Source organism: Centroberyx affinis, unplaced genomic scaffold, assembly GCF_046629955.1.
Source record: "Centroberyx affinis isolate AG114_WGS23_722 - 3 ecotype Tasmania unplaced genomic scaffold, CSIRO-AGI_Caff_v1 ptg001114l_1, whole genome shotgun sequence".
Taxonomy (NCBI): Eukaryota; Metazoa; Chordata; class Actinopteri; order Beryciformes; family Berycidae; genus Centroberyx; species Centroberyx affinis.
This window is the reverse complement of record NW_027279656.1, coordinates 3,203-75,291: the sequence shown is the minus strand read 5'-3', so window position 1 is coordinate 75,291 and position 72,089 is coordinate 3,203. Positions and strand designations below refer to the sequence as shown.

The following is a 72,089-nucleotide window of genomic DNA, read 5'->3' as shown; positions in this document are numbered from 1 at the left end:
TAAGGTAACATTATGGTAATATTTTGACTAAAATATCCTGAAGTGAGGCTGATAAGGCTGTAAACAAGATGAAATGACATGCCAAGCTCCCATTTTTTACCAATACCAGACGTGTTAAGATGAATATTTTTTGCAGTATAGGCTCCTAGTCTGATGCAAAATTATACACACACCTCCATTCATTATACAGTCAGCTCTGGTCAATCACCATTAGTGACTGGAGAGATTTCAGTAAAGCTCTGAAAGATACAGTAAAATATTTGAGTTTCAAGAAGCTTACGCTATACAGGTGATGTTGGAGTGATTCAGGGACTCAACTGAGGTTCCACTGGTTACTCAACTAATGCAAAGCTGTCCTCATCTGACCTGAAGTCAGGCTGGTCCACTGAAAAATTAGGGCACAGGCAAGGGTACTTCACTTGTTTCAGGAGTTTTCAACATCCTGAAACAAGGCAAAGTAAGACATATCTTTCCATTAGTATCAAGGAAATGTCATTTACTCTCATGTTCGGTTAAAGTCTTAATTTTTGTCTTACTTTTTCTCAAAACAAGTGGAAAAATCAGCCAATGGGATGAGACAAATCATCAAATCATCTCACTCCATTGGTCGATTTTTCACTTGTTTTACCCAGCATTTTGCCAAATCCAGTCAAGATGAATGGAGGAGAGATAATATGAATCTCTGAATAAATTAGTGGATTGACAGATCCGTTCTGATAACAACGGTGATCATTTTGACTCTGATAGCGATTTTGTCACCAGTCAGTAACTTTTGCACTCAAGTGATTGGTTTAGACTAGTCAGCCTTCCTAATATGGTTATTGCAAGGATAATGAGAGAGAGGAGGAGGAGATTTTACTTTTGGCACTGTCAACCTTCCATACTTCCAGATCAATCTCATACGTATTGTTTACGCTCCAATAACAAAGCTTCTTTCTTTCTTTCCTCCTTCCATTCTCCCTTTCTCTTTCTTTCTCGCACTTTGGCCAGTACATTAGACTGACATTACATCTCAGGGAGTGTGTGTGTGTGTGTGTGTGTGTGTGTGTGTGTGTGTGTGTGTTTCCCCTTGACTCCTGGTATTGTAATACAACACTCCGTTTTCCCGTTACCTTCCTCGCGCTGAGCTCAGCAGGTCAATGTGACTGAATGGAGCTTGGTGAAATAATAGGAATAAGAAAAAAAAAAACAACATAATAATCACAAGGTTATTGGTGAAAGGACAAAAGAAGTTTCGGGTGCTTCTCTCCCATATCGTTTTTGAGCTGCTTTGCAATGGCTGGTTCAGCTTCTCCTTTTATTTTGAACTTAAGAGAAAAAAGACTTGAGAAAATAAGTAATCTACAAACTTTATTGACCTGTAGGAATTGCAGCAACACTGACAGAACTTCTCTCCTCCTACACAAGTCAATAGCACAGCCCCCCCACCCCCTCCTGTCCCCTCGACCTACGGTGGCCTGTAAATGACAGAAATAATAAAGTCACATTTTCTAGCTAATTAGAGCAGAGATCCAACAGAAACGTCCAGTGAAGAGATAATATGTCACCATGCTAAATACTGGAATAATAATACAGCTTTGTCAAAATCTTACTTCATGCCCCTTTAATGTCTGAATTAATACATATAGCAGTTAGTGGAGTTGTGTCCACATTAGTTCAAGTAATGCTGCTTCACTAAATACATATTAAGCTACTCATGTGTGCCAATATGAAGTAAGGCTTGACCAATATGGGTTTTTGAAGGCCGATACCGATCCTGATATTTTTGGATTGAAGCTGCTGATAGACGATATTTTGTGTTGTTATTCAATGTATTTCAATTTGACCATTTTCGTGCCAGAACGTTCCAAAAATGTACAAGTGTTCAGTGTTTACCCCAGAATTGTATCATTGTCAGGGTGGAAAAAAGCCTCTGAAAAAGCATTTAGACCATCATGGGACACTAAAACTCTCCATTGAAACCCAGCATGATGATAATAATAATATAATAATAAATCATAATTATGCACACTTATGTGTAATCTGATCAAAATGTCTCATTAGACTCAATCCAGGTTAAGGTCTTCCCATGGACAACCAGTGTATTGCTCAATTCTACAATACAGATGTAATCAATCAAACTGCATCAAATCCATCAACAATGACTGGCCAATATCTCAGTTTTAATAAAAAAACAATATCAGCTTGATATATTGGTCTAACTCTAATATGGAGTAGGGCTTTTTTAGACATCCTTATACCTCTTGATGCTTTGAAATTGACACTTAACCCCCCAAATTAGCACAAATACCAATAGGTATCGATTAGTGAGAGCCGGGTTGTTTACATGTGCAGACAGACAGACAGACAGGCCTATAGCAGCAGACTGTTGTTGTTGATCTGCCCTCTGAAAGCTGCTTTTCAGGTTGGGGGGGCTGCTTGCTGTCTCAGGGCATCGGGACACTTCCATTTAATCCTGTTGAGTAATTGGATAGATAGGTCCCATTCACTGATGTATAGACCGGGGGGTCTGGGGCGTTTGATATGCTGTGATCCACTTTCGGTTTGCCGTGTTTGATGTAATATCCCACACCTGATGTAACCCCTACATATTACTGCCCCATCTGCACAGTGGTTCTTAACCTTTTTGGCTCGTAACCCCTTAAACAAAGCGATACTCTTCAGTATTTCACAAGAACAAAAGCAAAAATTTGAGAAAAATCAGAAAAAAGGTATAATAATATTTTTTTTATCGTAGAAATATGCTTTTTTCCTATCCCATAAATCAGTAGTTCTCAACCTTTTTGGCTTGTGACCCCTTAAAACCACTTGATGCCTACTGGCGACCCCTGTTACAGGAGCGCATAGAGATAGAATGATATAAAGGATGTTTTATCTTTTTTCAGCTTGTTTCAATGAAAGCTGTTTAGAATTTCTGCTTAGTGTAGTATTGCTAAAAAAGCGAAAAAGTTGAGAAAAAAATGAAAAAATAGAGATGATAATAATATAGTATATATGTAGTATGTATAGTAGAAATAGATTTTTTTCCCCCCTATCCCATAAATCATCTTGCGACCCCTGAAAATTATCTCACAACCCCCTGGGGGGTCCCGACCTCCGGGTTGAGAACCACTGCCATAAATAATCTCGCAACACCCCAGGGTGTTGCGAGAAACAAACAAGCAAATGTTTCTTGTGATACTATCATCACACACACACACACACACACACACACACACACAAATACACTCAATTAAATGTCATATTATTTGCCTCAAGACTCTTTTTTTTTTTGCAATTTTTTTTATTGTATCATGCTCTGATTTTAATAATTATCATCATAGGTAACACTTTAGTTGAAACATATTGTGAAGCATTACAAAGCAGATTAGAAGCCCATTCTTTTCTTCCAATATAATCATGAGAAAATCACATTCAGCTGAATATCATGTCATTAACTGTACAGTTGCCTCATAAAGTATTCAACATTATTTGCACATCATGCTCTGATAATAATAATTATCATGCACTTATGATGTGTTATGAGCACCGCTTCAAGCAAAGTCCTTCTGGTGTTTTTTTTTGTTTTCATGTTTTTCGGACTCATTGACTCTTTTGGATGCTTGCCCTACGAGTCGATATGCATGTGTGTGTGTGTGTGTGTGTGTGTGTGTGTGTGTGTGTGTGTGTGTGTCTCTGTGTTTATCTGTGTGAGTGTGTGATGATGCCACACATCCGCTGACACAGAAACGGCACAGAAATAGCGGGCGGGGAGCGGTGGGGGTAAGAGGATTGGGAAGAGATTAGACCCGGTGATTGCTTGTGGGCCTCTCACTTCCCAGCAGTGAGTTCACGGGACGTCCCGCTGGATGTTTCAAACCCCCAGTTTCCCTCACTGGGGGGGGGGGGGGTTTGTGTCGGAAAAGTGACGGGATTTTTGTAAAACTTCCAAAAATGCTCAATCCGTTTCATTCATACCTCTAGAAACCATCATCTCTCTTTTATTCCCTCTCTCTCTTATGAATTCGACCCACATTCTCCACCTCTACAACTTCACATATTTGTTGTCTTCATATCCCCATATTGTATCTCATTTGCATACACTGCATATATCCTGATATGTGCATAATCTTTCACTCATTTCATACCGCATATACTTCATTTTTTGGTCTGCTGTTATTTTACACATTTTCATAATGCTGTGACTCATATTTAGATAGGGCTGGGCGATATGGTTGAAATCAATATCACGATAATCATAAGGATTTTTCTCGATATCAATATATATCACGATATGGTTCATGTATGCAAAATCACGTTAAATAATCAAATGAATGTTCATCTCATTGAACCGAATGGTAATGTTAGGTGTGATGTCAAACAAAACAGAAATATTCAAATAATATTTCTACCATTCCTCATTTTATCAGAGTTTTTAAGTAAAATTTGCTTGTCATCATCAAGTTAGACAGCAGAAATGTGTGTCACGATATTAAAATATCTTCATATGATTACAATATGATTCCACTGAAAGACCATAAATGATAATATTGAATTATCGCCCAGCCCTATAGATACTTTCATGCCTACATTTCTACTAGACTCCATTCTTATTTATATTCTGTATCCTATGATTATTTTGCTGCTGCCATGGCCCAGTTTCCCCACAAGAAATCATTCAAGTTGCATCTTATTTGTTATTTCTCTTTCCCTCTGTCTCTGTCACTCTCTCTCCTTCTTCTTCTCCACCTCTCTCTCTCTCTCTCTCTCTCTCTTGCTGTCCCACTACAGTATACAGCTGTGTAGGCGTAGCCATGCTCTCTCTCTCTCTAGTGGAAAAGGATTTGCGTAGTCAGGGTGTCATGAGATTGCGTCACAGGCTTAAATCCAAGTATTTTTGAATGGAGCTGTAAAATACTGTAAAATTGTCATTATCACTCATACTGGTGCCAATGCTTCTGTTTTATTACCTCTTCCACCATGACACTTTTTCGATACCTTTTTTTGTCATTCAGTCTATTTGAGTCTGAACATCTATTTCTTAAAACAAATGGAAAAATCAGCCAATGACATGAGATGATGTCACTTGCTCACAGTGGTGGAAGAAGTATTCAGATCTTTGACTTAAGTAAAAGTAGCAATACCACAGTGTAAAAATACTTTGTTACAAGTAAAAGTCCTGCATTCAAAATCTTACTTAAGTTAAAGTACAAAAGTATTAGCATCAAAATATACTTGAAGCAGCAAAAGTAAAAGTAGTCATTATGCAGAATGGCCCATTTCAGAATCATATATATCATGTTATTGGACTATAATTATTGATGCATTAATGTGTTCATCACTTTAATGTTGCAGCTGGTAAAGGTGGAGCTAATTTTAATTACTTTATATACTGCTGGGTAGCTTAACCTATAAAAAATATATCATAATTTAGCCTATTAGTTGATTTATAATTTGTATTAATAATCTAAATCTGCAAAGTAACTAGTAACTAAAGCTGTCAAATAAATGTAGTGGAGTAAAAAGTACAATATTTCCCTCTGAAATGTAGTGGAGTGGAAGTATAAAGTAGCATAAAATGGAAATACTCAAGTAAAGTACAAGTACCTCTAAATTACATTCCACTAGTTACATTCCACCACTGCTTGCTTACAATGCACATTCAATTTACGGAATATGATTTCAGGAAAGTGTCATTTTCTAAGTCTTACTCTGCCTTGTTTCAAGGTATTGACAGTTGTCTCTAGAAAAGTCCTGAAACAAGTGAAACTGTACTAGGAACAAGTAGAAATGAAATCTCACCACAATTTTCACTTTTTTAAGGAAAAAATATTCAAAGACTAAATATGAGACCAAATACCTTGTTAAGATGGACATGTCTGCAGTGCAGACAACACTCAATTGACTTTTTAACAGAAATGCCCTTAGGCTTGTGGAAAACTGAAGATCCCATTTGAAGAATCCAACATGTTTAATCCTTGAGTTCCTTTTGCTTTCATTTTGTCTCCATCTTTGTCACTAAGCGCTCATTGCTGTGGTGTTTCTGCACTGCTCTTCCCACAGATCACCTGTCAATCAAACAGTGTGTCTGGTACTGTGACGTCTTCTTCCTTGGGTTTTCTGTTGATGCAGTTTGAATTTCTCTTTTCTTTGTCTGTTCAGCCATGGTGGCTATCACTGCTCATGCTAACTACCCAGTTCTTCTTCTACTGATTCCAAACAAACCGGAAATGTAAAACGCATCACTTCCTGTGCGCCAGAGGATTTCTTTTCCCAGGAAAGAGCTGCCAGACACCGTCTGTTTAGAACAGCAAATGTAAAAGCTTTCATAAACTCAGTGCCAGTCGTGTCTCCTACTCTTAGACTGTTGAACAAATCAGTTGTGATCATCAGTCTAACACCAAAATGTTGGAAATGAATCATATGCCAGAAGTTTTTCTGTTGATGTTTTGACTGAACTGTGATTGTGTTTTTCCCTATCTGCAGAGATAATGAATAATGTCATAAAGAAGGCAAGAGAAAAGGGAAAATGGAAGGTACGGCCCTGTTATTTTGCTGTTCTGAATGATGGTTGTGTGTGTGTGTGTGTGTGTGTGTGTGTGTGTGCTACTGATGTACAGGATGTCCTGCCATATCTTTAGCCTGCCCGAGCCAATGTAGTTTAGCATCATTATGATCTAAGTATTGTTTCTTGATTCGATTTGAATTATGACTAAAGACCCTGTTGTGTCTGATGGACTGTGTTCCTAGGTGCTGGTGGTGGACAAACTGAGTATGAGGATGATTTCCTCCTGCTGCAAGATGACAGACATCATGTCAGAGGGAATCACCAGTAAGTATACCCCACCCAGTTCAGTTCAATTCAGTTCAGTTCAGTTCAGTTCAGTTCAGTTCAGTTCAGTTCAGTTCAGTTCAATGAAATTCATTTCAGTGTCTCATCTGAGATCATTTGAGTTCAGTTCACTTCAGTTTTTGTTCCGTTTGGTTCATTTCAGTTTGATTCATTTGAGTTCAGTTCAACTCAATTCAAATATTAATTGTCCCTTAGAGATCCCAGGGGAAATTTTAGTTTGCAGACAGGGATTAAAATATAACACATATCTAATCACATCATACAAACAGATGTGACACCACAGAGGGAGGTCCATATAGTGCAAAAATAAACATCTTATACAGGCACAAGACCCTACATCATTTCATATGCAAATTATGCATTCCAAAGTCAGCAGGCCTAACTATATACTCTTATATATAATATGAAGTAGCAATATTACATAATACTGCCCTGCTGGGACAATAAGGATTTAAGGATTAATTGATTGGTTGATTGGTTGATTGGTTGACTGATTGTTTGATTGGTTGATTGATTCATTGATTGATTGATTGATTGATTGATTGATTGATTGATTGATTGATTGATTGGTCTCATCAACTGACATTGGCCTATATGGGTATATGCGTTATGTGTTTTATTGTGTTTTTCTATTATATGGTTTTATTGTTTTACTGTGGTTTTGTTGTTTTAATTTTTAATGTTTTACTGTTTACTGTTTTGATTTTACTGCAAACATTGTCGACAAACCAAATTCAAGTTGTCTTGAACTTTGACCTTGAAGGGCAGTTCTTTGACTCTGACCAGATCAGTGCAGAATGGTAGATTTCTCATCCACATGCATTAGTCATCTTTTATCTTTAAAGTATTGTTACAGAAAGGGTGTTTATAAACATTTATTTTAAGAAGTAAATGAAAAGACTGAACTGATTTAGCTGTTATTGGGACCAGCGCAGTATGGAGGAAGATTAGCTCTAAAAATGGTTTCATGGCTGATGTTTCAAAGGACTTGACAAAGAAATGACATTTAAATATCTCCTGTGCTCCCCAGTTGTAGAAGACATCAACAAGCGGCGCGAGCCTCTGCCCAGCATGGAGGCCATCTACCTGTTAACGCCCTCGGACGAGGTAAGTGACACAAGTCTTGAATATTCGTAGTTGCTCATTTTTCAAATTAAGTTCTGCATTCACTTCTAGAGGCAGCAAATCATTGTTCCACTGTTCTCTCTGGGCTGAAACTTTCAACCGTGTTGCACTTCTGACCACAACACAATCAGTGATGCCAAGGCTGGAATTTCACCTGTGGCAGCATCAAATGCCTTGCGATCAGAAAATTGTTACCGCTCCCAAGTAGAGATGCGTGATCCGTTACCACATAAACCCCCTTCCACCCCTCTACCCCACTTTTTTGCATCTTTCAAAATTGCGAACTAGGTGGATACTGTCTGAAAACAGTGTGTTTATGCACTCTTGAGTGTTTTTAGACAGATTATGTTAGGAGCGTATCTATGTTCCCATGGTCCTATGTTCCCCAGTTCAATATTGTGTTAACACACATTAACCCTCCTACTGTGTTCGGGTCAAATTTGACCCGTTTCAAGTTAAAATATTTCATAAATATTATCCAGTTTTTTTTTTATTGGAACAAGGCTTCAAAACAGCTATATAAATACAACAAAACCAATAGTTATCATTTTATTTGATTTTGAGGGTCTCTAAAAAAAAATTGTTACATCTGTGGTGTTCCGGGTCAAATCTGACCCGGCAGAGAATATTAAAGAGTCTGGGTGGTTCTGTGGGTAAAATTGTACTCAAACTTGACTCAAACTCTTGGGGGAACATCTTTTTCAGGTTCCCATTATGTGCTATATAGAGCTGGGGAACATAGGACCCTGGGAACATAGGACCCTTTGTACTGTTCCCATTATGTGCCATATAAATCTGGGGAACATAGGACCCTGGGAACATAGGACCCTGGGAGAGCACATATGTAGAAAAGGAAAAGGAAAGAATCTGATTTTACCATCGGCATCTTAATCAAATTTATAGGCCTAAAGCATATTATGATCAAGCTATAGATTCTGCACCACAGCGCCATCTGGTGGTGCTGTGCTCCACCGCTTAATGTTTAGACGCCACTACTGCTTTGTCATTTGCTCTTTTGGCTTGAGAAAACACTGGCTGCTCAGTCCTACCACCATCCTCCATTGCTGAGCAGCTGAAAATACAAGTAGAGTTGAGAAGTTGAAAATGCAACTTCCAATGGGCGGGTAGTTTTTTTTGTTCCAAAGCAGAGTACAAGCTGGAACTTTGAAAGCAAAGTAATCACTGAGTCATCGGTATTGATCAACAACCCTATCAACCCCCACAGATGCATTACGGTCGAAAAACCTTACCTACTGCCCCTTCACTTGTTACAATGGAGTATATAATCACACCGAGTTTTCTATTCAACGTTTCCTCGCACCGGCACCCTTTTGAACACCGTGATGAATTGGCCCGTTACTCTGCCCGAGTTCCCATTCCCTTTCACATCGGCCCGTGAGATAACACATTGTGCTGTGTGCTCTGTCCCAGTCTGTCGAGGGCCTGATCGACGACTTCAGAGACCCGCAGAACCCGAGGTACCGAGGAGCTCACGTCTTCTTCACCGACAGTGAGTAACTCCGTTCCGCGCCGACACAATGGAGGCGGGACGTTTGCAGGCCCAAAGGCAATCTGTACGCGCCTAGGACATTTTCTTTTTCCGCTTTGATATACACAAACCCAGTGTTAGTCGTGAGGTGCTGGCGCTTCAATCATACAGTTAAAAAGTGGTTTCTAAAGGGCCGCTGAAGGAGTGCTGAGTCCAGGGGAAAAAAGATAATAGCAAAGGGGAAAAAGGTTCAGGATAGCAACCTGATCCCCCCTTTTTTCCCCATTGCCACCAGGTATATGTTAGTAAATGGTGGTATTACACTTAGTCAGAATGGGTATACTCTTAGTTCCTTCAATAATAGTATTCATGCTGATTTCTTAAATTGTCACCCTAAGACACTTTAACTCTGCTAAACACACACTAAGAACGTTCGCATACTTTTTAAGGACGCTTTGATCTGTTGAGGTCGGATCGTGGTCCAGTCAAAATGGATCTATCAACTATTGGTCAAACTAACTCTGTAGGTCACCATCTTTTTTGTCTCGACTCCCCACAGCGATCCCAGACTTGTTGTTCGGCCTGTTGACCAAATCCCGCGCCTCCAAAGCCATGAAGGCCTTGACTGAGATCCACGTCGCCTTTCTGCCCTACGAATCTCAGGTAAGCCTCTGAAAGAGTGGTATCAGCCAATCAGTCATCCACCTCTGATATGATGGAGGTTCCTACCTGACCAGACAAATCACTCCAGTGTGTTGTGGGAGGGATTTTACCCAACAGTCTGTAGAACCTGCAATGAAACCTGCCTCACCCTGCCTTAAAGGATAATCCCAGTTTTTTTCAACCTGGGACTTATTTTCCTAGTTTTTGCCATCATGCTGATCGATTCTGATCAAAATTTCGTCAATTACTTCACTGTGGAGCTACTATATACCTGTCCAATACAATCTAAAGAGGTAAAGGGAAACACCAAATGTCTCCCAAAACATGTCCTCTTCAACAAAATAACACTCACTGCAATGAGACATTCAGATTTTCTGGTTCTCCTGGCCTGAAACTTGGAGGGGGGGTCTGGCTGCAGAGCTCCACTGTCAGGCCAACCTCCGCTGTCAGGCCCGCTCCACGCTCAGGTCTCTTCTTCGTCAGTTATTTTGAACTCCCAGTTCCTTCTCAAGGAAATGTGCCGTGAAACTCGCCACATTTCCATGCTTGCCGCTGAAGCGCATTTTCTTTTCAAAATAAAAGCCCTGCGAGGCTGCTACAAAAAACACGGTTGTGAGTGGTGAAATCTCCCTAATTAATGATTTAGCAAAATGTTTAAGGGGACAACGTAGGCTGTTTCATGACTGTCTTATGATTTGGGGATAGTGCTAACCGGGAGAGATGAAATATCAGAACAATAGAAGTTGCAGGAGATATCTCATCCTTCCCCTCCGTTTCTAGCTGATGTTTTCATTCATTTTTTTTTACTGCTTGTTCATTCATCCATGCATACGCTTAATTATTCACACATAAAAATGCAAAAACAGCCCATTAGAGACATAATTTCAAACAAAAACACTGATTAACTGACCTACAACAACGTTGGATTGAGCCATTAAAAATAGCAAACAATAGTAAACAATGAAGTGAATGAGCAATGCCAAAAAGTATCAAATGCACTGCTAGAAATGACATGTCGTGCTAATTGTTCAATCACAGCTATTTAAGGTCATGTGTAGCTGCAGTGTGAGTGTTACTGTGTCGAAAGGACGTGTTTTAATCGCTTTCTGGGTTAGACCGCTTGACAGTTTTGAGGAAGAGTGAGGAAGAGGAGTAGGCCGACTGTGTTTTTTGTTCCCGATGGAATGTTCCAGATCAGCTTTAGTCTCCAATCCTCTGCTGTTGTCCTCTAGTTTTAATCCTGAAGGGGAGGGAGGCGCCACGCCCGCCTTCCTCTAATCCCTCACCTCATTGGCTGACCGGAGGGATGCTCCCGTCCCACAGCCAATGGGGGGTCGAGATGGGGATGTGTGACAAGAGAAAGCAGAGGGATTGTTGTCATGTGATGGAGCCAACAACAGATGGGTGCATGAATATGTGTGTGTGTGTGTGTATGTGTGTATGCGTGTGTGTGTATTAGGGTTCAACTAGTAACCAGTACAGACATTTTTGGATTGAAGCTGCTGATAGCTGATACTTTGTATTCATTATCTTTAAATGTGACCATTCGCATGCCCAAAGAGTTAAAAAATATTACAAGTATTCAATGTTTCCCCAGAATGTTATCGTTGACAGTGGGGAAAAACAAAAACAAAAAAAACTTGCCATTGAAACCCAGGATAATGATAATAATAATCAAACATATTTATTCATACTTTTGTGGAATCTGCTCAAAATGTCTCATTAGAATCAATTTAGGTTAAGGGCTTCCCTTTGACAACCGGTGTAATATTAATCGGTTCTACAATAAATATGTAATCAGGGAGGTGGTGTGTGTGTGTGTGTGTGTGTGGGTTGTGTGTGGGGAGGTGTAAGGACTGACCTGAGGAATGAAATGAAACGATCGGGAGAGGAATACAGTTGAGACTGAACCTCACACTGTCTGTCCTGTCCCCTTCTCTGTGTGCAGGTCTTCTCCCTGGATAAAGTGGATGCCTTTCAGGACTTCTACAGCCCCTTCAAGGCTGATGTGAAGAACAACATGCTGGAGCGCTGCGCCGAGCAGATCGCCACCCTCTGCGCCACGCTGAAAGAGTATCCTGGAGTCCGATACAGAGGGTGAGAGGAGCAATCGTTGGACATTTTGTGCTAAACTGTAACTAAACGTCTTCTCAAGTTCATGTTTGAACTTGTCGTGATGCTGCTGTGTGTCTGTGTGTTGGCCCAGGGAGTACAAAGACTGTGCCACTCTGGCCCAGATGCTTCAGGAGAAGCTGGACGGCTACAAGGCTGACGACCCCACCATGGGAGAGGTAGGGAGGTGGTGGAAGAAGTACTCTGATCCTTTACTTAAGTAAAAGCACCAATACAGCAATGTAAAAATACTCCATTACAAGTAAAAGTCCTGCATAAAAAAATCTACTTAAGTAAAAGTACATAAGTATTAGCAGCAAAATGTAGTTAAAGTATTAAAGTAAAACTAGTGGTTTGGTCCCTCTGACTGATATTTTATTATATATGACATCATTAGATTATTAATACTGAAGCATCAGTGTGTAAGCAGCATGTTACTGTTGTAGCTGCTAGAGGTGGAGCTAGTTTGAACTACTTTATATACAGTTAGCTAGTTTAGTCCAGTGGTTCCCAACCTAGGGGTCGGGTCCCTCCAAAGGGTCACCAGATAAATCTGAGGGGTCGTGAGATGATTAATGGGAGAGGAAAGAAGAAAAAACAAAGTTCTGATACACAAATCTTTTTTCAGTTTTTGGACTTTTTCTCTAATCTTTGATTTTTGCTGAAATATTGGATCATTTGAACATTTATTGAAATGAAACCATGTGAGGTTTAGAGGGAAAAATCACTATTTGGTGGAGCTGTTAACAACTCATAGACATCTGAAATGTGACCCGACTACACACTGCTTTTTGTAAGACGTCAAAAGCCAAAAAGGTTGGAAACCACTGGTTTCATCTTTAACAATGTGTTGTATTTTAAAAGCTTGTTATATTATCTATTGTGTCAAATCTCCATCTGAAAAGTAACTAAAGCTGTCAAATAAATGTAGTGGAGTAGAAAGTAGAATATTTCCCTCTGAAATGTAGCGGAGTGGAAGTATAAAGTAGCATCAAATGGAAATACTCAAGTAAAGTACAAGTATTTCAAAATTGTACTAAAGTACAGTGCTTGAGTAAATGTACTTAGTTACTTTCCACCACTGGAGGTAGGGAGGTGGGGCTACGTTACTTTCTCCAGACCTGGGTTGAACAATATTTGTTTTAATTCATGTGGAGTACCAGATGGATCATCAACAGTTTAGCACATCAGGGCACTTCAGATAGTGTCAAGGAAGTTCTCAATCACAGAAAAGTATGGGAAAGATATACTTTCAAATACTTTTTAGTGATTGTGTAAACTTCCTGGCACTCATATTGTCCTATATGACCAACCTCACCCATCTGGTACAACAAACAAGACCCAACAAATCTTTTTTTTGGAAATGAATTACATATAAACTACAATGTACAGCATATGAAGTCCTCAGCAGCATCAACAGTGTCTGTTCTGTATGCATCCAGGGTCCAGACAAGTCTCGCACTCAGTTGCTGATCCTGGATCGTGGGTTCGATCCCGTGTCGCCTCTCCTGCATGAGCTCACCCTGCAGGCCATGGGCTACGACCTGCTGGGCATCGAGAACGACGTCTACAAGTAAACAACCACAAAATGACTCCAGTCCCTTCTGACAGCTTTCACGAGTCACTGAGCTTAGGGCGCACTTGTCATCTCAATGATATTGTTATTTTGTTGTTGTTTGATTTTATATCGGTGGAGGCAGGGCGGCCCTAGTGGTTTAAGACCATCCTAGAAGTCTTTTAATCTCATATTCGTTCTTAAAATCTTGTTTTTCTTATAACAAGTGAAAATTTCTGCCAATATAGAGTAGGATAATTCCTCTTGTTTCCGATGGAGTTTCACTTTTCTCAGGATTTATTTCCTGGGAACAATTATCAATATCTTTGAAACAAGGCAGAAAAACACAGATCAATGCCTAAAATGCTATTGTAGATTTCTCTTGCATTTAGCTGAAGTTCATATCCAGAACAACTTGTAAAGAGTGATCAGTCACAGTAGTGATCAGTGTCTTGGGGATTGGACCTGTGACTTTTCAGAGACGGGACGTCCTCTCTAACCACCAGGTCCCGCTTCCCAGGTGTTGCTCGTGCCTCAGTCTCATTCGGTGTTGGTATTGATTTCTGTGTTTCTGCCTCGAGGAGAGCTGCTCTGTAGTGTATCGATTGAATAATTACATGATTTTGTTTTTGTGGAACTGAGGCTCGCAAGTTATTACAGAAACAGCCAAGGTTTATGGTCATTGATTTTGCCTAACAGTCTAAAGCTGGCTGCATGCATTGCCTTCATGGGTCGATCTAGTGTAACCTCTTGTGCAAATTAACGAAACTAAACAGAAACTGAATTTAGTTTTGGGTGTGGTGTGTGTTCCTGGAGGCACAGGTCATACATAGTGCTGTGAAATACTAATAAGAAATAGTAGCGGTTCAATATTTGAATTTTTAGTTGCTGTTTTTTTAAATAAAGGTGATTACATCCTCTAAAATATTGCTACTTTGTAAATTAAGGGGCCAAGATAGTGAATAACTTCAATAATATTCAATAGTGATTTTTTACTTTCATGCCACCAATCAATTTTGTAAGAGAAGGTGTCACATTTTAACATGGTCTCTCTCTCTCTCTCTCTCTCTCTCTCTCTCTCTCTCTCTCTCTCTCTCTCTCTCTCTCTCTCTCTCTCTCTCTCTCTCTCTCTCTCTCTCTCTCTCTCTCTCTCTCTCTCTCTCTCTCTCTCTCTCTCTCTCTCTCTCTCTCTCTCTCTCTCTCTCTCTCTCTCTCTCTCTCTCTCTCTCTCTCTCTCTCTCTCTCTCTCTCTCTCTCTCTCTCTCACCCTCACGGTCAGGTTTGAGACGAGCGGGATGGGGGAGGTGAGGATGAAGGAGGTGTTGTTGGACGAAGACGACGACCTGTGGCTGACTCTGAGACACAAACACATCGCTGAGGTGTCGACGTGAGTCTGATACACACACACACACACACACACACACACACACACACACACACACACACACAGCAGAGCGACATCAATATTCAAGACCTCTACCACAAACCTCTGCTCTCTCACAAAGCTCTGACAGCTCGTTGTTTCTCCCAGGACTCGCCATACAAAACCTGCTCATTTTTCATTCATCAAGCCAATTTTTCCATTTCCTTTCTTTCTTTTTATACTTTTTTGCGTCTCTGTTTATCTCTCTGTCTCTCGTTCGTTTGTGCAGGGCCGTGACTCGCTCTCTGAAAGAATTCTCCGCCAGCAAAAAGATGAACACCGGAGAAAAGGTAGAGGACACGGAGCTCTGGTTTCAGACTCCATTACTGTGTTGCTTTACTCAACTGTCCTTCATACAGTCACACAAGGATGGAAAGAGGACCAAAATATCATGTAGAAGTGCTGTTACTTTGCTGACATTTTGCGTAAACATCTACTTAAATCAAAGTAAAAAGTAGCTCATTTAAAATGTACTCAGATTAAATTTAAAGAAAGAGGGAGTACCAAGTTAATCCCATGTCATTTTCTACCTGCTGGTTGTATTTACATCATATTTGCACTGATGGTCTACAGGTAGTGTCCCTACACTCCAAAGCAACCAGAATGTCAAAATATGGTTCTATTGTGAATCAGCAGCCTTTTATATAAGGCCTTATTATAGGCGGAAATATCAAACAGTTAATTTTTCTGAGAAATACTCACTTCTAAACCTAATCCTAATCTAATAATACTGTAATCAGCACCTAATTATGATAATAATTCATTTCAGGTAGTCACTGACATTGTCTCATCAAAAACAAGAAGTAATAGTTTGTCACTGGGCACTATTATTGTGACTATCCAGTGAGTATAACCCAAAAAAGTACACAAAAATGCCTGCCTCAAAAGGGCGTAACTGCACTTACGCCCTTTTGACACCAAGCGAAACCCTACTTTTGACACTGAACAAGCATTGTGGGTAGAGGATTCTAACAGCATTAGATTCATGTCAAATATGTTAATATTCCCATGAAATACTTAGGCCTATAGATTCAAAATGTTATTTTATAATATTAGGAGTGTGAACTGGTCAAGATGAGCTCTGATAGTCAGACTGCTGGTAGCTGAAGTTCTCCCTCAGTGTTATGAGGAGTTTTACAGGTCTTTGAATGTGTCCCAGGACACATCAATAAGTGATGTGTCCTGGGACACATACAAAAATGTATTATACTAGCAAAAGAAAAAAAAGTAGTAGTTTAGAATCAAAAGTAGTTTCTTATGTCTATAGAGGTTTATTAAAAAGGTTTATTAAAAGTTTTTAACAGAAAAAATGTATCAATCAATTTGATATGTTCCATGTAGCCAACAATTTTAAAGGCCTTGGTGAAAGTTGCCGAGCATTACTTCATGATAAAGATATTCATTCTGATTTTGTTTTATATTTCAGTATACATATTTGATTGAAGTGTAATTGCTAGATTTGTATTAAAATGAATGTGTTTTACAATTGTTTACTTACATACGCCCATATTCTGCATGGCTGCATTGGGACAATGTTTGTGCCAAAAAGGCGTATTTCACTCTTTTGCCATTTTAAAAAAAGTTAACAAATATAATTCAACTTAAACTGTAGCAGTATTGTTTTTATAGTAATGCTCAATCTGATAACACAAAAAGTTAAAATATTGTGCTTAGTATGTGGTAACGGCAGCTGATCCAAGTTTGATCAAAATTAAAACAAGATCAAGATGCTAAGCTTTCACCAAAAAAGCTACACAGAAGAGTATTTGTAATTTGTTACTTCTCTCTCTTTCAGACCACCATGAAAGAACTGTCTCAGATGCTAAAGAAGATGCCTCAGTATCAGAAAGAGCTCAGCAAGGTAGGAAGCAATGTGTTATTGTCGATCTTTAAACCTTTAAACCTCAAGGTGAGAAATGCGTATTGATTTTTGCCATTTCATGCTGTTTGGTGGATCCTTTCATCCAAAGCGCCTCCAGCATCATGAGGGTGTGCACTTCTAGCATGTGTGGTTCCAGTGGAAATCAAACACCCGACCCTGGCAGTAGTGCACCACTCAGGACCTGTTACACCGCAAAAATATCCACCTTAACAACAAGTTATTTCATCTACTATTGAGTCTTAAAGTCTTATTTTTTAAAACAAGTGGAAAAACCTGTCAATGAGGAGAGGAAATTTAATTTGTTTCTGCTTAATCATTGGCCATACCATTCTAGAATTGAGGAATGCTCCCAACAACTATCACTAAATATGTACTGCCAGTATTTTTCCAACCATATAAATTGTGTTTTGGGATTGAACAACAATTGTTTCCATACTTCTCCAGACTTGTGCAATTTCCAAACTATGCACGATTTTCCACACCTACATGCTTTTGTTTTGTTTTTTCTTTCAAGGTAGTATGTAACTGATTGTGTTCTTCGTATACTGTACAGTACTGGTTGCTGTCTAATGATGCTACCACTAAAACAGTGTCTATCTTCTCTGACTTCAGTATTCTACTCACCTCCACCTGGCTGAGGACTGTATGAACCGCTACCAAGGCACTGTGGACAAACTCTGTCGTGTAGAACAGGTAAAGCAGCCCGGGGGAAGAGATCTCCACTATTTGAAAAAAGCGACACTTGCATTGGGGTCCAGGAAAAAGCTTGCTTTGTCTCTTACTGCATACAAGATAGCACTGGTGCTGGGTGTTTGTTGGTGGAATCACATGGAAAAATTAGATATTCTTTCAGGAACGTATCATTAAGTTAACAGGTGTATCGCTCAAACACAAGTAGTAGAAAAAGTAGCACCTTTACAGACTGGAATGTCTATATTTTAAAGAAACTGATTGATGAACTTGACTAATTTTCCCCAAAATATATAGAAATGAACTCCTCATATGTTATTTGACTTTAAGACCCCATGAAATGGCATCTTTACTTCCTGTATTTGATGCCTTTCCTGTTGAAACAGGATGTTGGGGCGGGACATAATGCAGTGAAGGATCAATCAAAAGTCTAAACCAATGGAATATGAGTCAGGGAGAGAAAGGCAGTTTTATTTGATGGGAGGGGTGTGGAGGGGCGGGATTGTTCAAAAATCTGATTGTTTCATTGGTTAGAAATTTATATTTACGCCTACTAGTGCAGCATGAGGTCACCATGAAAGGTACTGTGTTTTTCAGGAAGTCAAAGTAATGGGAGCTCATTTCATGGGGACTACTTAATTGTACTATCATTTCAAAGAATATGAGAAAAAACTAAAGTCTAATTACGTTGATGACATTCATACATTAGATAATGAGAACAATGGGTTAACTTTTCACAGATCTGCTGTATTAGTAAATGTCTTAGCTAGATCCGTCTAGTGACTGATGTCAGCAGAGCACCTCACAACTAACTAGGGAAAGACCATGTGATATGGAGATATGGAAATGGAGCGGACAGGAGGAATCGACTCCAACAGGGCCAGACATGAACTTTCAACCCATGGTAGCAGCATCCAAGGCTTTGTTGGTTCCACCCACTAAAGCTACGAGAAGACGTAGAGGAAGACTCCCCCTCGAGTCTGCTAGAGCAGCGGTGGAAGATGACTCAAAGAAGATATCGATGTACTATTTGGCAAACTAGAAGAATTGTTTGGCAGCACTCAGAAGGGCAGAGAATCTTGGGAGGGAATGAAAAACCTTCCTCTGATCTGGTATTGTGGTGCAATACTCAACGTATTTGTACTTTAGAACTCACTGTGCCATGGGAAGATTCAGTAAATAAGGCCTATGAAAGGAAGAAGCCTAGATACCCTGAGTGAGCAGCTGGTACTCCCTGTGGAAGTTGGGTGCCTTGGATGAGTAGCCACATCTACTACTAGTTAACTCAGGGATTTGTGGTCAGGAATTACAGATCCACAAAGGACATGATAAGATGAAAACAAAGGACACCAGCAGTGGTCCAAAATATGGAAATCTAATAACTAAGACAGGAGTTATCAAATGATGGCATGGCTAAGGTAGCAGAAGTGAATACGCACACACAGTTCTCAATTCTTGGTATAGTTAAGCTTACTATTTGCTGATACAATTTATCCATTTCAAGCTGCCTGAAAATGCGAGTCTTGGTCCTCTTCCAAGAGAATTGAAGAGAACTTTTGTTAGGAGTGAGAGCGTAATCTGAACCAACTAACAGGAAACCACCCCAAAACGCAAGGGTTTATAGGTATAAGGAGACGGACGCTGACATCTGATAGCTCCTCATGCCTGAAAAGCCTAGCATAACAAAATGAAGCAAGGTTAAACCGCAGTCTGGACTGATGCTCATATCCAGCTATTTCTTCATCGGTTCTTACCTTGTCTTAACACCAGAGATCGGAAATTACAGTAGAAAGGTTATCAACAGTAGAAAGCGCAGACAAGTCCATCGTACTTAGCTAAAGTTACATGAACTGAAATCGGTTTTGGTTGGACCTCACCCCTAACGTTGTTGGATGTCAGGATACCAAAACTCTGAGCTACTTGTGAGTCCATGTGACTTTAGAAGCCCTGGTTCACTTGTGAATCTAAACAAACAAAATACAAAAATGCAATAAAGTCAACTTTTCCAAAGACCAAAGGTGAAGCAGATGAGTCTAGTTCTAATATGTGTTGAGAATACTTGTGGAGGGTGTTGCTCCTGGGACGCCAGAACTTCCTGTAGAGCCTTCTGGAGGTGTGCTAGGTCTAATTCAACAAGATGGGATGAGTCCACTTGATAACCTAAATCCCATACCCACTATCACCCATTTCTTTCCTCTAACATCCAAGTAGGTTTCTAGATAGGTGCTCCCCCAAAATAGCGGCAGGATTAGTCACATAAACTTCTGTATATTGGTAAAAATTGAATTTTCAGAAATTCACTGTAGCTTGGATTTGGATTTGGCCAAAGCAACAAATGTGTGCCTCTTGTGTTCCTCTACCTACGTTGTCCTTAGGATCTGGCGATGGGCACAGATGCAGAGGGAGAAAAGATCAAGGATCCCATGAGGGCCATCGTACCCGTTCTACTGGACGCCAACGTCAGCATTTTTGACAAGATCCGCATCATCCTGCTCTACATCTTCCTCAAGAACGGTGAGACTCGCTGTCTTTCTTGGTGGTCGTATTATACCGGCAATTCAGAAGAACAAAAGAACCTGCACACTGCCGAAAAAGGAGAATGTCCACACAGAGGCTCATGATGGTGTAAACAGAAACTTCTTCATTCAGGCATTTTGATGTAACTCATTATTAGCATCTATTTTTTTCTCCTTTTCTTAATTTTTTTTTACCTCACCGCTCTTTGTGGATTTTTCCCCTTTTTTGACAGTGTACAGGTTTCTTTCCTCTTTCCTTTAGAACTCATTCACCTGATAATTGAGTGCAGCCTATTTCACATTCTAGTATGTTTCATGTTGTCAATGTCCACTTTGTGGTGCATTGCAAAAAATCTTAACTAATCTTAAATTAACTTAATCTTAATCTTAACTAGTCACTTAATGATGCAGTTAGTATTACAGTAGCATATTTTCTTAAAATAAGTGAAAAAATGCCTATGTAGTGAGATCATTTCACCTGTTTCCAGTGCAGTTTCACCTGTTTCAAGACTGTATTGAATCAAGCGATGATCTCTTGAAATAAGTCAGGTCACCCCACTTATTTCAAGTTTATGTCACTTGTTTCAGGAAGGCAAGTTGAGTTGAAATAGAAATAAGTGAAATTATCTCACACCAGCGGCAATGACTGTATCCATCTCACTTAGAACATCGAAAAAACAATGACAATCCATTCTCAATTTTCTTTGTGGCTGCATGCATGGGACTGTATGTGTGAATGTGCATGCTTTCACGCATGTGTGTATGCATGTATCCACTGGTGTGTGTTGCATGTATGGGTTGAATATATGTGCTGCATGTGTGTGTGTGTGTGTGTCAGGTGTGACCGAGGAGAACCTGTGTAAGCTCCTTCAGCATGCCAACATCCCACCAGAGGACAGTGACATCATTTCCAACATGGCCCACATGGGCATGCCCATTGTCTCTGAGGTGAGCCGCCCTGACCCAGGACCAGCTTACCGAGTCTGAACATCTTATCACACACCGTCACCATTGGCAGGGTATCTGCAGGTCCTTAAAATGTCTGAAAATGTCATAAAATAAACATAAAACAACAAATTTAAGGCCCTAAAATGGCTTTAAATAGAGTTATTAGAGATGCTGTTTTTTCACAATAACAGGTTTCTTTGCGCTGCATGATAATACAGAACAGGGTTAGTAGTACAATATGCATCCTATTGGCTTTCCTAAACACAATTTGACTTCATACTATTAATTTCCGATCCTGCCAACAGCTTCAGAACTTCCATGAGCTATGTTCAGTCAGAAATTACCTGGTTTTGTCAGCTTTGTTTCTTTATTCTGGTCCTTAAATTAAATTCAAGGTAGCTTTAAAAAGCAGATACCCTGTCATGAATGGGACAGGGATGTGGGGATCACAGATCACCGTCTAAAAGCAACATGCACTGCATACTTGTCTCTTCGAGAGCAAGCATATTCAAAAGACTGTCACTTTCAACTCATCTGTGTGCTTGGTTTGGGACAACACCCATTTGTGTTACTTTTCTACTCGACATGTCTTAGTAACAATACATATTGTGGGATGACATAATTTCATTGGTTTCCTACACAAATCAGCTTACTTGTTTTGTTTCATTAATGTGTCGGTACCCATGCAGTGATCCGCCTTGTTCTGCCTTGTTTCAATATTGACACTTGTTTCTAGAAAACTCCTGAAACAAGTGAAAATGCATTGGAACTAAGCAGAATTATCTCAACCCTTCTTAAGAAAAATATTTTAAGACGAGGAGACTAAATGACTTAAGATCAACATTTTGGGCAGACACACAGACGTGTTGAAAATGACACGCTCTTAAAAATGTTGAATCTCCCAAATCTGGCAGTGAGTTGCTCTATTGCCGTGTGAATAGAGAAACCAAAGAGTGTTTGATCAGTCCAGTCTCTCTGCAGGGCACCGCCAAGAAGACCAAGAAGGCCGACCGCAAGGAGCGAATCAGTGAGCAGACCTACCAGCTCTCCCGGTGGACTCCGCTCCTCAAGGACATCATGGAGGTACATCTCATCAACTGTGTTATTATTTTGTCACTTGTTTGAGTGCAACTTGATAGTGGTTGTAGAACTAATTCTCTCAACCTAGATTTTCCCAGGTAGTCCGAGTATTCACATTCTCAATCTTACACTGCAAAAAAAAATATCCACCTTAACAAGATTTTGATAATGTGTAATCTAGTGTTGAGTCTAAAAACGTTTTTTTTTTTTGTTTCCTAGTGCAAATCAACTTGTTTCAAGAATTCTCTTGATATTAATAGAGTGATTTGCCTTATAGTGCCTTGTTTCAAGATACTGACACTTGATTCTCGAAAATTCCTGAAACTGCACTGGAAACAAGTGGAATTATCTCATCCCATTGTCAGAATATTACACTTGTTTTAAGAAAAATAACATTTTGAGACTAAAATGAGATTAAATGCCTTGCTAAGATGGACATCTTTTGCAGTGTATGGTCGCAAGCCCACTTCTCTGACAACATTCAAGGCCTAGATAGTATTTTGAACTGGAAATTGAACTTGAGGAAATTTGTTCCTGGTGGAAACTGTCATGAACATCCATCTTGTCTTCCCACAGGATGCCATCGAGGACAAACTTGACCCAAAGCAGTACCCGTACATCTCCCAGCGACAGGCGTCCTCCAAGTCCAGCGCTCCATCCAGGTATGAAGTTGATCTGATCTTGTCTAAAGAAATCTCCGCTAAAGAAAAATAAGATTTCAGTACTGCATCACAGTGAATGCTCATTTGTTTCCATCTCTCTCGTCTCGCAGCGCTCGCTACGGTAACTGGCACAAGAACAAGGGTCCCACGGAGATGAAGACGGGGCCCAGGATCATCGTCTTCATCATCGGAGGCATGACGTACAGTGAGATGCGTTGCGTCTACGAGGTCACCCAAGCCAACGGCAAGTGGGAGGCCATTGTCGGTGAGTTTGCTTAATATACAGTAGCTTTACTTTTTTGTATTTGTGCCAATATTCAGTATCTTTAAATTTGATTGTTTTCCTGTCAAAAAATAACAAGTATTCAGTGTTTCCCCCAGAATTGTACTCTTGTCAGGGTGGAAAAGCCTCTGAAACAGCATTTAGACCATCACAGGACGCTAAAACTCTCCATTGGAACCAGGATGATAGTACTACTACTAACAATAATGATAATAATCAACTTATTCTGATACCAATATTTTTTTGGATTGAAGCTGCAGATATCCATAATTTGTGTCCATATTTATCTTTAAATTGGACCATTTTCATGCCAAAAAAAATCAAGTATTCAGTGTTTTCCCCCTGAATTTTATTCTTGTCAAGGTGGAAAAGCCTCTGAAACAGCATTAGACTCTCCATTGAAACCCAGGATACTACTAATACTACTACTAAAAACATATTGATTGATACTTGTGTGGAATCCAATCAAAATGTTAGTTTCAGCTTATTAGAATCAATTCGGGTTCATGGCTTCCCATAGACAACCAGTGTAAAACTGCTGAATTGAATTCTACAATAAATATGTAATCAATCAAACTGCATCATATCCATCATATCAGAGGTTGACGACACTTACTAATCAATATCTAATTTTTAATAAAAGCTGATATCGGCACACCGATATATCTGTCTAACCCCAGATTTAGGTGGTACCTGTCTAATTTAACATAACAGATTTTTCTATACTAGTATTTCTCATCAGATCTAGAATTCATGACATCTTACGTAAGGACTTTTGACAATACATTTTTATAGCATTTTTGTCCACCAGCATGAATTGGCAATATCATGGTATGAAGCAATAAAAGCTGGATAAATCCTCCCCAGTGTTTGGATCTTGCTGATGTGTCTATATGGCGCTGAGTGGAGATGGGTGGAAATCTTATAGTTATGTTTCCTCCGCAGCTGATTCAGCAGCTTGGGAGAGTGCCTCTGTAATAGCATTAATCACTTTCTGTCAGAGAGCTGATATGCTGTTGTGACTCGGAGGGAGTGGAGGCAGTATCAGATACGGGGACAGTGGCCGGAAGAGAAAAAACAGAACAACTGAATCCGCACAATCCAAAGCCAGTTCAGATTTCATTTAAGACAACACTCATATTGGCTTCTCAGGACGGCCGTAGTTGGTAGAAGTTTTTGGATTATTTCTGATGTGTATAGTCTTTTTTTTTTTTTTGCATTTGAAAAGTCCTTTCCAAAACGTTGTCCGTGCATGTTGCGGAAAACAAACAAATCCTCCACCATCCTCCATCTTGTCGTCATGTTTTTTTCATTTATTGCTCACATTTTTGTTTAACTTGTAAATCACTTTGTTACTCTGCTTTGATAAGAACTTGATGAATAGGAAGTAGTAGTCGTAGTAATAACAATAATTATCATTAACTTTGTGTAACAGCTTTTCAAAAATGTGGGTTTTTTTGTTCAGAAAATAAATAAATAAATGAAGACTATTACTACTACTACTACTACTACTAATAATAACAATAACACTAATCAAAGGGGCAGTTTTCATTTTGTGCTATCAATTATTTTGTAATGTATTTTCTATTACTTATTTTGAAATGTATATGTTTGTGTAGATGCAATTGCTTTTTTTTGGGTGTGATGCCACCAACCAGTTCTTTCAGAATAAAACTGCCTAAGGAGCAACCTTTGAACCAGAACCCTCTAGAGTTGTCAGGCTTTGTCCCCCTGTAGGTTCCACCCACATACACACTCCCACCAAGTACCTCAAGGAACTGCAGCACCCAGACTTCCTGGACCCCAACGCCCCACCAGAGGGCACCGAGGAGCCACCCGCAGAATGAAAACACACTCTGAAGTAAACACACAAGTCATGCTGTGATTTGTGATTCCCTGTGTTCTCCCACATCAACCCACCTGCCCACTGTCCTGACTTTGGATTGATCCCCTTTGCATTTAGAATGTATTACAACACGCTTTGACAGGATATACTGTAGCTGTTGATGGACACATTTGATGTTGTGGGGATCAAATCTGTGACCTTTTCCCTTATGTGACAGTCTCTCTAACCATTAGGTCACTTTGCTGCCTTTCCTTGTGTTGTGAACTTTCTGACCCTATTCCTTGTGATTCTTTGTATCTTAAAGGAATTCATATAATAGGTTTTTGGTAGATTGTCCTGTTGGTCAGCTTACCTGTTAAGTGATGAGGACATTGACGTCAAAATCATCCATGGGTCCCCAGTAGATCGTTGGATCCGGTGCTCCATGCTAACACTTACAGAGATAGTAGCTACTAGCATTATCTCAAAAGTGAGAAAGTGAGAACTTGTAGCAGCTCTAAAGATAAATGGTAATTCATCATAAATGATATACAGCTAAGTTAGCCAGTTTTGTGTAGGAGACTGGTCAAATTTACACAAAACATGATTCAAAAATAGTATACTGTTTTGAACTTCTCAATTGAAATACTTCCTAAAATAAACCTGGTTAAATCAGCTATATTGAGCTAATACTTCAATCTAGGCCATATAATAAAACCACTGACATTTTTATTTGTAAAAGGCCAGTCTTCTTACTTTGGATAATGCTGGTGGCATACTGTCACTCAACATAGTGTATGCTAAAGTGTTAGCATGGAGCCTGCTATCACTCAACATGTATGCTAAAGTGTTAGCATGGAGCCTGCTATCACTCAACATGTATGCTAAAGTGTTAGCATGGAGCACTGGAGTGAACAATCTATCCGGAACACAGTCTGTTCTCAGCACCACTCAGCACAAGGCAAACTCCCATAAACTCTGTGTATTCATCACCTTAAATGCAGATATTGTGTATATTACTAACCTAACATAGAAAATGATTGTCTCTGTCAGATGAAAACCCCATATCTCCAAAATGTCAACAATCCAGGAAGAAAAACAACCTTGTTTGAAGCCTTGGGCCCATCTTGGCGCATGCTCTGCTGTGACAGCACAAACTGCAGTTTATCCAATGGGGTTTTGAAGAAGTTTTCTCAAACCCTAGAAGACACCATATAATCCATCAATGGAAGTTAAAACACAAAAATCGGAGATATGCAGTTTTCTCATGACAACAGCGATCTATGATCTTTGATTTTGATTATGATCTGTGAGGATGTGATTCTCAACTTTGTGTCTCGGCCAGTGAAAAATACCCTCCATAGTCATCTTTTTCTCTTCATGTATCTTCCTGTCTGACCTCTGTGACTGTGTTGTATCTCATCCTCCCTCTGTATTCCCTCTAGGACCTTCCTTATGATTTGTTTCTTCACACTATTGCTGTTTTGCTGTTTTTCTGTTTTCTTGTCTATAGTCGTTCAGTTCTCCTCTCCGTCCCAAATTGTGTGTCTGGCCTTTTTCTGCTGCGTTCAGCCACATCCTTACACTGAGAAATGTCACTGTTATACCCCACTGTACCTCTGAATGTCACACTAGTACCTGGAATCAAGTCTTTGTGGAAGATGTTTTGCTGTCTTTGTATTTTTATCCATGTGCTGATCTGTCGGTTAAGCAATGCATTCTGAACCGAAGGTGTTTGAGCTTACGTTTTCAAACAACAATATTGTATTTGTTACAAAAAAATGTTGGCAACACTGGAATTTTCCGGGTCCGCAATTTCCTAATAATTCCCTAGAAAGGAACTGTTCATTTCTTAGGGAGTTTCCTGGAAAGAGCCATGGAATTATGTACTAACTATAGGGGAAATAGAGAAAGAGTTCAATAGTAGTTGGTAGTTGGTAAGTACCTGGTAATTTCTTCTGGAGTTTCTAAGACCATGAAATTATGTAGTAGATATAGAAAAATAGAAATTAGAGGAAGAAATTCAGCAAATGACTATATTATATAATTACATGAATAATGACTTGGGTTACCAGATTGACCTCTGCCTGTTATTTTTCCACGAAATAGTTTATGGTTTTGCAGTTCTTTCCAGGAAACTCTTTTAGAAATGTACAGTATCTTATCGACCCCACCAAACAGACTGCTTACATTTTCTATAGAACTAATGCATCATGTCATAGTTCTTTCCAGGAAAGTTCCCAAGAAATTAACAGTTCCTTTCCAGGAAATGATTAGGAAATTGTCACCAAAATGTTCTTATATTGTGTTCCACATTACATATGAGGGCTGTTTTCTTTCAAGAAATACACCAAGTACTTACACATTATTATCCTGTACTTACAAAAATGTCCCATAGGTCGATGCACGGATGAACTGATTGGACTAATGATAGTGAACATGTTTTTCTGTCTTTCTGTGTTTCAGGATCAACCGACATCTTCACCCCTACACGCCTTCTAACAGCCCTCAAAGACTTGGAGAAACCAGACCAGACAAGCTAAGAACCTCCTGTAGTGCTCTGCTCATCGCCCCTATAGCGGACACACAGCACAGCATACACAGCCTTCCCTTCCCCTTCCCTCTGCATGAACATGTCAAAAAAAAAACACATATTTCAATCATATCCCACTTATAGTCTTAGTGTTATTTCAGTCAGCAAGTTAACTCATAAACCAAATAGTGTTTCGAGCCACCGTGTGTTGAATCTTATGAGTGTGTAGACGTCCCTCTCGCTAAGTTCATTAAATTTTATTGGAAGAGCGGGGGATTGGGTTTGTGTTGATATTGCGTCGGGGCGGATGGGGACTTTCTCAGGATATTTTTGTTTTCTTTTACAAAAAAAAAAGTAATGCGTGCAAATTAGATTAGACGATCGGATGAGATTCTGAGGGGGGAACGGAAACTGAAGAATGAATTTGCTTCGGGCGTCATATTCTAGAAACTGTCGCTCCGATGGTTCAGAGGTATAGAGGAGCAAAAACGGGGCTTTTTTTTGTCATCTTTTTGACTTCCCATTGCAAAGACTCATAGATTTCATAGGTTCACAGTTCCCATCACTTTTAATATAATCTCTCCCGTACCAATAAACAAAAACGGCCTATCATCTTCCTGTATTCTACTGGAGCATACCATTTTATAATTGGTAAAAAAAAAATAGATATCTGCGTATATGTATGTAGCAGTTTACATAGCAACTATGCCATACTGTATAAATGTTTGATTTGCAGTGATGTGTCTTGGGAAATGCCAATGTGAAGCCACTGTTAACGGATGGTAAACTCAGCTGTAGTGTAGCAATAATGCCAAGGGGATCGACGATTTGAAAGACGCTTAATTAGATTGTTTTTTCCCTGTCCAGTGATTGTTTTATGGCACTGCAATGTTTTTTTCCAGTAGAGATTCAGTTTCCTCACAGCTCCCTATGTGTTTGACCATCATGTTGTCACTGATTATTGTTGTAGTGATTTCTTTGTAACTAGTAATCCACTGTGTGTGCAGAGAGATATCAGTCTTTATCAGAAGCCTGTGCTTTTTATGTGAACATCCATGAACAATACTTGCTGCAATATGTACGTTAAGCTAATAAAGTGGCTTCCATTAAACTTGAACTTGGTCGTGCAGTTTTGTATCACACTGCTGTCTTTTGATTGTATTTTTTGCTCATCAATATTGTCGTCGGCTATATTTTTCTCTGCAACTTTTTTTGGTTTGTCTTGGTTTTGACTTGGCCTCGCTCTTAATCTCTATCAGACAAACCTGCTCAGTGGCAATATTTGCAATGTTAATATCACCGGACATGGAAAAGGAAATGCTGTAATACCACATGAAGCCACCCGAGAGAGTCTTTGCCACACAGTTTGATGAAAGTGATTCAAAAATAGGGGGGGGGGGGGGGCAATGAAGCACTTCTATTACGAGAGCTTTGAAGCATGTGAACTCAGCAGTCATTGAAAGACTATTTTTAGAGTAATTTTATCCACACGCGGCTGCATTGATGTTTCGATCGACGTGAGTTTCGAGGGACAGAGCGAGAGAGAGAGCGAAAAAGGAATTGTGAGTCGTTTGGGTTTGCCGGATCAGCGGACCAAGACTCGGTATTTAAAAAAAAACAGAAATCCTCTCCCCTGTTTTACGCAAAAAAATCATGCCCAGGACTAAAAATCCCACCTGCACCATTCCGCCTGGAGAGTAAACAGTTACAGCCGCGCCGTCATACTTCCTTTTAGAAACGCTCTGCCTTCTATTTATGCGCTGCTGTGGTGCGCTCAAGGCCGCCGGGAGGGAGGGAGGGAGGAGGGATGGAGGGAGGCGGTATAAGATGTTCTGAGTCATTTCAACGCTATGGAAACCAGGATTTTTTTTTTTTTTTTTTACATCTGAAAACATGTCCACGTCTGCTGAGGTAGCACCCGGCGGAACACAACAGAAGAATGGGCTTATGTAACGCCAACGCAAAGCACAAAGTACAGAAGGGAATTCCACAATCCGGGAGTTTCGAAGACTTTATTTCCTTTCTCTCCAAATGCATGGTGTGCAGACGTGAGGAAAACAGTGTCAAGCGTTTGCCAGCGGATGGGGGGGGGGGGGGGGTGGGGGGGGGGTCTATAGCGTTTGATTATACCCCCCCTTCCCTATGTGCCAAGTGCTGTGGATGCAGATACAGAAGCTCTGTTCTGCAGAAGCTGGACTCGGCTATTCAGTCCAGCGTATTGCCATGTTTCTCTCAACACGGATGACCTGTATACAACAGAGAATGAAGAGACGGCAAGATAAGATCTGGGGTTACACTGGCGGGGGGGGGTGGGGGGGGGGTCACATGTTGTCGTTCCAGTCTAGTGTCTCATGGGGGTTCGTCCATTTATCCTAGTACTGCACTGCAAAAAAAATGCCCATTTTAACAAGCCATTTAGTCTAGTATGGAGTCTTCAAATCGTATTTTCCTTAGAGTAAGTGAAGAAATTTTCAGTTTCACCTGTTTTGAGAATTTTCTTGAAAGGAGTGATTTTATCTTGAAATATGGCGGATCACCCCACTAATTGATTCCACTTCTTTCCAGTGCATTACTTTTTTGTAGTAACTAGTAACTTAACATGTAAATTTAGAATGTTATTACTTTTATTTCTCTTTCATGTTGTTTCATTTTTGTTAGAGCAAATGTTTTAAAAAGTAGAAAAAAGTGCAGTATCTCATGCAGACAACATACTGCATGTTTTTGTAATGCAATTTACTTTTTTAAGGTAAGTAATGAAGTAAATTAACTACTTTCCCCAACACTGTTCCAGTGCAAGACCTGCGCAATATCAAACATTTGCCATTGACATTCAAGCAGGAGCAGGGCCGGATCTAAACTGCTGGAGGCCCTGGGCAAAATTTTCTGGGGAGGCCCCCCTTTTAAGACTAATCCCACCCACCATCAAGCAATAAAGACTGAGTAAAAATGTAGTGTTTAAAGCATTGTATGTCTGTTACCTGTTATAAGATACAGCACATGAATATCAAAATAAAATGTAACAAATACAAAGGTGAATGTGGCTCTCTCCACTTGTGTGGACATGAGCTTAAAATGAAGACTTTCAAGGGGGCCTCAGCCAATAAGATCCATCTCTTGCTGGGGGGTGGGGCTTCCCCAAATCAGTGCTTTTGATTGGTAGGAAAAATACATTAAAAGATGCTTGAAGCCTATAGGGAGGGTCGGCTATGAGTAAGAGCATTTTGTTGTTTCCTCATATTTAACCATATTTTATTCTGCCGTATTTCAAGAAATCTGCATTGGAAACAAGTGGAAGTATCTCACCCTTTTGTCATGTTTTTCCCAGAAATACGATTTTAAGACCAAATGCCAGACTAAAAGACTTGTTAAGATGCAGATTTTTTTTTACAGTGTGACAGCTCTGATCGGAGATGGGAGGGGGGGAAACATACAGGAGATTTTAGCAGCTACATCAGCCACAAAGGGATTACATAATTCTGTTCAAGTCGGACAAAACTGTCTAACCTCTCTCCAGTTATATACACGTCTATAAATCTATATACAGCTGTTTTTCTATACAGGGACAAGATATATATATATATATATATATAATTTCTGGACAGCATTTCTGCATTCACAAAAACACATCATCTCATTTATACAGCATTCAAAACACTATGTATGTCTCCATCAGCATCATGTGTTCACCTCTTCAACACCAACACCAACAGCATGGCATTACTCACACACCCATGTCACTCAGCTCCTACAGTGTCGGCTATTATCTCTCACTGTAGTGGGATTACGTAATCAGATTACAAAAATAGAATAATAATCAGCCCAAAATACTTTATACGGTTATTGTCTCTATTTGGATTACTTCATTCTAGTGTATTACTTTAGATTACTGTTAGAGTAATGAAAAGAAAAGGATATTAAAATAGTGTCTCAGCCTTATTAACATGCAACTGACTGTCCTCCTCTCCTCTACAGCAGTGGTTTTCAACCTTTTTTTGGTTGGCGACACCCCAAAAGCAAAGTGACACCCGCTCCTGTCACCCTCTGCTGCAAGCATTAACATGCAGGTGGGTGAACTGATGATATTGTACTTGATTCATTATTAGAAGAGTACTGGAGGCTGTAAATATTCATTATGTCACAGGAAAAGCACAAAACATATCACAAAGATTATCATTTGCATATTAGAAATATATATTTTGACATTCCTTAAATTATCCGGAGACCCCTCCGAAGTCATCTCGGGTCCCCCCCTGGGTGTCTGACCACAGGTTGAAAACCACTACGCTACAGCACAAACAGGCCCATTAAAGGTTGGTAATTACTGAAGATAATCAGGGGTTTAGAGATCAATTCAGAGTGTACATCAGGGTCAGTAGAATCAACCTGATTAGGAAGGATAGGAAGATACGCTCTTTTGAAGAAAATATAACTGATTTCTTTATATTGGTGGTGGTTTGCCTTATGATGATCATAGTTTACTCTCCTTTTTATTTGCCACTACATCACTGTAGATAAGTCACTGCCCCAATTACATTCTCGGAGTAATCAGCCAAGCATTGAGGTCCAGATTCACTAAGATCACGTTGTAAGGGCAATCTACGTTTTCGTCTTATTGACTGAAAAATTTGTGCAAATCATGTTGTGGCGCAATTAAGAGCAAGAAAGAGCACTGAGCAAAAAATGTCCTCCTTTATCACCAATTGCAAGTGCAAATTGCTTCAGCCGAATTCAAAGAAGAATTATATTTGGATGTGATCTTTTTTTTATTTTCAAGGATATATGTGTTGGTATTTTAATTGAAATTGACAAAACTTAAGCAACATAATTCAATAAATGAGTGATGAAAGAAAAAAAAGTCGCCATTGTGAACGGACAAGCTCTTTGCGCGTCAAATTTCAAAGGATCTTACTGTATATTTAATAATTTGGGGTGAGTTGGTAGTGTGAACTGTTGTGAATTTTGGCAAAATCTCAATTTGCATTATTATTATGTGAGCAAAATAATGAGATTTACATATAATTTCCACATGTATGACCATGACAGGAACAAAGACGCTTTATTTTTTTGAGCTTTTTACTTGTGAATAGTAAGTGACCAGCATGGTGCTCTGATTTTGGTCATTTTGCTGCAGAAACCCTTAGTGAATCTGGGCCTGACTCTCTCTTGCTGTTCACACCTTCATCATTATGACAGGATAGTGATACTCCAGCCTGAACCGTGTGTCCTGTAACAGTGCATCAGCAGCACACTGATTCATTACGGAGGCTCGGTACTCATCAGCATGCCACAGCGCAGGATATAGATATGCTAATTAATGTAGGACCTTCATTGATCTCAACTGTGTAGGTGGTCGGATGTGTTTTCACATACTGTATGGCACATATTTCAGGGCATGTGGGGAAGACATGAAATAAAATGGAAATGTATGAATTAAATTACAGAATTGATGTATAATTGTGTTATACTCTTGGAAAATATCACCCGCTCTTATACTGTACACTATCCAATGTTACAAAAAGTCATATGGAATCATCTCATGTAGTGGCTTTAAGCTATCTGTACAAACTATCATACAACTAATGTTACCGTATCATAACTATTAATATAGATATGGCAATGTTGCTAAAATACTGAAGAGATTTTACAAAATGGATTTATAGAGAATAACTGACTATGATCTGAATTAAACATATCTGCTCTCAAAAGAAAAGCACCATTTTTGGTTAACATGAAGACCTGCTAATGTACAAATATCAAACCAGTGGGGATTTGGAGATTGGGGAGGTTTGATTTCCAAAATCACAAGAGACTGATTAAAGAACCAAAGGCTTCAATTCAATATATCATCTTGGTAAATGCTCCTCATTAAGGCAGAGTATTAGAGTATTTGTCAACATTTTTCCATGATATGCTGGTTGAGATGGGAATAATGAGTTGTCCTTTTTTTTTCCATTCTAATGATTTATCAGGGCAATTCTACAAAACCTGAGTCAAATAGTATTTGTAAAAAAAAAATCTTAGTTTGTTTTAACTTGCTTGGAGAACCAGATGGTGGGGTTTATCACATCAAGACATCAGACAGTGTCACATGAGTTTTCAGTGAATCAATCAGATGGAGTTTTAGTTCTACGAACGTTTCTCAGAGGCAGAGCTGCTCTGGAGACAGAAATAATCTCATCAGTTGAGTTAAACCTAAGTGGGTGGAGCCAAAGAACCACAGTTCTGGCTAACTAACATTAGACTGAAGCCCAGTGAAAAAGGCAAGGGGTAAGAGAGGTAGCACTCTTGCTATTAGCTGAACAAATGCAATCTAGCCATACTAAGTTATCTAGGTCAGTGGTTCTCAACGTGGGGTCCAGGGGGTCCCCAGCAAATTGATGCGTTGTTAAACTTCACCATTATTTCATTTACAAGAAATTAGAGAATGTAGAAGAATGACTATTTTGATCATAGTTTCACTGTTATCTCTCTAATACAGATAGTCATGGAATTCTGGACAAAATCATATCTAACAAAAAAACATATTCTCAGAATGAGGTCCAAAAGACAAAATCTCATCAAATGGGGGTCTGTGGCCCTAATGTGGACTAAATTAGGGGTCCTTGATGTGGACAGGGTTGAGAATCACTGATCTAGGTTAGCTAATTAGCTTGCTGACCTTCCAAGTTCAAACTAGCCATTCAAGCCTATAGCTATCTAGGTAAAATAGTTAGCTAGCCTGCTGACCTTCCAACATCATGAATGCCATTGTCATGAATGAATGAAAAAAAATATTCATTATCATTTATATTTTTTATTCATATTTTAAACAGAGTTCCTACTTTGCTGTTCAGGTTTACCAGCTAGCTAATTTGTGTTCTGACAAACTGGAATGAGATTATTTCTGCCTCCAGAGCAGCTCTGCTCCGAGAAATGTCTGTAGAACTAAAACTCCAATCTGCTTGCAAATTGACTTTCAAATATGTAATGTGATTTTCTCTGGTTCTTATGTTGTCCAATTTGTCTTAAATCAAATTCTAAGGATAATTTGCAAACACTATTTGACCTAGGTATGACTTACATGGCGAATATCAATATGTCTTGTTCAATTTAAGTTGTGCAAAGCTCTGAAAGTGCAATCAACAAATACCCCACACGTCCTTCCAGTTATCCATTCCCTGAAGCTTAACAGAAGATCTGAGGGCCGTGATTAGAGGGCAACATCATATGGTGATCATACGGTTCCCTCCAAGCAAACACTATCCTCTTAAGCCAAGCTGCATAAAGTGCAAAGTCCTCCTACTAGAGTCCCGGCTCAAACACCAGGAAGTCAATGTGATCCTTCTCTTTGGTCTTGAAGGCCTCGGCGATGATCCGGGCGGCATCCTTGTGCTCCCGACCCCTCAGGGAAACGCCGTTGACCTCCAGGATGACCTGACCCACCTTCAGCTGGCCACAGCTATGGGCCGAGCCTCCTTTCTGTTGATTGATACATGGAGGGAAGGGGAGAGAGAGAAGGCAAACGACATTTAGCTATATTTAGAAAGACATGAGAGGAGTAGGAAGATGAATGAGAGCCTGAGGAGAGTGAAAGATGGCTGCCAGTCGATGACTAAGACGAGTTCTTTGTCAGTAGAAAGTCTGTCTGTGTGTGTTCTTGTACAGTGCTTGTATTCTTATCAGGGCTAAATGTCCTTACAAGGATAAAAAGATGAGGAAAATCGTGCAAAGTGAGGACATTTTGCTGGTCTTCATTTCTACAAGGGGTTAGATTAGAGTTCGGATTTTGGTTTAGGGTTTTGGTTAGAATGAAGATTAGCTGTAGATTAGGGTAAGGTTAAGGTTAGCGTTAGCAAGGTGAAAGTAACAAACTGCATGTACTCTAGTTACTGTAATTGAATATCTTTTTTGTCTACTTTTTTTTTTTTTTAGCATTTTTTGAAGTCAGTAATTTTACTTTTAGTAAAGTGTGCACCACATCCATTAAACATTTTGTAGAAATTAGCATCAGAAACTGGCCTAATCATAAACTGCATCAAGCCTGCACAAGCATGCTGAGGAAACATTAACAACCGAAACATTAAATTCTGAAATTTATCCATGAAAGTAGCTTATTACTTAGCATTAGCCATCTATCAAGCTACAGCATTATTGATTTGTGTTAGCCCGTTTGTTGTCTAGCTAGGTCGCTAACCTAGTTCGCTAACTGCTAATCTTGCAAAAGAAACATCATTGTAGCAATGTTATCGTAAAAGGGGATGGGCTTTTTCTAGTGTTTTTTGGTATGTTTTTTTTTTTTTTTAAATCAGATTGAATAATGACGTGAATTTCAGAATCATATTTTAAAATTGTGAACATAATCAATAATGTGTAATATCACATATTGAACTCTACACTATCCTCCTTTTTGCATTGCATGGGACAGATCCTATCTTTTACTTGAGTATATTTTTACACCAATCATTTTGCATAAGCACAATTTCAGCAAAGTTACAGTACTTAGACTAACAGCTCCACTTGAGTGGGATATTTTGGTACTCTTTCCACCCCTGCATTTAGATATATTTAGAAAGAAATGACAGGAGGCTGTTGAGGAAAGTGAAGGATGCGAGAGTCGATGACTAGAGTCTGTGTGTGTGTGTGTGTGTGTATGTGTGTGTGTCTGTTTGCGCACTGTGTTGAAAGACCATTAGCTCCTCCTCTACTATGGAGCCTAACACAGCCACAGGGTTAATCCATCCATCCATCCATCCATCCATCCATCCATCCATCCTCCACTCCTGATATGGCTGAGACCGCAAAACAGCACAACTGCCAAAACTGCCTGATTCAGTGTAATCCTCAGCGCTAAACGTGTTTATTTGCATCCAATTTAATTTATTATTTGGCATCCAATTACTGAAATCATCACCAAAAGGCATATGGGCTGATGATAATGGCTAAGAAACTCAATAGGACACATTCTCCCCTCATTCTGCAACTGTCACTGGAGCTGCTCAGTGGCCAACAGCAGACTGTGGCTATACTGGGCAGCTGCCAGTTGTAAGTGTGTGTGTCGGTATGTAACTCTACCTGTTTCCTATCTATTGCAATAAGAATGTCGTCTCTGTACTTTCTCCTTGCTACCTGAACGATCCCATTGACTGCTGCAGCCGATTCAGAACAGACCCGATCGTTATGAAATCACCGCCTTCCGATAGGACGGGGATATAATTGGCTAAATGTGCATGTATTTCTGTCTGGTGTCACGCTGATTATAGGCGGACGTTGTGTTCGAGGAGCCGGTAGGTGACCGCGTGGGTCGACATTCGCTGTCATTCATTGTCCCCGAGATTCACGGAGGCGGGCGAAGGCAGGCATTGTTATGGAAATCTCTCTCTGCACAGTCACGAAAAAAACTCCTCAAGGATGCCCATGTGCATCAAAGAGAGACTGGAGGGAGGAAGGGGTGGGGGTGGGGTGGGGGGGGATGGGGGGGGCTGAGGTGACCGAGGCTGTAAGTCACTCAGCGATCAATCGATGTTATCGCCTCTCAATACAACCCCCCCCCCCCCCACCCATAAAACACTTCCGTTACGCGTTATGGAAATTTCCCCTTCGCTGCTTTTTCTTGTCTTTTGGTATGCCGCCGGACTTAACAAAAAAAAAAATACATGGTGAAAGGCGGCAGAGTGAGATATCACTGTGTGTTTGCAGATTGCTTTCGAACGCTGTCAGGGCAAAACAAATGCAAATGCAAGCTAATAATGGTGCGGAGGGAAGATTGAGTTGCTATTAAAAAGCAGAGAGGGAAATGGAAATGTGCTGGAGTCACATTTTGCCCGCGTAGCGTCAGATGGAGAGTTGTGTAAGTCAGTGTTTTGGACAAAGTGATGCAGGACTGGTTCCTCTATTCTAGGGTCAGACTAATATATGGGGCTGATATTGGTCTTTTATAAAATGTCAAATCATGTGATGCAGTTGGATTGACTGGATTACATATTTCTTGTAGAATTGATCAATACGACACTGGTTGTCTGTGGGAAGTCCTTAGCCTGAATTGATTCTAATGAGACATTTTGATTGGATTCCACACAAGCATGCTTATTCTATCTTTATTGTTATTATGGTGTTATTATGGTTTCCTTATGGTTTCATTGTAGTGACAGTCTAAATGCTGTTTCAGAGGCTTTTCCACACCTGACAAAAATAAAATGCTGGGGAAAACACTGAATACTTGTAATTTTCTGGGATTTTTAAATGTTATGAAAATGGTAAAATTGTAAGATACTGAATATCGGCACAAAATATCGGCTATTGGCAGTTTCAACCCAAAAATAGCAGTATCGGTATCTTGAAAAAAAAACGTATCAGTCGAATTGTACTCTATTCCTCTCTCACCTGTATGGTGACTATGCGTGGCAAAGGCTGCCGTGTGTTGGCTCCTCCCTCTATAGCGATGCCAAGGGTGGTGGCATTTTTCAACACTCGCACCAGGGTGGTGGCTGGCACCGGGACCTGGAGCGGGACCGGGGAGCCGGTCTGCTGGGCATCAGAGAGAGACACAAAGTGATGAGGGGCTGAGATTAAAGTAAGTAAGTAATAAATACGTAAAACTTTATTTCTAAAGCAACCTGAGTTATGTCAAAAGAAGATACTAACATAACAAAAAAAGAAGTGTCATTATTGTAGTGTTTTGTAGATCTTAGGGACGGGATGATATATCGAAATTCAATATATTGTGATACAAAAATCTGACAATACGTATTGTGGGGCGGAAAAATTGCAACATTAGCTCCATTTTATTCTGCTGTAGTAATCACAAATGAGACGCTTGACCATCACAATTTCACAAGCTCTCCATCAGAATTATATTATTTTCACTTTGTAATGGCATTTTTAAATAGTTGTTTACATTTTAGAAAGCCAATGCCATCGCTAGAAAGATTTGTGGCTCAGAAATAAACATAATTCTGCACAGTCAGACTTTGTTGTCATTGAACTTTTATTTATTACATCGTATCGTGGTTGAACTGAATCACGAACTCCATATCGTATCGTATCGTATCGTATCGTATCGTATCGTATAGTATTGTATCGTATCGTATCGCATCGTATCAGGAGATAAGCATATCTAGTAGATTTAGATCAAATAGCACTTGCAAATAAGTCTTTGTTTTTACCTGCTTGGAGCACCAAATTTGCCTAATAGAATGATAAATGAGTGTGAGAACATTAAGGCTATTTGAAAGTCAAATTTAGTACACCTCTCCATGGTTAACACCTTGTTTGACGCCATCAGAATGGTGATGATACCGTAAATGCCACCCATCTGGTACTCTAATTAGGTTACAGCTTGCCAAGAATGATTTTCAAATTATGCAGTGGTTACATTGTAATGAAAAACAATGCGCCGTTTCTCGTGATGAGGACAGCCTTGATGGATAAAAAAAAACACTCTCACGCGGTTCCACAGACTGTTCTGGCATGCTGAGCCAACGGAATATGACAGTCAAGGAAGACAAATGGTGCGCATTCAAAAAACAATACGGAGGCTTCATCCTTACTTCCAGGTTTTTATGGTTTTTTTTATCCTTGTATCAATGCAGAATATAAGAGATACGCACTGCACTGTTTGGGCACCACGTCCTTCCTCAGTGTTAAGGCCTTGGTGCGGAAACGTTTGTACTGTGTATCTCTTTTATATTCTGCACTGATACATTTTTTTTTTTTTTAGTGCGCACCCATTTGTTTTCTTTGTTTCTCATAATAATGTCCCTAAAATGCTCTAATTGGATCTAGATGATCCCAATTGACGCAAGAAAATTATTGGAACAAGCCTGATTTGCATTGGAAACAAGTTAAATTATTCAACTCCATTTGCAGTTTTGTTTTTTGTTTTTTTTACATGTAAGAAAAAAAGAGACTTTAGCATCTTGAGCATTGTTTGATTAATAAAAGAAAATACAACGTGCATTATTGTGGAAATATAACTATGAATCACATTCACATCTTTGCTGCGATTTTTCACACTACTCCCATAGTCCTTTTCCTGTATGCAAATTAATTTAGAGAGGATGAACTTCTGGGTTCTTCATCTATTAGTCTGGATGGACTGCTGCCACACAGTGATGTGCTAAATCCATTTATGGCTGTAAGACAACACATGCTGTGGCATTTTATAATAAATCACATTGTTGTATAAACAGTACTTCTATGTTATAAGCTATGTTTGCCAGTAACTGTATTCTCCATAGAAGAGATGAAGGCAGCTGATCAACCAGGGAGCCAGAGAGCTGAGATTCAAATAAACTGATAAATAATTTATAAACTGATTAGTCAGGTATATAAGTCACCGTGGGACTGGACTCAACCTGGACTAAAGGATTTGTTAAGGTGGATATTTTTTGCAGTGTGAGGCCCTCACCTGTCTGGAGGCTTGCGGAGGAGGTGCGTGGGCCCCCGGCGGCTCCGGCTGGCCTTGCTGGTTCTTGCTGGGTCGAGGGCTGCCGTCCTTGCTGAGCCCCCCCGCCTCGGCGATGTCCACCCCGCTGTCCTCGCTCAGAGTCTGGCCGCTGTCCGACAGCTGGGACAGCGTGGCTCCTAGACGGGACACTTCGCTGTTAGTATGCAAACGCAAAGTAAATACGGCTCCAGCAGCACAAGGAACCAGCTCATGCCAGATTCATTTTCTGCCACCAGAGAGACGCTGTCTGATGTCGGTCCAAACATTTGGGCCATGTTGTCCTCAATGCATCGCAAAAACAAATATACAGGATTGGCAAGGAATTTTATTTTGTATACAGATTATCATCTTCACTACAGGATATTTTTGGTCAAATTATCTTACTGCACTGACAGATCATTTTGTTAATTTCACTTGATTCATGTCAATATGACTTCTTTCAAGAAATAATCATGAAAATTTTAAGACAGTTTCCCTTGTTTCAGCAAATGCCTTTAAGTTAACTATATTGAAAAGTAAAATTTATTGAAGCCAGCAGTAGTAGGATAATTTTACTAAAATAGAGTGAAGTAAGCTTGGTATCTCTGGATTTTAGACGAAATCCCATGCTAAAGTTAGACATTTAGTTAGTTATTTAAACCAGTATTGAGTCTTATAATTTATTTTTCTTAAAACAAGTGAAAGAATCTGCGAGTAGCGTGAGATAATTTCACAGACAATTTTCAAGATTTTTTTGAAATCAAGTGTCATTGTCTTGATACTAGTGGAGTAATCTGCTTTATTCAGCCTTGTTTCAAGATATTAACCTTGCTGACAGCACTGGAAATGAGTGGGATTATCTCACATGAATGACAGAATGTTTCAATTGTTTTAAGAAAAATAAGATTTTAAGACTAAAGACTAATAAGACTAACACTCATACATGGGAGGCAAGAAAAACGCACACAAATAGACACAGACACATAGAAACACATATACAGTTTCCCACCTCTTTGCTGGGGTCTGGAGTCAGCGGACAGTCGGTTCATGTCTGCCATGGCGGCTTTCTGGTTGAGGGAAGGCGAGCAGGGCCGGTCGGGACTGCAGGGTGGAGCGGCGGGCATGATGAGAGAGGGACAGGGGGAGGGACACGGAGAGGGGTGGGGGGACGGGTGAGGGGACGGCATGGGGGACGGCGCTTTGGAAGAGGACGCCGACTTCGACAGGACGGAGGACTTCTCGTAGGAGCCGGACCTGGAGGAGAGCTTGACGGACGCCTCCGCTTTCGAGGGGCCGGAGGGGTCGCGGTGGTGCAGGAAGCCCGGGCAGGTGTGGTGTCCCGAGCCGGGCCGGCCGTGGTGGTGGTGTTGGTGGTGGTGGAGGTGGCGGTGGGCGAGGTGCGGGCTGCGGTGGGGGTCGGCGGCGGAGAGCTGGAGGGAGCTCTGGCAGGCGTGACGGAGGGAGCCGAGGGAGGTGTGGTGGCCGGCGTTGGGGCAGGCGTGGTGGGGGGCGGAGGGCGAGGAGAGCTGGTGGGTGGCGGGGAGGGATTTGAAGGACTTGTGGAGGCAGTCCTGGAGGAGCCGGGTGGGGCCGGTGAAGAGCAGGCCGGAGCCCTGCTGGACCAGCCGGGCCGAGGGCCGGCGGCTCGCCTCCTCCCTGGACGGTCGGCTCTGGGCCTGGGGGGGAGCGGGCCGGAAGGGGGGAGGGGACTCGCATGAAGACTGCACCTCGTCCTGCAAGTGAACACGAGGCAACAGTGAACATGGACGGATCCAGTCACCTTCTCGGCCAATCAGTAACAAATATGTAACGATATGGGATGGGACGATATATCGAAATTCAATATATCGCGATACAAAAATGTGACAAATGTGATTTTATTCTGCTGTAATCACAAATGAGATGCTTGACCATCACAATTTCACAAGCTCTCCATCCACATTATATTATTGTCACTTTGTAATGACATTTTCAAGCCAATGGTATTGCTAGAAAGATTTGTGTCTCAGAAATATAATATAACATAATTAGGCACAGTCATACTTTGTCATTGAACTTTTATTTATTACATCGTATCACGGTTATATTGAATTGTGAACCTCATATCGCGTATCGAATCGTATCGTGAGATAAGCGTATCGTCCCATCCCTGAACAATATGAAAAAAACCTTAGGGGGAAAACTGATTTTCATGAAACTCAAAATGGTGGAAAATCCAATATAGCATACACTGATGACGCACCAAATTTCATATCATTCCAACTTCCGGTGTAGGAGATTGACTTGTGAAAATATGGACTGATCAGTGCAATTTTGAAAATGCCAGAACACAGTGGTGAGATGCATCATTCCCTCAAGTTTGGGCGTTAAAGATGGATGGACACCAATCTTATTCATGACTTCGGTGATTGTACAGCATGGCAAATTCCAAAAAGCTAAAACAAAGCATAATACGTACCAATGCAATATCTTGTAAGGCATTAGTGATCTCCTCTTGGTCTTGTTCTGTCCTGCCACTGATGGAGCTGTCACTCTGGGAGAAACAGACAATTGCTCATTTGAAAGCATGGCAGCGTTGCTCCGCTGCCTCCAGCAACACTGACTTGCAAATGCTTCTTACAGCTTGCTTCAGCCTACTTACTGTAGATGCCAGATGGATGGGGTTTGCCCCATAGGACGACATAATGAGTTCCACAAAGTTTAAGACAGTCACAAGAATGTTTTTTGAAAAACAATTTAGCATACTTTTCTGTAATTGACAACTTGCCTTACACAGTCTGAATTGTGTAAACTCACTTGCAGCTAAGAACTACTATCTCATCCTGATGTGGAGGTTAGTTGAATCATGTATTGCATTATCACTCATTAACTTTATTTTAATTTCACGATGATCCTAAATGATCCTAATTAGAACATATATATGAATGACTATTGAAATCTTGAAATCCTCCACTCTCACCACTGTTATCTCCACACGTACAGTCTAGACCAGTGGTTCTCAACGTGGGGTCTGGGGACCCCCAGGGGTCCTTGAGGGGGTTCCAGAGGGTCCCCAGCTAATTGATGAAGTGTTAAACTTCAGCATTATTTCATTTACAAGAAGTGAACACAATTAGAGAATGTAGAAGAATGACTGTTTTGATCATAGTTTCACTGTTATCTCTCTACCTACAATACAGATAGTCATGGAATTCTGGACAAAATCATATCTAACAATAAAAATATTTTCAGATTTGGGTCCGAGAGACAATCTCTCATTAAATGGGTGTTCGTGGCCCTAATGTGGACTAAATTAGGGGTCCTTGATATGAAAAAGGTTGAGAATCACTGGTGTAGACATTAACACAACTCAATGCTAAATTAACAACAACAAAAAATGTATGTGGGCCCCTGGTCTTATTAAATGGGCGTCCATGACCTAGCATTTATTTGGTTGTCACTGACATGAAATTATTTGAGAAGCCTCTAATGCACGCCCCCCCCAACAGACAGACACACACACACACACACACACACACACACACACCACCCCTCCACATCCCCCAGGATGCTACCACGTTATCAGCCAAGTTAATTACAGCTATTACCTATTCTAAATGAATATTTTGCAGGCACACTGCACACCGCCGCCTTATGAGACAGCGGTGTGTCGGAACATGCCGTCGCTACAATGCATCTTATTGGCTCTCGCTGAGCCGTGACTAAGTGACTGTCAATTAGCGGCAATTAGCTATTTACCGGTGGGGTGGTAATTTCACAACCGCGATAATGAGTGTGTCGGCACGGGCGATTGCGCAGGCACAGGGTGTGTTATGGCCATCGGCGTCGCCAACGAGCTTTAATAGTGGCGACAAAAAGCCGGAGACCGTGACGAGACAAATGCAATAAAAGTACTCCCAAGCTAATAATAAGGTACTGCGGGTTCAACGTCACACATAACAAAGAGTTTTGTCAGACAGCGGGGCCAAAGTCCTGGACCAGAGGGAAATAATCCATGCTTTGTTAGAGCTAAAACCAAACAGTGTTATCAGATTGGGTGGCTCTATTGGGTCTTACAGCCCAGACTGCTGCAGAAAGTGGATCAGATGCAGGCTGTAACCTGGCAGAATGAGGTCTCGCCGGATTGATGTGGGCCACAGTGAAACATCAATACTACATAGTCGCTAACCCACCAGAGACGGGCTGGGCTCTGGCTGAGACCGGTGCCAGGGAGCCACGACGATGACGGAGTGGAAAGGGACAAATGAGCCTGGATGATTCTCACACGCACATGCACACACTTTAACTACTTTATTTGGATCCCTTAAATAGGATTAAGTCGTGCAAAACAATAACAATGCAAGTATATTTAAGCCATGTTTAACCTATTCATACACAACAAAAATGCACATAAAAACGTACACACCCACAGGTAAATGTACGCACATTCATGCACAAGCCCATAGGTACACACAGAGGTGAAGGGCTAAACAGGATAAACACACACACTCAGTCTACACATTCATCCCCCACTCATAGTTCCCCATCACATCCATGTATATTTAGATCATCTAAACATCTCTAGTAGTAGTTTTATTAGCCTGTCAAGATGTTAGTCCTGTCAATTTATAGATATTTTGTTGTCAACAGACAGCAAAATATGGTAAGTCGTGATAAGAAATTGTGAGAATTAATAATAATACGAAGAGAGACTGGTAGGGTTGCTGCCAAATACTGTACACTGCAAGTGTCTGGATGGTCCTTATATCTAAATGCATGAATGTACTAATGCACATCTACAGTAACCAAGTCACCAGCCAATCACCCGTACCACTTGATCATGAACATACTCTATACCAGTGGTGCTCAACGTGGGGTCTGGGGACCACCAGGGGTCCTTGAGGGGGTTCCAGGGGGTCCCCAGCAAATTGATGAATTGTTAAACTTCATTATTTTGTCATTTTAGAATGACTATTTTGATAATAGTTGCACTGTTATCTCTCTACCTACAGTACAGATAGTCATGGAATTCTGGACAAAATCATATCTGATAATAAAAAATAGTCTCAGATTTGGGTTTGAGAGGCAGAATCTCATTAAATGGGGGTCCGTGGCCCTAATGTGGGCTAAATTAGGGGTCCTCGATATGAACAAGGTTGAGAATCACTGCTCTACACTGTCTGATTACATGGCTTTGTTGAATGATCAATTCTGATTGGCCATTGAACAGCTTCTGAGGTCTGTTATTACTGAATAACAGGCCGCTGTTTCACATATAATCATATAAAATCATATCACTCCGCTTCTCGAATAAGATCCGATTCAAGCGTGGGAACCGAGGAAATGAAGGGGTTATTCCACACGTTACGCACTCGTTTACCTGGGCGGGCGTGGCGTGTCCCGTGTCGAGGATCACGGCAGCCTCGTGGATGCAGTGGCTCTGTGGGTGCAGCGCCGCCAGGCCCCCGTGCCAGGCCTGGTGAGCCTCCCTCTCGCGGTGCACCACCAGCCCGTCGTACAGCTCCAGGTCCTGGGGGGCCACCAGGCTCCTCACCTCAGACAACAGGGACAGCTGGATGCGAGGAGAAGAGCAAACAAAGCTAAGATAAGAGTCTGCATAGAGAAGAGAGCAGAAAATTGCTGCCCATGGTTGGCTGAGTCACTTTTAGATAACATAAGCGTAACATTTTGCAGGTTTGTGTGTTGGAAACAAGGCATTTAATCTAGTATTGAGTCTTAAAATCTTAGCTTTATTAAAATACAGTAAGTGAGTACTGACAAGATATTATTTCTACAAAATTCCTAAATAAACAAGTGAAGGCCAAATGGAGACAGTTGGAATTATCTCACTGCATTGCCATTTTTCACTTTTTTAATAAATATATGATTTTAATGACTTGTTATGACAGAAAACCATTATCCATTAGGCATACATGACAGAGACAATGGATCTTAATTACTTTTCCAGAATAGCCACTTCAGTCAAAACTGAATTTCTTCCTTTTCCTTTTTCTAGTTCATACACCTTGGTTGTAAGCCAGTGGTGGAATAGGATAATATTATATTAGTATTATGAGAGATATATCCTATTTTTATATCTCTAAATTGAAATTGTGATTTTACATATGGGTTGATACATTTTAAATATAATAAAAAAAATGCATCACTTTTACTATTAGTTGTTGACAAGGTTTCCATGCTTTCTGCTCGTAAACGTCACACGACTTTCCCTGTCATATTTACCACCTTGTTTATATCGTTCATGTGCGCTCAAGTCGTAATTCTGATCTTTCTGACATCCGACAAGATCTTTCCGACAGCACATGAAGGCAGCATAATAGCTATGTGATATGTGGCGACTGCATTAGAACTCGTCAGTTCTAATGCAACCGAATAGATTAATCAATTTGTGGCATTTGGTCACATCTGCCTCCGGGGGTTGTTTTCACTTAGTGTTTCAGCCCCACTTTTGCGTTTTTGCTATGCTGGTTTTTCCATGTTCATTTGTTAGGTCGAATCAGTCTGTACTGTACTGTAGTGGATGAAAGGTAGAATGTTGAAAGATGGACTCATGAGAGGTGATGAACTTATGACCCTCCCACACACACCTCAATGGAGCCTGCCAGCCAGTCTACTGCAGCACTACAAAACAGCATGGGACTTTTTTCTCTTTTCATATTGGTGTTCCTGGACTCTCTGCTGGCCCACAGGTCAAAAAATGGGGATAATGGAACTAACAATTCTCTAATGTAGCCACATTATTGCCTGATCCTCCTAACCAGACTCTGTGACTCTTTGGCCCAAAGGGTCGGGGACTTTCTTTGATGTTGCCTACAGCAATAACGTCACTACTGAGGAGGCGGGTGTTGAGCCTGGAGCATTCTCTTTCTGATTCGTCATTGTCATTGTTGAGAGAGAAAATGTCAACAAGTGCGAACATTACAGCTGATTAAATTTAGACTGCGCGGGCAGAACTTGAAAATCAATGGTACTAACAAAATGTTACAAATATTTTTTTAAAGTAACATAGATGAGGAAGCGATTGCAACGCCGCTTGGGCATCAACATGAGCCATGTTGTTGTACATCAGGTAAATCCCAGGGGCTGGCTGCACAAAACACCTTAAGTTTTCTCCTTAAGTATGACACTTAAGGCTTAATTTCTCCTTAGCTGAGGAACTTACTTAAGGGTGTTGCACAGAATTCCTTAAAATATTTCCTTAGTTAAGGAAAAACGTTAAGGCATTTACTGCATTGAAAGAGATTTTACAGCAGCAAAATTCTACAGTTTCCATGGAGACCGTTTGTTTGCTTGCACTTAAGCTTGTGATACCTGTTATCGCCTCACCTGTTATCGTCTCACAAAGTTGGCCTATAGATAGTAAAAAAATGGCAGAAGAAAAGAAGACAAGAACACCAAATTGGTCAGAGGAGGAAAAGATTATACTTCTGGAGGAATACAATAAAAGAAAGCACATACTAAAAAGTAAATTTGATCCGCAAATAATAGCAAACAGAAAACAACGAATGTGGGAGGAAATTGCACCAAAAATTAATTCAAGAAGTCTGGTGGTGAAGAGGTCCATCCAAGAGGTCCAAAAAAAATACGACAACTTCTTCATTTATCGCCATAAACTCGGCCATGTTGCGGTTAAGATAGAGTCAGTGGTACCTTGTGTTTGGTTGCTAAGGTCTTTTGTGCAACAGTTTAACTAACTTTAAGGGACTCCTTAAGTATAAGACCAAGATAAGGAGAAAACCTTAAATACTTAAGTGAACATTTTAAGGAAACCTTAAGGAGAAGACTTAAGGGTGTTCTTAAAAACAAATCTTAACTTAAGGTGTTTTGTGCAACCGGCCCCAGGTGCTTGACGCTGGCTACCCTTGTTGAATGATATATCTGGTGACCAATAAACCTTCATGCTCAAAGGTTGAGCACATTCCTGTTGGAGCACATTGTTCAGCTCTGTCTCAGGTTTCTAGACCTTCAAGTTACAGCTGGATGGGAGCTCTACTGCAGCTTGTTAGATTGACGTTGTCCGGATATATACAAAATCCCTGGATGTAATGTCAGTATTATTTAGGGTTAGGGACCAAAGGACCTACTGTACAATCCTACTGCAGCACCAACAGACTTGTACCTTGGCGTGGGTGTTGAAGAGCTCAAACAGGGCCATGGTTAGCGGCTCCACTCCTATGTGTCCCTCCTGATACTCCTGCAGGTAGTAGGCCATGGTTTGCCTCTCTGGCTCCGTCAGCAGCAGGTAGGCCTGCTCCTCCAGAGACACCTGGGTACCCGGCGGGCCGACACCCCTGCACACCACCGGCTGGACGGACGGATGGATGGGTGGATGGATGGAGAAAGGGAAGGGAAGAGGGGAAATGAGAATGTCAGAAGGACAGGAGACAGAAACAGAGGGACACAGAGAGATTGGATAAGAGCGGGTTATCTGGCTCTACAAGCCCAGCAGGACGCACATAGAAAGTCACTTTTCTGATACGTGCAGTCCTCCCATTCCCCTCCCTCTCATCCTGCGCACACATAGCAATGGCTGAGCTTATCACGCTCTAGGAATAGGCACCACTTCAAAGCCTGAGGGTGAGTCAGTCAGAACTTGTTTGCCTTTAGGACTCCATCATTGTTATCTTCATAAGCAGCTCGACTTGGAAACGGCTCTTCCACTGTCGGTAGATTGACTGAGTTTCAGCAAGGACCAGAGGCTTTGCGCGAACCGTGAAAACCTTTGTACGAAATAAATAGGACCTTGCAAGTGGGGGAGAAGGAAAAAAAAAGCTGCTGGAGGAGATTTTCACTCCCACTAAGTTTTTTTTGCTATGAATAATGCAAAACAAATAAACAGTTCATTAGACGGCGGAAACAGAATGTTTAAAAGCCTCGGCATGATGCGCTTTATCGTCGGGACTCGCCGGGGCTCTGTGATGATGAAGCTCAAGTAAAACACAACATAATAAATGGGAGTGCAGAGGGCCATTAATGAGAAAGCTATTCTCTGTGCTTAAGGCTAAAAAAAAAAAAAAAAAAAAAAATATGCATAGCTGAAGGCTGGAACGCTTAGAGGCAGCATGGAGATGGAGGGAGGAGAGAGAGAGAAAGAGGAAAGAAAAAGCAGGGGGAACTTAACAGGATCAAGAGTGGCTTTTTGCTTCCTGGATTGAAAAATCAATACTTTATAAGAGTTTGCAGATTGCATTTGACCTTGAGCTTCTCTCCGAGTCGACTTACAGGGCTGACTTTATGTGTATTGACATGATAAAGGCAGAAACTAAGCACTTTAAGCTTAGGGTTAGAGGGAGTAAACAGTTGCATGTCTCCAACGGAGGCCCGCTCTTAACTGTGATTGTATCTGATGTAAGGAGAAAGGCTAGAGGAGAAATTGAATGAAGTCAATTCGATCGAGTGAAATGTGACTCCCCAAGAGTCGACGTGTCCAGAGGCTTCCCTTTGAAGGCCACTGTGTCACCACTCATTACAAATAACGCTTGGGTCTACAAAGCTTGGACTAACTTAAATGGACTACTTTCTTGAGAATTTGAGGTGGAGAAAAAAAGACACAAAATGCATGTTATGACTGTAATTAATGTAACATATTCTCCCAAGGACTTTGGGGGGGAATCTGGGGACCATTCTGCACTGTGAGGTTTTACACTAATGAGGACCAACTCTTGTCCAGCTCCACCATGTTCATTGTTACCCCTCTTTGATGACCTCCTACTTATGCGGGCAGTCTAGCGGTTGTGTGAAGGCAGCCTAATAGATGTTCTACTCAAGGCTCCGAGGCAGGGCCAAGTCCATTCCCATCGATAAAAAAACCCCCGCTGCCCTTCGTTAGCCGACCCTTAATTAGAGGTTGCAGCACATTCCAAGGGAAATTCACTTGTGATCCCCACAGTTGGATTCTGCCACAGCGTACAGTGATGTCTCATTGTGATCCCTACGCCCTGAGGGTAGCAATAACCCTACAGAGTGAAAATTGATATTCTTATCATATCATATATATTTTTACAGGAGACAAAATGACAAATGAGGGGATGATAATGATCATTTGTGGTAGATCATCTTCATCTTTTCCACCTATCATTGGGTGATATCTGGATTAAAGGGACAGTTTAGTTTAAGGGGAATTTGGCTATTATTCCTTCTTGCCCAGAGACAGGCAAATTTGTGGATACCTTTTTTCATCCACAAGTTTGTCCGAGTAGGAAAAATAGCTAAATCCCCATAAAACTGAACTATCCCTTTGATGCAAAACCAATGAACGGTCCTAATTGCAATGTGGTGACCTTCCAACTAAGGCTGGGCATTGGCAAGGACCTCACGATATGATAGGTATCACGATACATGGGTCACGATACGATTGTATCGCTATACATTGCGATACGATTAGGGTTGCAAAGGGGTGGAAAATTTCTGGTAAATTTCCGGAAAGTTTCCGGTAAATTTCCATGGGAAGTTAAGCTGGGGAATTTTGGAAATATTCCAAATTGGAAACTTTCCATGGGAATTATGGGAATTTATGGGAATTAATGGGAATTTATGGGAATTAACTGGGAATTGAGGGTAATTTAATGGAAAGGTATCATATCCAAGCATAAATATTTGTTTTGTTATAAGCAGACATCCATCCAAAATAATACAATTAAAACAGATTTATTTGTAAGTAGAACTTTATCAAGTGTTAAATATTTTATTGAACAATCAATTCTTTCATTGAAGAACAAAAACATGAATGTTGAGTTAAATATTACTCATCCCCCCGACCCAACCCATTCAAAAATTAACAAAAATGCACAGGAATGCACAGTGCATGTAGGGGGCGTGGTCTCAACAGCCCTGCAGTAAGCAGTGTGCTATGTGTGCATGTGATTGAGGAATAGCATAGATATTCAACTGTACTTGCATGATATCTGGTTGTTTTAGTCAGGATTATGCTAAAATATATTTTCCCCAACTATATTTAAGTTCCCTATTAAGAGCATACCTTCAATTTAGTAAATTCCTGGTTTATTCCCGTTTATTCCCATAAATTCCTGTTAATTCCCATAAATTCCCGTTAATTCCCATGGAAAGTTTCCAACTTTGAAAATTCCCGGAATTTTGCAACCCTAGATACGATACATATTGCGATACATTGCAATACTCTACATAATTTAATAATTCTGAAAATTTTAAAATAGAGCTGAAAATACAACTTGCTGTGTACCACCTGGGTAGTCTAATATGTACATCACATTATATTGATAACTCAGCGGACATATTGAGTCAAAACTATTTAATTCAAAGGGATTTGAGGGAAATTTAAGGACATTTTAAATCCATTTAATCAATTTTTTTAATGTATCGATACGAGGGGCTGGAAAATCGATACAGTATCATGGAAAAAAATATTGCAATACTCAGCTGTATCGATTTTTTGCACAGCCCTACTTCCAACCTGGCATTAACATAAATCTTAGGTGATATGATTGTAATCTGATTGTGCAAAAACACAAATCCAAGTGTAAATGCATTCAAGACGGACTGAAGATCTGATCACCCAAGCCAGCTGTGGCGGTCAGAGACACATTTAGTCACATTAACAACAATGTGTAAATGCAATGCCTCTCCAATCCACGCACAAATGGAAATACATGTAAATCAAGCAGGAGGCAGACAAGTCAGATAATAAAATACTTGAAAAAAATACTTGAAATCCAATTTCAGTGCGTACACAAAGCCTTTTGTATCCGCACTGTGTCACCTGATGGCATGAACAATGAGTTTCATCTTGCACCGTTTCTGAATTGATGGTATTATCTTCAGCTATTTAAATTATGAACAAAAGGAAGGGATGCTGTGTTGAAATTGTTTCTCGTTTCTTTTTCATAAGAAAATGGATAACTAGACTATGATGTAAATCCTTGATGGAAGATTAACTAATAAAAAGAAACTTTATGTTGTGAGTAAACAACTTCATCATCCTATAATCAGAGGATTTATATGTCGGTGCTCTATGATCTATAGTCTGCTCTATTTCTTGTTTTGGATGAGTTGCAATAATTCTGTGTATTAGAAAATTGGGTGTAAACATGCTAACTGGTAATGACTGAATCACTTTATATGCCACTTGTGTCTAGTGTTGTAGTACTCGAGATCGGTCTTGGTCTCGAGACCGGTCTTTTGAAGGTCTCGGTCTCGTCTCGGAATCGACTGCATTTTTACTCAGCCTTGACTCGGTCTCAGACAAAGAGAACTCAGAATTTTACTTCAAGACCAGTCAATACCACAGCTGCAGTAACATCATTACCTGCCAGTGCCTTGTCTGATTTATTTATTTTTACTGTGAGTGGATGTGGAAAATTTCCCCTTCAAATTGCAACCAATAACTTGGCTTATTTTAAGTTTGAAAGGTTATTAATCATTAACTGCTGTCCCTGAATCCTAAATAATGCTTTCTTTCTTTTGGAATTTTAGCAGAGAAATGGTGTAAATGTTGAGCCATCACTATGATTACAGTCATGGTCTTGAAAATGGACTCGCATTGGTCTGGTCACCCCTGAAATCTGATTGGCCACCCCAGGTGCCACCCCAAAATCCTGAGTTATGACTGGCTGATGTTAGAGGCAGGACCATCAAGCCAGTTAATTTCTTTTTCCAAAACTACACTCCTTGAGTTCCAAGAAACACACCAAGGGAAGAAAAGAGAAGACCAAATTAGGGATCAATGTGAAAAAAACACTATGTCTGACAAAACGGAATGCAGCACCTGAAGATAAAGACCAAGAAGTAATGTTAGTAGCATACATTTTTTTTTTATATGCATACATAAAACAGGGATGCCTGATAATTCTGGTTGTTTTCAACCTGGGCCTTGTATGGAAGAGGATTAGGGCCACATGGTTAAAAATGTATTTAAATTCTGAGATTAATCTCAGATTTCTGAGAATAAAGTCAGAATTCTGAGTTTAAAGTCGGAATTCTGACTCGGAATTCAGAATTCTGACCTTCTGACACACCACTGGTCTTGATTCTGTCTCGGTTTAGGTGGTCTCGACTACAGCGCGACCTGTGTCTCCAGATTCTTCTGTTTGGCGTTGAGGACGGCAGAAGCTGAAACATCGCCAATAAAGTTATTATGAAAGGAATGGTGTGATCTTCTGCCTTTAGTCACTGTGTCTTGAGGGTGCGGGCCTACGCTAGATATTTTGGAAAGCGTTGGCCTAATTGTGAGAGCCGACACACCATTAGAGACTAAAAAAAAAGACGAAGTGCGAAGTAAAAGCTCTCAGTTTGTATACCAGAGACGCATTTGAAGGCCAGGTGTAAATGTAATCTATCTAAATCATATCACACAATCCAGATATGAAATGAAAGTTAATTCCAGGTGGAAATGGGGCTGTAACGGTACATTGGAAATATATTGTTTGACCTTTTTCTTTTCTACAAGGACTGACAGTATGTGGCAGCCAAGCAAGAATGTCCCATGTGTTCTGAGGCTGCAGAGGGTTTACTTGCGGGGCAGTGGCTAAGCGCCGGGCTAGAGGCGGAGAGGAACGGTCCATCGGGACGTCGAGGTGCATCTGCGCCCGAATGACCCCTCTCTATGTTTGTGTTTGCTGTAGATGCTGGCAGATGTGCCTCCCAGACTGAATCACAGAGATGCACATCTACACGTCTTATGGGAATCCAACGAAAAGGCTTACGTAACGTGACTAGACTGCTGGACTCGTCCCCAAAAAACAGGAATGTTGATTAAAGCACCACTGATACGTATTTTATAGTTCATCTTGTTCTTGGTTGTTGAGATAAACCCTGAACTGAACCATCAGCTCTTCTCCACTGTCCTTCCTCACTTAAGACAGTGATTCTCAACCTTTTTCATATCAAGAACCCCTAATTTAGTCCACATTAAGGCCACGGTCCCCAATTAATGAGAGATTGTCTCTCGGACCCATTTTGTCTAGAATCCCATGACTGTCTGTATTGTAGGTAGAGAGATAACAGTGAAGCTATGATCTAAATATACATTCTTATACATTCTCTAATTGTGTTAACTTCTTGTAAGTGAAATAATGGTGAAGTTTAACATTTCATCAATTTGCTGGGGACCCCCTGGTGGTCCCCGGACCCCATGTTGAGCACCACTGACTTAAGAGACCGAACAGTGTCACAAATTTTTTTAACTGTTGTCTTGAAAATTTTGTAAATCCAAATTTTGGTGATTTCCATGTTTTTCTTTCAGTTGAAGGATTGCATGGTCCTTTGTAATAATTCTATCAACTTTGGCCTTATGAAACCCTATCACAATTCATTAGATAAACTCAAAAGTGCATGCTCATCAAGCTAAAAACAAGGCTGTAAATTGCCAAAAAGTTAACAAATTGGGGATAACGAGGTTTTCCACCCAACAGTGGCAATTTGTAATGAGTATTTTGAGTTACAGTGAGTGAAGAGAATTCCAACAAATGAGCAATGTGCTACAAGTGGCTGTGCTCTATTGTGGTTTTAGAACAGCTAGGAGGCGTTGTTAGACACAGTCAAAAAGTGTCTTATTGGTTTTATAAAACTTTGGTTTCACCCCATTGTAATAAAAAATAGAACACAGCTGTTCAATAAATCTTTTATTTTTAATGAATAATAATAAAACAGTAATGGTTGTCTCAAGCCCACTACTCTAACCTCTAGGCTATCACTTACGTGTGTGTGTGTGTGTGTGTGTGTGTGTGTGTGTGCAATTTAGAGAAAGCACCTAAGCTGTCCTCTAAACCGAATATGATGTGTCAGCAGTCATGCCCTTCTCATGCACTATTAACCAATCAGATCCCCAGAGCTGGAGGCCTAATTAATATACAGTCCTGTACCTCTACTAACAAGCTGCTTTTTTGATAAGTATTCCCATTCTAGTCACTAGAGACAAGCGCTGAATACTATATGCCTTGTCCCTCTTGGCTATGATGCAGAACCCATTCAGCATTCATGGGAGGTTTTCTTTTTTTTTTTTTTTTTTTTTTTTCTCTGAAGAGCAGCGTCCTTTATTCACTGTCCCTAATTCATTAATGGTTACCCGACGGCTGCTGAAATGCTCATCGGACCTGCATTAAATCAACATGGCCTCCCATCCCATCTTAAATTACAAAGCTCATTAGGCCTCGGGTGCCTGAAGCATAGAATTTGGACCTATTTCTGAAGAATAGCTGCTTAATTATAGCGGAGCCTTTGAAGCAGACCGGGTTGGCCTTCTGCGCACATTAACATGTTGCTCATCTGCTTACAGTGTCAATGGAATCTATTAATAAAAAGGGACAGTGGGAGAAGCAGGGTTAATTGAGCAACGTGGGGTATAGTAGAGTGCCTTGATTATTACCATAACCGTTACATCAGAGCCTTGTCATATTCTATCCGTTTTTTGTGCTTATTAGGGGCCAGGCAGCTCTGCCGGTCCCTCTTGTATTTGCCAATGTTATTATCTGCTTCTTCTTCCAACAAGGAAATCTGCCTTGCATGAAAATAAACAAAACTTTGTACATAGGTCCAGTCCCATGCCAAACTTCCTCAACTGGCTTTGGGGGTCACTACAGCAACCATCTAAAGTTTAAAACTTTGAAAATTCATAACAAATCAGTCGTACGTGCTACAGCTTTGCAACTTTCAACAAAATGTAGGCCCAAGTGAGCAGAAACGTTCAGATGCTTTGAGCTGCCAGGAATTATGAAGTCCATCACTCTGTTTTTCTCAAAAAACTGTAAAACTAATTAAACCTATCTCCTCCCACATTTTTTGCCACAAATTGACACCAAACTTGCTACACACTGCTACTACTTGCATCTTCAGACTGTCCTCCACAAACGATCCAGCCAGATTTGTGAATTATCAAAAATTGAGCCCACAGTGCATCAAAATGTTTTACTGTAAACAGTACTGTAAACAGCTACTGCAAATTCTCGCTAAATAAATCTCCAATGTTCATCAAAATAAATGACAAAATTTTGCTGTCATGGTAGATGAAGTGTGGTAAATATCATAATTGTATCTCAAAAACAGAATTTTTGACAGCATTTTGAATTCTATCCTCATGTAAACTATTGCAGTCAATGGAAATAGAGCATCTTTAAACATCGGTTTTTGGCTTATGGAGCAATCAATCTTTGGTTGATCAAAGGTTGTGAGTTGGAGCCCTGGGTGCTGCAGAATGAACATGCTTATGTCTACTCAGGCATTGTGCTGTGTGGATTAGAGACTCATGATTTCAAAGATACTTCAAGGTTTAATGATAACTTTGGTCCGGACAGGTCTGCTGATGGACCCTCATGTATTTCTCATTTGTCTTCCTCCTCTTCCTATTTTTCCTTTTCCTCCTCCTCTTCTTCCTCTTCCTCCTCCTTCTTCTTCTTCTTCTTCCTCTACCTCCTCAAAATGCCCGGCCCCCGACTCTTTACTCTGTACTCTGTAACTCTGTAGCTTTCCCTGCCAAATAGGTCACATAAATCCCGCTGAGCATTGTTCTGGCAAGCTAGTAAATCCTTTCGCCGGGTCACACTGGAGTCAGTGTTTGAGTGACCTAGAAGTTAGGCAGGTATGTTTGTGACCAGTTTAAATCCTGGACCAGCTGTGAGAATCTAGGTGCAGGAAAGTGATTTATTGCAAATTATTGCAGTGGAGCTGCTCAGTGACCAGCAGTAGACGACTGTGGCTGTACTGGGCAGCTCCCAGCATGAATGTGTCTAATTGGGTGAGTGTGAAGGAGGATGTTGCTGTGAGCTCAGTCACCCTTTCCTTGCATAAATAAAGGTTTAAAAAAATCTGTCTTCTATGACATGGAGGCCTGAAGGCGGGGGACAGGGAACAGGGCCGACTGACAAATTCTTTTTCTAATAGCCAGTAACAAGAATCAATGTTGTACATGGCGCGCATGTCAACTGCTACTGTCATTTCTTTCCCAATGTCATTTCGCACCCTGTCTCCATATTTCACTTGGCTTGACCACAAGGTGCACACACTGTCTGCAGAAAGGAGAGGTTTTATCTTCTTTTTCTTCACAGGAGCCAGACGAACACTTTTTTGCATATGAGGGAATGGAGCAGCAATTCGTAATGTAAAGTAACAACTGTGCATATTGTAAAAACTGTGCATAATGTAATAAAAAAAGTTATACAAACTGATAGTGCCCATAGTAAAATGCTAAACATAAAATTTAATGACACTGAGCCAGATAATGTAAGAAATTAGAATGTTTTATATTATACAGTAAGTTGCAATTTTTTGGCGAGTAATGTAATATCCTCAACTTGTGAGGTAATAAGTTACCAAAAATCATAATTTTTAATGGGTATCTGTCTTGTAGGAAAGCTGGATCAACTGTTCAGAACTGTTCATAGGTGTCAATTTTGGCATCATCACTGTCATGTAATTTCTAAAAACATTTCCATCAAATATGGCAGTCAAAATAACTTTGACTCACACCCATTCAAATGATGATGTTGGAATCTTATAAGTTATTATTCATCCAAAAAAGTATGTCCAGCATTTTTGCCACTTTATTACATGGCAGAGCTGCTCTAGGGGCAGAAATAGTCTCATTAGTTAAGTTAAACCTCATTTGGTGGAGCTAGAACCGCAGTTTTTCACAGGTTAGCTAACTGGTAAACTTGAATGCTCGTGCAAGATCAGAAGGTGGCCTCCAGGGGAAAAAACACCACATCAACCTACTAGAACTGATGGCGGTTCTGTTAGTCCTAGAACACTTTACTCCACTGGTAAGTGGGAAGGATGTGTTAGTGAGGACTGACGACCGGACCACAGTGGCCTTCATAAACAGGCAGGTGCGACCATAGGCGAACGGAGCAATAGGTGCAATGCCTGGGGTTGTCTGTAGATGTACAGACTATCCAGAGCTTGGGTTTCCAAAAGTGGTGTGGAGAAAGGAATTGTTCCACTGACTTACTCACTTGGGTCCATTCTCTTTTTTCTCCAGCACCACTGTCTAAGTGTATGCATTAGCAATCTCCTCTTGTCATGAAGGTTTTGGAGAAAGGTCAGTTTTCGGCCACCCTCCCCTAGCATCCAGTGATACGTTCTGCCACCCCCCAGTAGGAATTGCCTTTGGTTCTTGAAGCCCTCTCTAAAGAGCCTTTCGAAACTATTCTAACCTAATCTCGCTAAAATTGTTGTCAATCAAGATGGCGCCAGGGGCGGACTTAGTGATTTGGGGGCCCTAGGCAAAGGCAAGCATGGGGCCCCCTGAATTCCAACCCTCTCCCTTTTTAATCCATCCTTTCTACATATTACCATCAAGTTGGGGCTGAGAAAACTATGCATGCAAGGGCACTTTTTGTTTGTTTTTCTGCCCCATTTGTGTAGCTTGTTTTTTTTTTTTGGGTGTTACTTCTCTCTCAGCTACTGATGCAGTGGCAAGAAAAATTTGCTTTAGTACCGAAATAGTAACAAAACAGTAAGTAGCAAAATCGCACTAGAAGTGGAATAACACACTATAGCCTGACTGATTAGGGTGGGTGACCATGACTGAAGATCAAAATGATTTATTGTAACAAAAAGTACATTTATTTTATATTGATTAAAAATAAGTTTACATTAGTTCTATTCTTGTCTTTTTTGGGGGCCCTCTGGCTGCCGGGGCCCAAGGCAGTCGCCTACCTTTGCCTAATGGTAAGACCGCCCCTGGATGGCACTGCTGCTTGCATTGACTTAAGTTAAGAGAGTGAGTGATTTGTGTGCACTATGCGTCCACCCCAGTTGTTTACTGGTGAGAGGGAATTTGGGTGGCGCTACATTCAGGCAAAACCTGTCCTTTACACCTAAAAACATTAAAAGTTCTTTTAGGTCTAGGACGACTCAGCTGGATGCGTTTTATCTACCTCCCCGTGCTGGAGACAGAGAGGAGAGACTGCATTGCTTATGCCCAGCAGCGCATTGGCATGCTATGTGGAGCGCACAGCTATGCTGAGACGCACACAGCAGCTGTTTGTGGCCAGCAAGCCCCTGTCTAAACAGACGCTCGCTCACTGGCTTTATGATGGCATTTCACAAGCTATGTGTTAGCGGGCAGAGACCCTCCTGTGGCTATACGGGCGCACTCTACACTAAGTGTGAAACGGCCTTACTCAGTGGAGGGATGGAGGAGATTTGTACAGTGGCGTCATGGTCAGTGCCCTGCCCACTCATCAGATTTTATCTGTTGGATGTGTCTCGGTCTTTTTCCAGGTCTGTGCTTACTTCTGGGATACAGGACTTGTGAATAGGAGGACTTTGGGTGATGGAGTCTGCTGGGACATAAATGCTGGGACATAAGTAAGACTAGTAGTTATGCTTGAAGACTCACGTGTTAAACACTGAGGGGCATAGCAGTGTCATACTATGTTGTTGCTGACCCGCAATCTTGCTAGACATATTAACAATCTTATTGAGTTTGTTCTTGTTAACTACAGACAGTGAGAAATACCAGGCAAAAAAGCAGAAAGTTAGAATACTCTCCACAAATGAACGATAAAAGAGAACCGTTATATGTCTGTCCACTCCAAACTGTCGAAGCTTCCGCATGAAGTATAGCCGTTGTAATCCTTTACTGTAAATGACACCTGTGTTTAAATCCCATGACATTTTTTTTTAATCAATTACTGTCTCTAGATATTTATATTTACCACTTCAATACAGTCACCATCAATAGCTACTTGTTGGTGTGTCCTTCTACTCGCTCTGAAATCATTTCCTTAGTTTTCTTGGTATTTAGCTGAAGAAAACTGGTGTGACACCAAGTAACAAACTCATCCACACATCCACGATGCTTTGTTTCATCTTCAGTGACCAAACCAACAATCACTGTATCACCAGCAAATTTAACATTGAAAACAACGTGTGTAAGAGAGGGACAGACCATAACTGTATATAATTGATTGCATAGTTTGGTCAACAGTCAATCAGGTCTGTGATGGTAACTGTAGTTCTCTGATCACAGTTATTAACTTAGATAACTATTGTTAGCTAGCTTAGCCTAGCTGACCTTCCAAGCTCAAACTAGCCATATTGGCCAACAGCTATCTAGGTAAGCTAGTCTGTTGAACTCAAAGGTTGTGAATGCCATGGTCATGAATGAATGAAAAAAGAGATAATTGCTATTTATATTTTATTTATATTTTGACCAGAGTTCTTGTTGCATTCAAGTTGTATTACCAGTTAGCTAACCTGTGAAAAACTGTGATTCTTTGGCTCCACCCAATGAGGTTTAACTCAACTAATAAAAATTATTTCTGCCTCCAGAGCAGCTCTGCCTCCAAGAAATGTTTGTACTAAAAACTTCCAATCTTCTATATGTAACCTGACAATCTGATGAAGACCATTTAATAAAACACCCACACTGTCCACAGCCTTCACTCACAAGGGAGCAATTCATCCCTCAAAACAGGTATGAGCTATATCGGCATCACATCATAGAGAGCAATATCAAGATTTCTCTCTCCACACATTAAAATGAATGGGGCTCGGCAGACCTCACAGAGAACCAGCAGGACTTTCATTATGGATGTCATGATGTTGTTTGTCCGTGAATAGCCGGTTGACCCCCTGCTGTACGGCTCCAAAGGGACAGGGCTGTTAATAGGAAGACCGGACAGAATTGGCAGAGAGAGCGAAGTGTTGAAACTGTGTGTTTCAGAGGTGATGCTCTGCAGTCTGTTGGACTGACAGTAACGGGAAAGATTTCATTTCTAGATTGGAGGAGTCCGTCTGGGAGGTCTTTTGTTTGGTCTGTCAATGGGGATGTGTGTTCTGCACTCCAAACAGGGCCGGCACTGTAAAAAATGTCCATCTCAAGAAGTAATTTAATCAAATATTGTTTTATTTAATCTTAGTTTTCTTTAAAAAAAAAAGTGAAAAAGCTAATGGGATGACATCATTTCACTTATTTCCAATGCAATTTTACATTGCATCGTCACATTATCTCCAAATAAGGCAGATCAATTCATGTGTTTCAAGATCATGTCACTTGATTCAAGGGATTTCTTGAAATAAGTTGATTTGTAATGGAAAAAACGTGAAATTGTCTCAAAATTAGTGATAGATTTTGTTTTTGTTTGGTAAAAAAGAGTCTGCCAGTCCCTTCTTAGGGCTAAGTGGAGTGCAGTAGTTTTACCATACAGGATAAATCGAGTTAAAGTGAGTCAAAAGCTTTCTTACCTTCCCTAATGTAGGTGTGGCTCTGCCTGAGGACGGTCTGCAAATAAAAAAAAAGAGAAAAGCCATTGCAGATTTAAGAGATGAATACCCAAAGAAACACCTCTCATTCAATACAGACCTAAAAACAAGTTGGATCCAGTTTAACACATCCGAGTAAAAGGATCAACAAAAATACCCTTACGCCTCACCAATTCTTATGCATGTAGGGCATTAAAAACACAACAACAACATCTCGCAGCCGGCAGGGCAGCCTAGTCAAGCCTCAGGCGGGAGCGAGGCAATGTGAGTTTAATGAACTGTGGAGCTGAGAGCCACCTTGTATGATTTCCAAGGCAGCAGCAGGCAGGGAAATTTATACGTCCCCGAATTCTCAATCAGGCCCGGCTCCATTAGGGCTGGGAGACAGATGGATGAGGGGAGAGGAAGGGAGTGGAAAGAGACGGAGGGAAGTCTCAACACATTGCTTTGCCGTCAAGCACAATGGAGCTGTCAAACACGATACTCCGCAACAGGGAAACGTTTTCATGCCCTGGACCCCCCGAATAGACCCACTTTCGGGAGACAGACGGTCCAATTGATGAGATTTTGTTCAACGCTCACCCATATGGGAAGATTTTTGTTGTTGATCATTTAGAATCGAATTAAATTGAATGACATAATCTCGGCACTAGTGGAGTGATCTGCCTTTTTGCGAGATTTTGTCCATGAAACTGCATTTAACAGGTAAAAATGATCGTTCCACTGGGATTTTTTTCACTTTGTTTAAGAAAGGTACGATTCGGGGCGTCCTGGTGAGTCAGTGGGCTAAGGCGCATACCATTATGCGTGAAGTTCTGGGTTCCAACCCGGTACAGGACCTTTGTCGCATGTCATCCCCCACTCTCTCCTAACCTTTCCTGTCTATCTCTACTGTAAAACTATCACAATAAAGGCAAAAGGCCCAAAAAATAAGTAAGATTCTAAGTTTCAATGTCAATCAGAGCCCCAAAATAAAACCAACGCGAGACCACGGAACCCCATTTGATCCGATTTTGTCTCAGGTACCCATGGGAGAATTTTTGTTGATGTTGATTTGAACTGTAGAATTCTTCTTGAGGACCCTGATCCCCACCATCACCAATGGAGTATACCACACTAGCACAATTAAGAGAGTGAAACATATGCTAAACTGTCTCTAACTAAATACTTCCCTGTGATCTGGCACTCATTATGTCGTCCTATGGGGAGAACCCCATCCATCTGGCGTCTACCTTAAGTAGGCTAAAGCAAGCCATAAAAAGCTTTTGCAAATCACTATTGTGATGTGAAAACCTTGTACCTCCAGTTTTAGCGAGCTTCAAATTTTAACTTCAGTTGACATGATCCTCTATGGGTTGAGAAAATTCTACCACACTTGGGCTTATGAAACCCTTTCAAAACCCATTGTATAAACTCAAAAATGCATGGTAGTCAAGCTAAGACAAAGGCTGATTTTCTCAGTTAGGGTAAGTTGACATTTTCAAGATACAAGGTTTTCATCTGACAGCAACAATATTAACCCTGGTCTGCCAACTGTTCACATGGGGAAAGAAAATAGAGAGGCACAGAGCAATTACAGTGGGATGAGTCCCACTGGAAATCCACAGTGACTGAATGTTCGTACTTTATTACTACAGAAGTTACCAGTGCATCTCTGCACCAATGCCACTAAGACAATTCTAGTGCATTTATTACCTCCGCCAAGGAGGTTATGTTTTCGGTGCCGTTTGTTTGTTTGTTTGTTGGTCTGTTTGTTTGTCTGTTAGCAGGATTACGGAAAAACTACTGGCCCGATTTTCATGAGACTTCGTGGAAGGGTGTAGCATGGGCCAAGGAAGAACCCATTCAATTGTCGAGCGGATCCGGATCCGACTCACGAACAATCAATAATAGCACGAACCTTGGCGGAGGTCTGCGCTCTCCGAACATCCTTCTAGTTCTACTCTGCAAATAAAGTGATTCTAATTCAGTATGATGCTGTGGCGCTCACCTTGTATTGCAACCACTGGCACCAGCATTGACAGCGGGGTTGCCGCTAGCACTTGCGCAAGCCGTGGCGGCGCTCTCCGCTATGGCCGGGCTGCTGATCCACTTGGTCTCGTCCACCAGCGTCCGGGCGTGGGGCAGACGGCCCACGTCCCGCACCCTCATCAGCAGGTGGCGTCCTGTCTTAAGGATGTGGACCGCCTCGTCGTGGGAGATGGTGACGAAGCTTCGCCCGTTCACTTCCAGGATCTGGTCGCCCACCTGGCAAAGAAGGCGAGAGGCCAGTTTAATTAGATGGGGAAGATGGCCATATGGTGCTTCTGTGTAGACATACACAGACACAGACATCAGGTAGTAAACTAAGTTTTCTCTTCTTTCATGATTTCACCTGTCAAGCAGCTTTCTGTGTTTAGGCAAGCATCTCCATGTGCTGATGTGTGCCTGATGCATTCTTTAGGTCCTTGTTGAACTGCCATGTCTGAAATGCCTATGAAAGTAACCTTTACAGACCAGTTGATGGACCATACATTACTGCTCCTGCTGACGCTAGGTTTCACTGCTGTTGTATTGAAAGATTGCTTTTTCAGGTTCACATCTCTCTATAACTCAAATTGCTTGGGGAAGCATTTGGCTAGATAGTAGAAGATTCATTTTAAGCTCCATGGTTTCCTGATAAGGTGAGTTGTGTCATTTCACAGCATTAGATTTGATTTAGGCTTTGCATATTGTTTGCTGGACTTCTTCTTTGTAAGTGGGGTAATCCTTTGTTGAGGATGTAATGTTAGCATAATAGGATAGTGAAGTTGTAGTAATGAGCTATTATTGCTCTAAGACACTCACACATGCGTGTACTTAGCACTAAGCTAGTTTTCACATGTTAGAATGGAATAGGAGCCCACATCATGGTATCTATAGACTAACATAGCCTATACCAGCGCCAGTCAAAATTTACCAGCATTTGGTTGGTGGCCCAAGGTAATTTCCCTGGCTGACAGACATTTGTAACACATGGAAAAATATCCACTTGTATATAATTATACAAAGTCTTGATTTATTGTGAGGAATTAGCAGATGAAGTCATGGGTGTCACATTATTTTACCATATAATATTATTTCCCATATGACCAATAAGTCATTTATGGTCAGCAAACTTATTGAGGATAATGACCTTGATGCTCTTTTTATTACTGAAACATGGCTGGATACAAATACTTTCTTCACACTGCGTGAGGCATCTCCCCCCACTTATAACTTTCTGCACTCTGCAAGGTAGGGAAAACGCGGTGGGGGAGTAGCAGCCATTTTCTCTGATTCTTTAAACTGTCTTCAGGTCTCACTTGGAGAGTACCAGAGCTTTGAATATCTTGCTGGCAACCTACAGTGTGACATGTCAGTCCTGCTTCTGATAATGTACCGACCACCTAAATACAACTCTGAATTCATGAGTGATTTTGTAGATCTGCTATCAAATATCTGTATTGACTACACCAAAGTAATTATTTCTGGTGATTTCAATATTCACATCGATAATCCCACAGCGTCCACCACAGTCTATTTTAATGAGTTATTGCAGTCGTTTGACTTGACCCAACATGTTAAGGAGCCAACTCATCAGCACGGACACATACTTGACCTTGTCATTCCCATGGGTACTCAACGATGTTGCACTGTCAGACCATTACTGTGTTTTCTTCAGTGTACTCTTAGCTGCTGATCGAGCTATCACCAGTAGACATGTCAAGAAACGGTACTTCTGTGAAACATCACTGCAGTCTTTTCTAACTTACTTTCTTAGTGCAAAGTCCTCCTTGCTGCCTTTATCTGAGAGCAGCAGTTGTGATGACCTAGCCGATCGCTTTAATTCTCTTCTGTTAGACAGTAGGCCTATCAATAATACTGCACCACTAAGATCTAAAAAAAATGTTCATAAAGCAGCTCAAAAGAGACTGCCGAAAAGCTGAGAGGAGATGGAGAAAATCAAAACTGCACATTGACCGGGACATCTTCAAAAACACACTTACAACAGAACCTTGAAACAGGCCAGAAAAGAATTCTTCTCTACTCTTGACACCCACAAAAACGATTCAAAACACCTTTTCTCATTAGCCCCTCCCCTGCTGTTTCTTCTGATACTTTCTCATCCGCCAAATGCAATGAATTTGCATATTTTTTTAACGACAAAATTCTTAACATCAGGGGCAATATCCCAATTACTAACTTCACTGCTAACTACGACATACCTCAAGCATTTCTCCACTGTAGACTCCAGAGATCTCACTGATGCTATAAATCGACTTTAGTCCTCTACCAGCCCTCTTGATCCACTTCCAGCATCCTTTTTTAAATCTGTTTTTAATTTTTTAACAGATGACATCCTGATCCTGTCAATAGTAAACTGTTCTCTCCAGACTGGTATGTTCCCCCATTGCATGAAAACTGCTGCTATTAGACCACTTCTAAAAAAGAATAACCTAGACCCAAATGCACTTAGCAACTATAGGCTAATCTCCAACCTCACCTTCATGAGTAAGATCATTGAGAAGGTTGTATATCAGCAACTAATCTGCTATCTCACAGATAATAATATTTATGATAAATTCCAGTCTGGTTTCCACACGTCTCATAGCACAGAAACTGCTCTTTTAAAAGTTGTTAATGACATGAGGATCAACAGAGACAATAAAAAAACCTCAGTCCTAATACTCCTAGACCTAAGCTCTGCATTTGACACAGTGGATCATGGGATCCTGCTGGAAAGGCTAAGAAACTGGGTGGGTATGTCTGGCATGGTTCTCCAGTGGTTTGAATCCTACCTGCAAAATCGAAATTTCATTGTCACACTTGGGGATTTCCACTCTAGCAGACACAAATTACTGTGTGGGGTCCCGCAGGGCTCCATCCTGGGTCCTCTTCTATTCAACCTATATATGCTTTCCCTTGGTTACATTATCAGCAAACATAACATCAGCTACCATAATTATGCTGATGACACGCAGCTTCTGATCTCACTATCCACTGATGACTTCCAACCCATAAACTCCCTAGTCAGTTGCTTGGAAGAAATCAACCACTGGATGGCAGCAAACTTCCTTCAGCTGAACAGGGAGAAAACTGAGATTTTGGTTGTGGGTGCTAAAGCCCAGAGACAGCTAGTCTGCGAGTACCTGGAGTCCAGATCACTAAAAACAAGTGACCAGATTAAAAACCTAGGAGTAACCATGGATGGCGAACTCAGCTTTAAGGATCATATCAACGGCATCACCAAGGTTGCCATTTTCCAACTCAGAAACATTTCCAGAATCAGAGGCTTTCTTTCCCAATCTGACTCAGAGAAACTCACGCATGCATTTGTCATGAGCAGGCTGGATTATTGCAATTCTCTGTTTATCGGTCTTTCAAACAAAACAATCCATAGATTACAATTTACCAGGACAAAAAGATCAGACCATATAACTCCAGTCCTCCAGAACCTTCACTGGCTACCTGTTGTTTTCAGAATACAATTCAAAATCCTTCTGTTGGTTTACAAAGAACTTGCTAGTCTGGCTCCACAGTACATCTCAGACATGCTGTCAGTTTATAACCCCAGCAGATCCCTCCGGTCACAAGATAGAAATCTCCTCCATGTGCCTAGGGCACTTTCAAAGTCTGGTGAGATGGCATTCAGTATTTATGCACCTGAAGAATGGAACAGTTTGCCTACTGATCTTAGACTTGCTCCAACAATGTGTTCTTTCAAAACCAAAGACCTTTCTTTTCACTGGAGCATTTTCTTAAATGAACACACTGTATTTGTACAGTATGTTTGTTTGTATGTGTGTTTGTATACGTGTATGTATGCATGGATGTTTCTGTTTATTTGCACATTTTTGCTGTTTTATTCTGTTTTATGTAAAGCATTTTGAACTGCTTTTGTATGAGATGGTGCTATACAAATAAATTTGAATATCATAATTCAAAATTTTTTGCTTATTGGGCAAAGGTTTAGTTGTACTGTACTTGTTCATGTATATATTTTAAACAGTTAATATGGAAATATGGAACATGTAATGTAGCTAGCTACTACTACACTCTAAATCAAATGCTATGCTAATGTCCTCCTTAACAGGGAGAAGGTTATACAGATGGACACATTATAACTGGCTTATTTTTTATTTATTTTCCTCTGGTATGCCTTTTATTTTTCTATGTTTTGTACAAAGTTTTGATATTCTACAATGTGCCATTATCCTATTTTAATGCAGCAGCCTCACTGTACATCATGCTATTGTACAACTAAGCTAGTTAGCAATACATGGTGTTATTGTCACTAACTGAAACTGTTATTCAATTAACGCTCTTATAAAAACATATTTGTAGCTCTTTTCCTGGGAAGAAGAGCTGGAGGCTATGTAGACAGGGACCTTATAAGTGGATGCTGGTTTCTTTTTATTTATCTTCAGAGAATATATTGGTTGTGTTTATCCACCACCACCACAACAACACAACAGAGATAACACCGATTTCCATGCACACACACACACACCGTCCTCTCTCTGTGGTGTTACGCATGCACAGATACACTGCATCCCTGATTCACACAAAGTTGTTTTTTTTTTCATTGTCACAACCTCAGGCCACGGACCTAATACCAAACAGTGAATGCGACAGCCAAGGTCATCCCAACTTTCCCAACTTGTCTAAGTTGTCTGCAGGGTGCAGCCCACACACACACACACACACACACACAAATGCGGCACAGAGGCTAATTATCCTCCTTTAGACAGCTAGACAATAGGTGAGGTACACTGGCCCTTTTCAAAACAAAGTGCCAGCGGAGAATATCACGGATTAGACAATGCAATGAACATTATTCATCAAGCTACGCACTCAATGTGAAACACAGAGGAAAAAACAATCAATGCTTACTAGCCTCTGGCCATTGTAGTTGAAATGCAAAAACAAAACACTCAACAGAGATGACTATTTCATAATCAATGTCCCTGTCTATTTTGCTATCTATCATATTTGGTTGTGTCTTACAGTGGCAGATGTGTGTAGTGTAGCATAGTGCTGGTGTTGTGGAACAACCTCGTAGCTGCAACTTTGTGGATTTTGGTGATTCAGGTTTAGGTGGAGCAGGTTTCAAGACCCTAAGGCCCATGAAACACATTCAAAGTTCAAAAAACGTACGGTCAACATGGATATAATAAAGGGTAAACCCGCTACTGTATTGTATTGTTTATGTGAATGTCTATTTCAATTGTATATTATATTGTATATTTATATTTTAAACGGTGCAATACTGATTCTGGTGCAATAATTCAACTGTGCAATAATGATTTAATTATTTACACTGTTGTATATATTGTAGTATGATGCACATATTTGTACATATTTCTTATTGCTCTTATTTCTATATTATTATTGTTATATATTGTAGTATAATGCACATATTTGACATATTTCTTATTTTCTTATTTCTATTTTTCTTATAATTTCTCTATGCTTATATATATTTCTCTTCTAGAATGTGAGCAACTGCAACGTAACCCAATTTCCTCTCGGGGATCAATAAAGTATTTCTGATTCTGATTTTATGTCATTTTGAAGGCACTATTGAAGTTCCCATGACCAATTAGTCCAATCTATGGAACTATTTAAAGAAGTGATGACAATGTACCAACCTGAAGGCCATGTAGCCAAAAACCTTTAGTGATAAAAGCATAAAATTTGTTGACTTGAATTCCTTCAGATCCTTTTTTAGGCTGACACAAATTCATACAAATAAGGGAAAAAAGCAGTCATGAATGCGTTCTGAAAATATAATAGACTTTTGTTTATATTGGTGGTTGTTTGCCTTATGGTAATCACCGACTGGAGGTCATAGTTTACCCAGATTGTTATTTAACCACTACATGACAGTTGACCACCTGAAAATAAGGCCCAATAAAGCTGTGTTTTCAGTTCCTGTAAAGGTGACTATTTGCAGATACAAGAATTTTATTTGACAGTGAATCTGTCAAATAAATCTCAGCTGGAATGAGGAATACAGTGAGTTTGCCTATAACTGTATGCCAGCTTTTCATATGACTGGCTGTTAATACAGTAAATGTCAAATACAATGAGCGTAGACTGGGGGTCTGTTTAGAAAGAGCGAGTGAAATGGAGGGGGAGGCCGACGCGGTAAAACACAAGAGGCTGCTGAAGCGGCACAAAAACAGCTTCCACTGTATTACAGGAGGAGAGGTAAAGGGAGAAATTAGTTATTGACTTCTCCGCTCCTCTCCTCCGCAGGCCAACACGATTAGGTGCAGCAGAATCAGCCTGAGCGAAACTCCATAACTCACTGAGCCGCAGGGTGGGAAAGAGCGCTTGATTTATGTCGCCCGTGATTCCTCACCATGCCACCCCGCCCGTAACGTGTGGCGTCCATGTTCCCAGACGACCTCCCCACCCAGCCTGACACCTATCTGATGGTAGGAGTGACAATTCACTAAACCCTAAGCTATATGGCAAAATCCCTATAGTATTTGCCCCCATACCTCCAAACAAGTTCATTGGGAAAGTAAAACTAAGATGAAAACAACAGTGTTAAAAAATATTGTCGTTAATTAAAATAATAAAAATGAGACTCAAAACTTAAACTAAAATTATCTTGTGTACTTGTAAAACTAACTAAAATAAAAATATATGTGAAATGTTTTCATTTTTTGTATTTTTGTTTATGTGCAGGGTAAAGAAGAGAATGCATTTTGGGTGGAGAATTTTTTGCTATTTTTAGTGAACGCTAATTAAAAAATTCCTGTAAATAAAAATTTTTTTTTTTTGATTTATCGTTTGTTTTACACAATATCTGTTATATACAAAATAACTGTTAAAACTTTAAATAGCCCTACCAAAAATACTACAACTAAATAAAAACTAAACAAAAACTAAATGTTTGTAAAAAAACAAAAAACAAAAACTAAACTATTAAAAATAACTAAAAATAAAAACTAATGAAAACTCCAAAACTATAATAACCCTGCTTCCAAACCTGCTTATATAACTAGAATAAATTACTGTGGACAAAGTGGAACAATGATTGACAAGATATTATTATTTGGTCAGTGTGATAAATAATTAGACATAGGTGACCAAACTATCTTAGCGGGAACATTGGTCCTGAATTGACTTTATATTTAAATAGGGCTTCCAATTAGATTTCTGGTGATTTTTGCTTGATCTTTGTTCTCCATTATAACGCTAAAACCTACTGGACGCCCTTAGGCGAAGGTACGGTGGGTGCCACACCTCGCCATACCCAATTGACACCCATGATTGGAACAATCTGGTGCCCCTTCCGACTGCAAGCCCCCCCTTCCCCAACCTCCCTCTGCCATAATGATTCGCAAGTCGTGTTCCATTGATCATTCGTGATGAAGTGTGGAATAAACCCTCGGTGTGCGGGGTGCTGGAGGAGCAACGTGTTTGTCCTTTTCACACAGAGAGGGCAAACTGCTATTTTCAGCAGCGGGGACAGTTGGCCGGCCTGCACCGGCCTCCAGGTGGTCATACAGGGAAGAGAGTGGCTGTTAAGGAGACAGGTAAAGGCGAGGAGTTTCTGACAGAGGTGGTAGAAGTACACAAATTCCCTACTCAAGTAAAAGTGCTAATACTCATTTAAAAATATACTCTGGTAGAAGTTGAAGTACAAATTCATAAAGGCCATATTGTGATTTCGATAAAATTTCGATTAATTGTTCAGCCCTAGTAGTGAGTAAAAGTAAAAAGTCTTCAGTGAAAGAAAAACTTGAGTAAAGTACAGATACTTGAAAATCTTACTTAAGTACAGTAATGAAGTATTTTTACTTTGTGACATCCCACCTCTGGTTTCTGAAGGCCAGCGCTGATACTGATATTGCTATATTGAAACTCCCTGTAGACAGTACCGATATCTATAAATATGACCATATTCATGTTAAAAAGTTACAAGTATTCAGCGTCTCCCCACAGATTTCTATTCTTGTCAGGCTGTAAAAGCCTCTGAAACAACATTTAGACCATCATGGGACACTAAAACTCTCCACTTAAACCCAGGCTAATGAAATTATTTTAGCATTAGCAGCTCTTTAAGCCAGGGTGATCCACCACAATTATTCAATGGTAGGGGAAACTGGGATACATTACTACCTTTAAATGAAAAAATAATTTACAAAACAAACATTATTGAACAATTAAAGCTACACTAGGCAACAAAATTACCGGCCCCCAAGTGGCAGCGAGATGTAATTGTTTTGCGAATTATGAGGACTTCATTACCCAGAAATCCCGTGTCAGTAAACTAAATGTCTAAGAGTGTGGTGAGGTGGAGGCTGTTTAGGAGACACTTTTGGATTTCACTCCAAGTTCCATCACTTCCAGTGTGGAGAAGCTTTCCTGCCAGCGACCCTATAGGGACACCAGAACTGTGAACCTGTGGCGTCTCAATTAGGAACGATAGAACGCTCTTCTCTGCTGCAGCCCCACTTTGTGATTTAGGCTCATCAGACAGGTGTATTCTTACATAAAAATCTTGCCTAGTGGGAGTTCAAATGAATAAATAAAATGTACAAACAACATTTGTTTGCATTTCATTGCAGGTTAGTGCTGAAACGATTAGTGGATTAATCGATTAGTCGATCGTCAGAAAATGTATAATCAATTAATCGTTAGTCATTTATCAAGTGAAAATACCAAACATTTGCTGGTTACAGCTTCACAAATGCTAGCCTAGTCAGACTAAGTAAGCAATTTTAAGAATCACTTTGGGCTAGGGTTATTTTTGACATTTTATAGACCAAATAATGAATCGATTAATTGGAAAAATAATTGATAGACTAATCGATAATGAAAATAATCCATAGTTGCAGCCCTATTGCAGGTTGCACAGACTTTTTTT

At 40.4% G+C, this 72,089-nt stretch overlaps 2 protein-coding genes across 5 annotated transcripts in view; one reads left to right on the top strand and one right to left on the bottom strand.

The window, feature by feature from the left end:
• stxbp1b (syntaxin binding protein 1b) overlaps positions 1 to 28,667 on the top strand; it is a 30,264-nt gene extending 1,597 nt beyond the window's left edge. The window contains exons 1-19 of one of the 4 annotated variants that reach the window (XM_071523783.1): positions 4,947 to 4,993; positions 6,466 to 6,515; positions 6,730 to 6,811; positions 7,863 to 7,939; positions 9,389 to 9,467; positions 10,006 to 10,109; positions 12,058 to 12,206; positions 12,316 to 12,400; positions 13,664 to 13,794; positions 15,056 to 15,163; positions 15,429 to 15,489; positions 16,995 to 17,060; positions 17,694 to 17,774; positions 20,147 to 20,285; positions 21,126 to 21,235; positions 22,217 to 22,318; positions 22,892 to 22,977; positions 23,088 to 23,242; positions 24,998 to 25,107. In XM_071523783.1, the coding sequence (XP_071379884.1) occupies positions 4,960 to 4,993; positions 6,466 to 6,515; positions 6,730 to 6,811; positions 7,863 to 7,939; positions 9,389 to 9,467; positions 10,006 to 10,109; positions 12,058 to 12,206; positions 12,316 to 12,400; positions 13,664 to 13,794; positions 15,056 to 15,163; positions 15,429 to 15,489; positions 16,995 to 17,060; positions 17,694 to 17,774; positions 20,147 to 20,285; positions 21,126 to 21,235; positions 22,217 to 22,318; positions 22,892 to 22,977; positions 23,088 to 23,242; positions 24,998 to 25,107 (1,809 nt within the window). In that variant the 5' untranslated portion in view covers positions 4,947 to 4,959. Of the gene's footprint in view, positions 1 to 4,946; positions 4,994 to 6,465; positions 6,516 to 6,729; positions 6,812 to 7,862; positions 7,940 to 9,388; positions 9,468 to 10,005; positions 10,110 to 12,057; positions 12,207 to 12,315; positions 12,401 to 13,663; positions 13,795 to 15,055; positions 15,164 to 15,428; positions 15,490 to 16,994; positions 17,061 to 17,693; positions 17,775 to 20,146; positions 20,286 to 21,125; positions 21,236 to 22,216; positions 22,319 to 22,891; positions 22,978 to 23,087; positions 23,243 to 24,997; positions 25,108 to 27,551 lie in introns of those variants that run through there. The other 3 variants (XM_071523782.1, XM_071523781.1, XM_071523780.1) reach the window with 3 other exon arrangements.
• Positions 28,668 to 34,899: 6,232 nt separating this feature from the next.
• Positions 34,900 to 63,535, bottom strand: LOC139647805 (whirlin-like). The gene is made up of 9 exons (XM_071523773.1): positions 63,192 to 63,535; positions 61,184 to 61,220; positions 48,141 to 48,326; positions 45,381 to 45,572; positions 42,480 to 42,554; positions 41,031 to 41,754; positions 40,004 to 40,176; positions 37,978 to 38,121; positions 34,900 to 35,076 (listed from the first exon to the last, which is right to left on the bottom strand). The coding sequence occupies exons 1-9, from the start codon at positions 63,533 to 63,535 to the stop codon at positions 34,900 to 34,902; spliced, it is 2,052 nt and encodes a 683-aa protein (XP_071379874.1).
• Positions 63,536 to 72,089: the final 8,554 nt, after the last annotated feature.

What these genes read in the sequence shown, in the direction of transcription:
- LOC139647805 (XM_071523773.1), bottom strand. Translation starts at nt 63,535, where the DNA reads ATGTCTGTGTCTGTGTATGTCTACACAGAAGCACCATATGGCCATCTT. An exon ending in CTCCAGACCCCAGCAAAGAG is followed by an intron (nt 40,177 to 41,030) that starts GTGGGAAACTGT and finishes CCCGTCTAGGAG; the next exon opens with CCACGCTGTCCCAGCTGTCG. An exon ending in CTCCGCAAGCCTCCAGACAG is followed by an intron (nt 38,122 to 40,003) that starts GTGAGGGCCTCA and finishes TCTGATGCCCAG; the next exon opens with CAGACCGGCTCCCCGGTCCC.